The sequence below is a fragment of the Melanostigma gelatinosum genome (assembly GCF_949748355.1).
Source record: "Melanostigma gelatinosum genome assembly, chromosome: 19".
Classification (NCBI taxonomy): domain Eukaryota; kingdom Metazoa; phylum Chordata; class Actinopteri; order Perciformes; family Zoarcidae; genus Melanostigma; species Melanostigma gelatinosum.
Genome location: NC_136652.1, coordinates 4,359,394 through 4,431,482, shown reverse-complemented (window position 1 = coordinate 4,431,482; position 72,089 = coordinate 4,359,394). Strand labels below are relative to the sequence as shown.

At 42.9% G+C, this 72,089-nt stretch overlaps 6 protein-coding genes across 6 annotated transcripts; all 6 read right to left on the bottom strand.

The window, feature by feature from the left end:
- Positions 1-9,310: 9,310 nt before the first annotated feature.
- LOC306793682 (trace amine-associated receptor 1-like) lies at positions 9,311-10,312 on the bottom strand (the record flags this gene model as incomplete). Its single annotated transcript, XM_079291395.1, has 1 exon — positions 9,311-10,312. One exon carries the CDS (start codon positions 10,310-10,312, stop codon positions 9,311-9,313), a length of 1,002 nt encoding a protein of 333 aa, XP_079147521.1.
- Positions 10,313-27,050: 16,738 nt separating this feature from the next.
- On the bottom strand, positions 27,051-28,052 carry LOC306793129 (trace amine-associated receptor 1-like; the record flags this gene model as incomplete). Its single annotated transcript, XM_079290599.1, has 1 exon — positions 27,051-28,052. One exon carries the CDS (start codon positions 28,050-28,052, stop codon positions 27,051-27,053), a length of 1,002 nt encoding a protein of 333 aa, XP_079146725.1.
- A 9,167-nt stretch (positions 28,053-37,219) lies between these two features.
- On the bottom strand, positions 37,220-41,701 carry LOC306793480 (ADP-ribosylation factor-like protein 2-binding protein; the record flags this gene model as incomplete). The annotated part of the gene is made up of 7 exons (XM_079291126.1): positions 41,662-41,701; positions 39,220-39,286; positions 38,792-38,853; positions 38,184-38,290; positions 37,879-37,964; positions 37,549-37,645; positions 37,220-37,309 (listed from the first exon to the last, which is right to left on the bottom strand). Exons 1-7 carry the CDS (start codon positions 41,678-41,680, stop codon positions 37,220-37,222), a joined length of 528 nt encoding a protein of 175 aa, XP_079147252.1. The 5' UTR covers positions 41,681-41,701.
- Positions 41,702-43,836: 2,135 nt separating this feature from the next.
- Positions 43,837-47,806, bottom strand: LOC306793479 (RING finger and SPRY domain-containing protein 1-like; the record flags this gene model as incomplete). Its single annotated transcript, XM_079291125.1, has 9 exons — positions 43,837-44,577; positions 44,785-44,889; positions 45,794-45,946; positions 46,145-46,247; positions 46,553-46,664; positions 46,758-46,901; positions 47,019-47,134; positions 47,271-47,402; positions 47,749-47,806. 9 exons carry the CDS (start codon positions 47,804-47,806, stop codon positions 44,481-44,483), a joined length of 1,020 nt encoding a protein of 339 aa, XP_079147251.1. The 3' UTR covers positions 43,837-44,480.
- Positions 47,807-53,477: 5,671 nt separating this feature from the next.
- LOC306793478 (ADP-ribosylation factor-like protein 2-binding protein) lies at positions 53,478-55,507 on the bottom strand (the record flags this gene model as incomplete). Its single annotated transcript, XM_079291124.1, has 6 exons — positions 53,478-53,567; positions 53,807-53,903; positions 54,137-54,222; positions 54,442-54,548; positions 55,051-55,112; positions 55,479-55,507. The coding sequence occupies 6 exons, from the start codon at positions 55,505-55,507 to the stop codon at positions 53,478-53,480; spliced, it is 471 nt and encodes a 156-aa protein (XP_079147250.1).
- A 4,588-nt stretch (positions 55,508-60,095) lies between these two features.
- Positions 60,096-71,279, bottom strand: LOC306793477 (RING finger and SPRY domain-containing protein 1-like; the record flags this gene model as incomplete). Its single annotated transcript, XM_079291123.1, has 9 exons — positions 60,096-60,836; positions 68,236-68,340; positions 69,265-69,417; positions 69,614-69,716; positions 70,020-70,131; positions 70,225-70,368; positions 70,492-70,607; positions 70,744-70,875; positions 71,222-71,279. 9 exons carry the CDS (start codon positions 71,277-71,279, stop codon positions 60,740-60,742), a joined length of 1,020 nt encoding a protein of 339 aa, XP_079147249.1. The 3' UTR covers positions 60,096-60,739.
- Between the last annotated feature and the right edge of the window lie 810 nt (positions 71,280-72,089).

Here is a 72,089-nt window from a genome sequence, read left to right as displayed (position 1 = left end):
AACATAGACCATTTTGTTACAATTTTGTTGGGGCGGTGGGGCATGAACATTTTTCTTCCTCCAAAGTGGGGAGCGACAGAAAAAGTTTGAGAACCACTGCCCTGGAGGCAGCTCGCGCACCTCCACACTTTGGGAATCCCTAGTCTAGGGAATACATTCTGTTTACTCACTGAATACTGAATTTCCAGCCAGAAGTTCTCTTATGAAGTTTTCTTATATGTAAAATGTATGATTCAGAATACATACAATGCTTCTATTTGCATCATGGTGTTATGTGACTGCATACCCAGATAACAGAAAAATAACAGATATATTATTCGTTCCCGGATTGTTTATAATGGGGAACCTTTACTTTAGTAGAGGGTACTCTGGCATAAAAGTTAACCCCCAATTTTGGAGCCTATATAGTAGCTATAATACTTCCTTATAGATGGATAAATTATGCTGCACATTTGTTCAACAATATACAAGTCACTCCACAGTAAAAGTCAAAAGGGTCATTGACGATCTAGGAAACAAAATCAGGGATTTGGAGCACAGTCTATTCACTCACACCAGCACAGACACTCACAGGCTTCAACAGAAGAAACGACAACTAGGTTAATTTCGACGAGAACGAGCTAAAGGAGCTTTGGTTAGGTCAAGGTTCACCAATGTTAGGGACATGGATGCTCCTACCTCCTACTTCTTCAATCTGGAGAAGTCTGTCTCTCGGACCAAACAAATGGTGTGTCTCCGCCTCCCTGATGGTAAGATGATGACTGACCCGATTGAAAAAAAGACAACATGCCGTAAGCTTTTACAGCACCCTCTTCAGTAAGGAGGACAACCACAGAGAGAGTGTTGACGAGCTGCTTCAGGACCTTCCTCAGCTGGGCCCCGAGAGCTGACTGCTGCTGTGCGTCAGATGGCTGCTGGTAGAGCTCCTGGACTGGATGGACTGCCTGCGGACTTATATCAACACTTCTGGAAGTGTTTGGGAGCCGACCTGTGGGAGATGCTGCAGGAGTGTTCGCAGACAGGCCTGTTACCGACATCATATCGGCATGCAGTACTATCACTGTTACCAAAAAAACAAGATTTGTCCTCGCTGAAGAACTGGAGACCAGTGGCGTTGTTATGCACAGACTATAAACTTATTTCCAAGGTGCTTACCAACCGGCTTAAAAACTTTCTAGAGTCTATAATCCACAGAGACCAGTCTTACTGCGTACCGGACAGATCCATCATGAGAGACTTGTTGGATCTTTGTAAACTGTACAATATTGATGTTGGTGTTATAACATCAGATCAGGAGAAGGCTTTTGATAGGGTTTATCATGGTTTTCTTTTTTCCACTTTAAGAGCATTTGGTTTTGGTGAAGGGTTTGTGTCACTGTTGGGTATGATGTACAAGGAAGCTACTTGTCTGGTGAAGGTGGGCAGCATGCTGAGCTGTCCAGTTCAGCTCCAGAGAGGCATCAGACAGGGATGTCCTATCTTTGGACAGCTCTTTTCAGATCAGAAACCGTTTATTGCCATTGTATGTTGAACATACAAGGAATTTGACATGACGGGAGTTCCATTGCTGAGTTCCATTGCCATTGAGCCTCATCTGAACAGGTTAAGATCCCGTCTATCAGGACTCATGTTACCTGGGCTGCCTCAGCGCCACTCGCTGGTGGTGTCAGCATATGCTGATGACATTTATGTGTTCATCAAAGATCAGAGGGATATCAAGTTCCTAGGTAGCAGTTTATATTTGTTTGAGAGGGCATCTTCAGCAAAGGTAAACTGGGAGAAAAGTATGGAGCGAGTGTGTACCAGACTGTCTAAATGGAAATGGCTGCTACCTCAGCTCTCTTACAGGGGGATGGTCCTAATTGTCAATAACTTGGTTGCCTCGACTCTTTGGCACAGACTGGTAGTCCTACCTCCACCACAGGGCCTGATTGAAGAAATCTAGAGGGCAGTTGACTGTCTTACAGGCGTGGCAGGTTTTTACATTCTATCGAAGAGCTGTGACGACACCGGGGATGTGGCTCTTTGAGTGAGCCGCTGTTAGGAAGCAGCTATGGTGGGTATGGTAAGCAAACAATTGACAAGCATGGTCAATATTTGCATATTTATAGATGAATTTATCGATGAATACACTATGGGACAAATGGTGTGTTCTCACCCACTTTGTCACACCCCCCCCCCCTTATGATGTTACTCATCAGAGTCACGGGACAGGAAGTCAGCGATGACATTCGTGTGTCCTGGTCTATACTCGATCTGAAAATGATAAGGCTGGAGAGACAAGTACCATCTGGTAATTCTAGCATTAGTGTCTTTCATGTTGTGGATCCACCGCAATGCACGATGGTCAGACTCAAGCACAAACTCTTTGCCAATCAGGTAGTATTGTCCAATGTGAGTAAGTGTCCAATGCCCATTTAATAGCTAGAGCTTCCTTTTCCACTGTTGAGTACCTCATTTCCCTTGGGAAGAGTTTCCGGCTGATGTACTGCACAGGCAACTGGTTTCCATCCTGCCCTTGCAATAGCACTGCTCTGAGACCTACTCCAGAAGCATCTGTCTGGACAGTAAAGGGTAGAGTGAAATCTGGACACTGCAAAACCGGTTCTTGACACACAGTTTTTCAAGTCTTTGAAAGCATTCTCAGTTTCTTGAGTCCATTTAACCTTTATTGGGCTGGATTTGCGAGTCATATCAGTTAGTACAGCAGATCTCGATGAAAAGTTTGGGATAAGTCTGCGATACCAACCTACTAACCCCAAGAATGATCGTAGCCTCCTTTTGGTGTTAGGTGGTTGTGCAGCTGCAATCGCTTCAACCTTCCCTACCTGAGGACGGATGCCTCCACCTCCAATCACATAACCGAGGTACTGGACCTCTGGATTAGCAATGTGACACTTCTTGGCATTGATGACCAGACCAGCACTGTGGATGAGTTGAAAGACATCGGCAAGATGTTGAACATGCTCCTCCCATGTTCGGCTGAAGATAACGATGTCATCAATGTACGCTGCTGCATAGTCCTCTGCTCCTCTCAAAACTTCATCAACCAATCTTTGAAATGTTGCTGGTGCACCGTGTAAACCAAAGGGCATCATTCTGAATCTGAACAGCCATTTCCCAAGCGCTCAATCAGTTCATCAACCCTTGGCATTGGATAGGAATCAAAGGCAGACACAGCATTTAACTTTGAAAAGTTAATACAGAATCTCAGCTTAGGGTCATCCTTCTTTGGAACCAACACCACAGGGCTACACCACTCACTACGAGAAGGCTCGATGATTCCTGTAGCCAGCATCTCCTCCACGTCTTGCTTCAGTTCTGGAACAAGTCTGGCTGGAATGCGACAGGTGGTGTCCCTGATTGGCCGCTGTTCTGGTGAATGCAGACGAATTTGATGGTCAATGAGGTTTGTACAACCTGGCTTTAGACTGAAGAGCCCTTTTTGCATGTGGGCCTGTAGTTCCCAGCGTTTTTCTGCCGTAAGATGACTCAGATCTGGAAACACTGGAGTCTCAGTTGAAGTGGGAAAATACTGCTCCTGAAGTTCTTCCTCATCAACCACTGTGCGTGCCCACATGGTTAAAGACTGCTCTGGTTGGTCTACCCACTCTTTTACAAGGTTTACGTGAAAGACTTGATGCTTTTTCTGACGGTCTGGTAACAGGAGTTCATACCTAACAGGGCCAGCCTTTTTTGTAATCTTGTATGGCCCCTGCCACTTGGCAAGGAGACCACTGTCAGACGTTGGCAGCAATAAAATAACTTTCTGGCCCTCCTGGAAAACTCTCCTCTTAGAAGCTTGATCATAACTCTTCTTTTGTCGCTGCTGTGCTTGAACCAGATTGGCAAGCTCCTGAAATTGGTCCAGTTTGTCTCTCATCTTCAGGACATACGAGAGCTCACTGCACTGCTGTTGTGGCATCGGACCCTCCCAGGCATCCTTCAAGACATCCATTGGACCCCTCACTGAATGTCCATAGAGCAGCTGGAAAGGTGAAAACCCTGTAGATGCTTGTGGGACCTCTCTGTATGCAAACAGCAAGAATGGCAGCCATCGGTCCCAGTCTGACCCTGAGTCATTCACAAACTTCTTCAGCATAGACTTGAGGGTTTTGTTAAAACGCTCCACGAGGCCATCTGTTTGTGGATGGTAGGGACTGGTCTTTACACCCTGAATTCCCAGCATACTGTACACCTCTTTTAGTACGTGTGAGGTGAAGTTGGTGCCTTGGTCTGTGATGATCTCCTTTGGGATTCTGACTCTGGAAAACAGCTGAATGAGGCAGATGAATGAGGCAGAACAGCAACACCACTGCACTGGCAAAGAAGGCCCAGCAACGCCTGTACTTCATCAGGAAGCTCAAGCGAGCAGGAGCCCCCCCCCCCATCATGCTCTCATTCTACCGAGGCGCCACTGAGAGCATCCTCAGCAGCTGCATCACGCTGTGGTTCGGAAGCTGCACCGCCTCCAACCGCAAGAGCCTGCAGCGCATTGTGAACTCTGCCCAGAGGATCATCGGAGTCTCACTCCCTACACTACAGGACATTTACAACACCCGCCTCACCCGCAAAGCACTCGGCATTGCGGGTGACCCCACCCACCCCTCCAACAGCCTCTTCAGCCTCCTGCCTTCAGGGAGAAGGTTCCGCAGTCTCCGTTCGAGCTCTACCCGGCTGAGGAACAGCTTCTTCCACCAGGCGGTCAGGATGCTGAACTCTCTCCCTCCCTCTCTCCTCTCGCTCCCTCTCGCTCCCCCTCTCTCCCCCCCTGCCATCTCTCCCCTGACCTCTCTACCCTCCCCCTCACCCACCTTTCCCCACTGCCTCAAATGGAACATACCAGGACATCTACTCCCCCTCACACCCCTTCCCTCATCCAGCACCAGTCACTTTTTATCAGCACCAGTCACTTTTTATCAGCACCAGTCACTTTTTATTCTCTGCTGCTACTTGTAAATCCTTTATCTAGGCCCTTATGTTCTTAACTTTATTCTATTTTATTCTATTATATGTTATATGTTCATGTCTATATTACACTGTGGGACTGCGAGAAACGGCATTTCGAATTTTCTGTATGCATAACACATGTGGAAACTTTGACAATAAAGTGAACTTTGAACTTTGAACTTTGAACTTTGAAGATGACAATCTGGCGAGCCTTGATCTTCTTCAAGGGAAAGGCTTCAGGGTATCTTGTGGCGTAATCGCAGACTACCAATATCTACTTGTGGCCTGCGCTACTCCTTTCTAGTGGGCCTACAATGTCCATGGCAATGCGTGAAAAGGGTGCGTCAATGATGGGCATGCTAATGAGGGGAGCCCTATCTGCATTCTTGCCTGGAGCAGTTAACTGACACTGTGGACAAGACTGGCAACATTTTACTGTGTCAGCGTACTGGTGGGGCCAATAGAAACGGGTAACTATTCTCGCGAATGTTTTTGCCTGTCCCAAGTGTCCTGCCCATGGGATAGAGTGGCTCAGGTTAAGGATTGTGAGCCTTAAACTCTGGGGAATGACTAACTGATCACCAATCTGGCTACGGCGATACAACATGTCTCCCTTGACCACAAAGGCTTTCTTTCCCCGATCCATCACTTGGGTTGACTCGGGCACACATTTAGCAAACAACGTTGTAAGTGTAGGGTCCTCTCGCTGTAGCTTAGCAATGTCGCTAGGAATAACAAAATGATCAAAGTCTAAAGGCTTTGACACCTGTTGAGCAACTTTTGTTCCCCTTACTCTGTCCCGTCTCCTCTGTCTCTTGCTTTTCCTTTCCTTACACAATTTGGTGTGTTCCCCACTAGGCACTTCCTCGTTCGCAAACGGTAACTCGTCCCAGTCCGCTGTGGAACTAGCTTGTTCTTGCTTGGTTTTTGACCGAGTGATAGCTAGCAAACTTTCACTGGTGCAGCTAGCTCTAGCCTCACAAGACTGCTTGGCTATCAGTTCAGCAAGGATAGCGAGATCAGAGCCCAACACAACCTGATATGGCAGTTGTTTAAATACTCCTACTGGAAGCAAGTAGTGTTGACCTTCAACCTGGATAGCTACCTCAGCTATGGGGTAACCTACTTTGTCACCGTGAATACAGAAAACGTCAACTGTCCCTCCACAAAAAATGACATCCCTCGGGAGACTGTCCTGTCTGACTAGGGTGCGATTACTTCCTGAATCTAGGAGAGCTACACAGGGTCTGTCTTCAATTAACACAGCTATTGTAAGTTCTTCATGTTGACATTCCAAGCCACTATTCCTCTCCAACTCACTGACAAGTAACTGGGGAGCAAAACACATGTAATTGTTACTAACCCATACATTCGGACACTCTGCCTTAAAATGACCCTTCTGGCCACATGAATGACATGCTAAGAGGGCTTTGTTTCTCGGTTCATATGTAGCTGAGGCTGAGGGGAAGAAACTATGTCTTGTGTTAGCTCTAAATTCATTACCATAAGCCACACTAATGAACTTCCTTTCAGGACTGGCCAAACTAGCAATTTGGAAAATGAGGAAAAGCCATGTGAGGGGTGAAGGGTCAGAGGACGTGAGTTTGATGCTGACGGGGCTGCTGGCTGCTCGGCTCAGGCTGGAGTTTGGCTTCTACAGACTGGCAAAGAACACTGAACTCTTTGTGAACATTTGGGGTCTGAAAGACATTCTGTGTTCAGTCAGAGAGAGTGCTCTGGTTCTGAACTTATGAATGGTGTTTTTTCTTTCGTATTTATATATATTTTTTTTTGCATGAATTAGTTTTGTTGTAACTTTTGACAAACAGTAAAACTGTTCATGGAATTTAATTAGAAATAAAGATAGAATAAAATATTTTGTAAAGGAATCAATTAGGAACACAACAACGTGTGTGACACGTATCCAACTGTCTCACTGAGCTTTCTGTTGTTATTGCCTTGTTTTTGTCGCTTTGACTGTCAAAGCACTTTGTGAACTCTGTTTTTAAAGGTGCTATATGAATAAATTGTTATTATAGCAGTTGTCATTGACCTCCTTGTGTATGACTGAGGACCACTCACAAATCAATACCACTCATGTCTGTCAATTTAAATATGGAATTCACAGCCAGCAGCTTTTTAGCTTAGCTTGCATAATGACTGAAAACAGCTGCACACAGCTTTCTTGCCAAAAGTAACATAATCTACCTGTCAGCACCTCAGAAGTGAATCAATTATTGCTGTAATTCTTGTTTATTCGACCCATACAATATTGCAGGGGCTACTTGATCCCACTGATTGCCTGGAAATTTCATGGTGGCAATAACGCTCCATGACCTCAAAATGCCCATTCACAATATGGAGTAGATAATAAAATTGAAGTTATAAATACAGCAAAGTATGAAAATAGAATAGATGCACTCAATCCCGTACACCAGTGGTCCCCAACCACCGGGCCGTGGGTCATTTGGTACCGGGCCGCACAGAAAGAATAAATATTATTATTTCCGTTTTATTGATTATCAGAGTCTGAAAGAAGTTTTATTTTGAAAAATGATCGGATTCTCTCGCAATTTCATCCGCCTGTGCCTCTTGACACATGTCAAGACGCTTGTCTCGGTCACGTGACCTCAAAAAGCCGACAAACTAGTGAAAATGAGTAAATAACTTTTGGAGAGCTTCTTTGCAAAGGGGGAAAGGCCACTAAGAAGACAGAAGAAGAGCCTACAACTTCCAAGAAATGAAATCTTCATTTAACAGACAATATCAGGAGTCTAATTAAATATCAGGAGTAATTCTGACGCGCCAAACCTGCTCTGCAGAATATGTGGCAACAGAGGAAGATCAGCTGCTGGAGATTGCAAATGACGGTGGCCTTAAAAGTATGTTTGAGAAAACAACTCTGCTGGTGTTTGGATTAAAATCAAGGATGAATATCCTGAGATCGCCACTAAAGCACTGAAAACCCTGCTTCCATTTCACACATCCTCTTGGTTAAGCGTGATTTTCTGAAGTGACGGCAATCAAAACAAAATGACGGAGTAGACTGGACATAAGGGCTCAGGGCTCCCACTGATTCAGCGTTATTGTGAGTTGTATTTATTTATGCATTTTATATTTGTTTTCATGCCGATCGCATCATTTTATTTCTTCGTGTTTTTTCGCCACACCTTGAAGGCCGGTCCGTGAAAATATTGTCCTACATGAAACCGGTCCGTGGTGCAAAGAAGGTTGGGGATCTCTGCCGTACACCGCATGGCGGTTAAGCACAAAAGTGTCTCGTCATGGGCCTCCTTTTGTATTACTCTGAGGGCCACACCTCACCTTGGTTGATGGTTGCTCTGAGCCAAAGGGTACCCCCCTTTGACATACAGTCGTGATGCACTTTGTCGTGGCCACCGCGGCATGAAAAAATTCCTTCTCGTTGCAACAAAAGGCTTCACCTGAATCTTAAGTCCCATAAAACTTGAAGATTATCAGTTCTAACAGTAGGTCTGGTTCAGGGGGGGAAAAGATTCGCTAAGGGTGCGCTCACAACCAATGCATTTCTTCAAATTTGGCCCAAAAATTCACTTAGATCAAGAATGGACTGATTCGGTCAAAGGTAATTGTGACCTCACTCAAGAATACATGTTCATCATGTATGTTATGTGCGGGGCAGCCATCCGCGCTGCTCACACATGCAGTGTGGCCCGGGCGTACGGATCCCCACTTATGGGCTGAGTTGTAGGCAGCATGGAATGATTTCATAATGGTGCCAGCTACAACATCCCCATAGTCCAAAACAGAAATAAATATTTATTCTACAATATTTTAATTCTATGGCAAATATTCAAAGATTCAATTGTTATTATACTGCAACACATAATATCCATAATTAGGAGCTTCAAAACCGAAATTTCTCACAAGACCGATACAAAAATAAAGCTTCTCAATCATCACATGTGACCCACTAGAAGCGGTGCCTGAATCTAGAGCGACCCTGCCCTCTACCTGTATTTTCCTCTTTTTTTTCTTATTTTATCATGCTTGGGATGTTTGTGTGGAACCGAACAGAGCAGAGCCTTTGGGCCCCACTCGTTACACCAGTACCAGACTGTCATAGTCAAGTACTTCAACGTGTCTTTACTTTAAAAAAAGATTCTAAATTGTATTATTCCAAATTATTTTGGCAATTGCGTTAGTTACTTTTGTTTCTCATTAGTGGTTGGAAAATGTATTGAAACAACAAATTTCCGAAAGGATTTTTTGATCATGTTTGCAGAAATATGCAATTCTGAGAAAAATGAATAGTACAGTTGTGTGTAGATGATCATCTTTATTGTGCCAACCAAATCATTAACCATTTCAAGAATTCAAGTCAAGACAGTTTTGAGTCAGTAAAATCACCTTGAAATATTTTTCCAGAAATTATTATTTTAAAAGCAGATCTGAACCAGCTGTAGAAGAAAGCATAAATAAATGGATTGAGCATTGAATTTGACAGTGTAAGCCAATTGAGGGTTTCAATCACAGGAACAGGTACTGAATTATTACTGAAAGGCAAAAAGGTGACACAAAGAAAGAAAGGAGTCCAACACAATAGAAAAACTCCTAAAACAGTAGCCAGAGTTTTGGTGGCCTTTCTCTCCATCTTACTGACAGTGGCCCCACCCGTTGCTCTCTGACAGGTTGTGTTCCAGATGCTGCGTGCCTGTCTCTGTGCCACAAGGAAAATCTTTAGATAGATACAGAGCATTATGATCACTGGAAGATAAAATGACAATATAGGTCCAATAGTGTTTTCTATGAGAACATCGATTAAACAACTTTCCTCACATGTTTCATTATTGAATCCAGCAATTATGATGCTAACTCCAATTAGAACAGAGACCACCCAGCTCACCAGGATCATGATCACAATAACACGATAGCTTATTTTAGTTTCATAGATCAGAGGCTGACATACTGCATAATATCTGTCAATAGAAATACAGCATAGGTTCAGAATAGAAGCTGTGCTCAGTGATATATCAAAAGTGCTTCGTACTTTGCAAAATAAATCCTCGTGATAGACACACGAGCTAAGTGAGAATGCCATGCTGAAAGGAAAGACTATGATCCCAACAAGCAGGTCAGCCACAGCCAGAGAGAGAATAAGGTAGTTAGTAGGAGTGTGGAGCTGTTGGAAATAAAAGACAGATATTATAACAAGAAGGTTTCCACATATTGTCACAACAGACAATAATGTTAGGAAGATATATAACAATACACAAATAATAGAAGGGTTTTTTGTGAGTATGAAATAGAAATTATCTATTTCGTAGCAGGGATGTGTGGCAGTCACAATGTTGGTCCAGTTGAAAGTGACTTCTGGTTCCATGTTTGAGTGTTCCTACAATTAAAGACATATTAGCAGTAAGCATTGATTTGACATATGGTACCTATGGCAATAGGCAGATCAGGTTATCTGATATTTTAACAATGCAATACATTTACATCTAAGCATTTATTTGTTACATTTTGTTTCGCAAAGTTAAGAAGGTAATGTGTAAGTCAAGCCTGATATGTTACCTGACATAAAATAATGTATAAAAGAATATAAATACTGTATGTATACAGATATATATTTGACAGTCAACACAACAATTCTGTACATTTTTCCATCATACCTGTTAACCTCTCACGGTTGTCAATGCATTAGTGTTGATGTGCAGAACCTTTATACTTACCAACATCTATCTAATCACTATAATTGTTCTTGTCCAGTCAGGAATGGGACTGCAGTTTGTTTGCATGAGTCATCGAAGATACAATAAAAGGACATTGTTGACCAATGATGTGTGAGCGTCTACTCTTCTGTTTTTTTGGGATGCCTCAACACAATTCCATTTTTTTTTTTTTTTTTTTTTACATTGATTCTTAGCCAAACCTCAATAGCTCCACTTGAAAGATTTTGCTGAATTGCAGTTTTGCCAGGTTGGGTGGTAAACTGGCCGATTGGACTTGTTTTCATCAGCTTGAGCTGGAAAGAAGTGTAGTGGGGAAAGCTTTTACAGATTAGTATACAGAACAATCCTGCATTTTTATGGTCATTATACACAACACTGCAGATCCTTGAATCCCGTTAACATAATTCGTTACACTAGGTTGAAAAACCAAATCCCAGCAACCAGTGTATTGGCACTAGAGGGCCTGCTGTCTGCAGACATGCACCTGTGTGCTACAGTATGTGGTACCACTGGTGGCCAAATCCTGTGCAATGGCAAAATGAGTAAAATATGAGAAAAGCTATCAGAAGGAGTCGGGAAATGAGCCTGATCTAAGCCTCGAGTTGCACCTGTTCTGTGGTAAAAACTGTCATTTATAAAACAGATAGTTCCCTTCTATGATTATGATCAGCTGAGCTCTATTCAAACCCGTTGTAAAATACGCCATTATCAGCTGCGACTTAATTACAGTATCACCGTGCCAATTCGTCACCTATCATAACAACTGAAATTAATGAGAGAGAAACTGAAAAGCTGGAAAAGTTAAGAAAGAAGCAGGTGTTATGTCAAAGGCTGTTCCCCCGTCGAATAGTGTTTCCCTCCTGTGAAAATGACAGCGCCCCCTCTTGGTGCTTCAAGTATAAACAGTATTCGAAACAACATTCGAACCTGATCATCCGCCTGGACGATAATAATCAGGAGAATGCTTCGCTATCATTCAATGATGCACAAAAAAACCCCAAAGAGAGCCGACAGGGATTTACGTTTGAGCAGCCAGGGAACCCACACTGTGTCCTGTCACTACATTGCCATTTTACCTCAAGAAACTACACAAACAATCTTGCTTAAGATAACAATGTAGCGTTAGCTAGCTTGCATGTTTTTATTTGTAGCCCAAAATGCTCACGTTTCTTTAGGCATGTTGTCAATTGCTAGAGAAATAATTCTTAAAATGTAATTCATTAAATAACGTAAAAAGCCTGTTTTTAAATATACTACAATATGGTGTTAAAGTAAAATACATTGGTTGTATCATTATGCAGGTCAAGCTGTCGATAGGATAGAATGGCCATACGTAGTCCATGTCCTTGCTAATTTTGGACTTGCTGAGAACTTCCTGAAACAGACAAAGGTGCTTTATGCTGCTCCAAAAGCCTCTGTAATTACAAACAGCAAATGGTCTCCCATCTTTCCACTTGAACGAAGCCCTGCACAGGGCTGCCGCTACCTTTACTCATAGCATTAGCAATAGAGCCTCTTGCAGAGGCCATCCGTACTGATCCTGATATTAGGGCTATTCAAACAGGGGCCAAGCGGCACGAAATATCATTGTATGCTGATGACATATTACTCTATGTAAGTATCTTAACTGAGTTACTAGATACAAGATTAACTACGCAAAATCTAAAGCAATATTTCTCTCCAAGCAGGATCCTTGTGCACCCACAGATGCTTCTACATTCCGATGGTCTCCATCAGGATCTACTTATTTATCCACATCACCATCTCTCTACCTGATTTGTATATGGTGACTTTCACATAATCATATATTCCGCTTGAAATGGAATGGGAGAATGATTTTGGTGTAGAAATTAAAGATAGGATGGTATGATATGTGGCTGAACCAGTCTGGCTGTTTAACCACTAATAGAACGAAGGAACTTTAAGATAAATCATTGGCTACATATTGCCCTGCGATAGTCTGGCGACCTGTCCACAGTGAACCCTGCCTTCGTCCCAATGTCACCCTCCCCCAGTTTTGGTTAACGGATGGAGGGATAGACTACATATTACCCCAGGGAGATGCAATGAAATTAACCCAGATCTATTCAAGTTTTGTATTAACTGCAAGATAACAGAAGGCTCATATGCTAACCATTTTATGAGAATGTATATATACTAGTGCTGGGCAAGTTAACGCAGTTTAAAAAAAATTATTAAGCAGACCTTTTTAACACAAGAACCGGGCAGCGAGCGGTGAACAGCTGTGTTTGTGTGGCGTCTCTTCATTCTGCTGCCGCTCTCCTCCCCCCACCGGGTGACACGCCAGATCCGGAACCGTCGGTCCCTCCTGTCTCACACACGCCTGATCGTCTCGTCACATGATCAAACGTGACGATATCGAAATACATGTTGTCGTGTTTTTAAATGAACATATAAGCACGTGAGAACAAACTGCTGGAACTCTTTATGAGCATAACTTCCTCATGCACGTTACTGCCACGGTACAGACGACAGGTTCCATGCGTCACCTATATTCCCCTGGGTCCTAAGTCCCTCCATGTACAGCTTCTTATCAGCCTCTATGGACTGTTGGGGTCTGACCATATGGCTTCAACATGTGCTGTGAACAAAGAGAATCAGGCCTTCACTTTTTCAAGCAAAGGTTTCATCCTGATTTGTAGTTCGATGAGAGCAAACCTCCTCTGAAGAATTTCACACTAGGGTGTGAATTCCCCCCCCCCCCCAAAAACTATGGTTCCTGAAGTCACCTGAATGCACCGCTGCAATCTCATTGGCCGAGGGCCAAGAGACCCCAGGACCCCTGTGGTTCAACCACTGTTCTACAAAACCGCCTGCAGTACACACCTCATTGCTTTTTCCCTTCGACCTCCGTCGGACAGGGAACACACAACGCTCTCTTCGCCCGGACCTTCGTCCTGGACACATGAAGACACATCGGCCTCTCCTCCCCCCTCCAGCACGACGGAGGCCACGAGGAAGCTGCGGCCTTCACCCCTCATCAAACCCTGACAGGTCACGAGCCATTTCGCTGGTCGAAACAGCCGTGTTTTCTTTTTCTGAGTAAAGGCCCACTCAGCCCGCGTAACGAATCCGCATCCGCGATCCGTTCTCCGCACAGAGGAGCCCGACGAAGCCTCGCTCCTCTCGTGACCGATGATTCCCGGTAAGACGCGCAGACACGCCGTCTCATCCGAAGTTAACTGTCCTCCCTGCAGCGAGTACAGATCGGACCTGCGTTTGCTCCAGAGCCACGCCAACGGACCAAAACAGCGCCGGCAAAGCCGCGTTGCAAGCAAGCTCCCCCTGCCCCTTCCTGACGAGGAAAACGGACAACTTCCCCACGAACACTTTTCCGTTGCAACGAAGCATCGACAAGTAAGGTTCATGGTATCTGGGCATAGCTTAGCTTAAATTAACTTAAGTTTAATTCAGGCCATTCATTTATATGTTGATATTCCCGTGTTTAAGTTACTGTCGCGTGATATCGAGATATTGCGCAACTCCTTACGGACCAGAGAAGCTCCGTTGCATTGTGTATTAACTGCTATGACTGTTTGCTTGGGATTTATTTTGAGTTATTTCATTTTGTTCTGTTTATTTCTCTCTTCATTAACTCGACTCTGTGAGTGAGCTGAGGTGCGTGGCTTATCACGGCATAAGTTACCGGCAGTTCAAAGACGACAGCGGTATACTTATGCGTGATAGAACCAGCAACCTCAGGCTCCCTACAACATCGCACGCCGAAGTATGATGCACGTCGAGTTCTCGCTCCTTTTCCTTTTCTTCCTCCTCTCACGTAATACGCACACACAGCTCCTATCTCTGCCCCTGGGGGAAGCCCCGTTCAAACGATTGCCTCACAACACATGTGTGCATCGGCACATGTGATTACATACAGCAGTCTCACCGCCATTTTGTCCGAGTCACTCGACTCCGCCATCTGGTGGTAGTTTAGTTGTAGTATCGTAAGGCCCCTCCCCTTTTGGCCCGCGTCACTCGACGCCGCCATCTTTGTAGTCTTTAGCTGTAGCTTAAAGACTCTCCTTTACACACACACACACACACACACACACAGACATACACCCTCATCCATTTCATTCATTCTTTAGTTTAGGCATATAAAATTGTATGATAACGTTTGTTGGTTGCAATATTAATTGATTTGATCATTTAAGGAGCAGTCGTCTGTGATTACTTGTGCATATGTATTTGATAAGACTGTATGTAGTAGTCTGCTCGAATTCAACCCTTCACTGTCACTGAATGTGTAGTCGCACCCGACTATTGACATTATGAGTGACTACTAATTATGAGACTTAGTTTTATCGTTTGGTTATTGGTCCCTGTTCGCAGGGTGGTGCCCCGTTGTTATTAATAATCATTAATAATTGTTACATACATTAATAATTCTATTGATGTCAAGAATTCAGTTTCTTAAATGCTGATAACCCAAACACGCTCCTTTACGTTCCCAACAGTACCAACGTACATAACAAATACCACAGATATTGCGGTAATCAGCGTTGCATATGTGTCTGATCAAAAAAAGCAAAAAAGAAACGATTCATTTGTATAATTTGCTTAGTGTTTTTAAAGTTTTGTTTGTGATCTGTATAATAAGCATGTCATTTAGTTATCGCTACTGAGAATTTAACAAACATAAACATGACGTAGATAGGTTTGCCGTTTTCAAGAAGTATATTTCAAATTGCATCTATTACACACATGAAGATAAAGTTGTGAACACCGGCTGAATATCTATCATCAGAATCACAACTGTATTTGAACTGCTACTGTGTAAAGGGAATACTGCTGTTAACAAGAACCTTATTTGTTTAAAGTGTTTGCAAACCAAATGTTATTGCACTTTTGTTCATATAGGCAGTACTTTTAAAATAAAAGTGCGCAATACACTACTTTTGAATTCATTATTTAACTGTGCGCATAACAATGCGATTAATTGCGATTACAAATTGTAATCGTTGCCCAGCACTAATATATACAAATTACTTTGGACCTGATTGTTTCCGGACAATAACAACAAGGCTCTGTGGTCTGGTGTGGGGAATGTTTTATTTTCAATGTACTGTGTTTGTACACTGCTGTTCTGTAATGTCACTGTCTTTTTCATTTGGTAAATGACATGAACCGTAAACCTGACGATGTTTAATAAAAACTTATTTTTATTGTATTATTGTTTATTTCATTTGTATTAACCTTGAAAAGTTGAATGTATGTTGATCCAAATGCTCACTTGTTTGTTATGATAATAGTGCCTCCAGTTAGATGATGTGATGTAACAGCCTTCAATTAGAGGTGTGAATGTACGTCATGGTTGCTGGTCCCTGGGCCACACACACACACACACACACCTACACACACACACACACACACACACACACACACATTCTCTCTTCTTGGCAGCATCATCTCACCTCTTCAACCTGGGGCCTTATTGTTTTCCAGCAATAACAAAACGAATTGAGCAAAACAATTTTGTGGCCTCCTAATGATCTGAATAATGACATAATAAACTCAGTCCAATTAAATGAGGACCAAGAAACATACAAGAAATCTGAGTTTGCCCTCCCTATAGTCTAGGGCAGCGGTTCCCAAACTTTTTAGGTCACGCACCCCCTTCTACATCCCAACCGGGTTCACGCACCCCCAATCCCCCACACCTCAAAAAAGAAAAAAAGCAACAGAGCCTATTGATAGCCGCATAAAAATCGGACCAATGAGAGAACAGTTTGCTGTCGCGTGGTGTTTGTTTACAAGATAAAAAACACAAAATAGACAAAAAATCTTCCTGCACCGTGCCTTCGAAAAGGTAACAGACGTACACCAGAAGATTGGCCAGATTGACCACATCTGTAGACTCGTCTACTTGCAGAGAGTAAACCTCACTCTTCTTCACGCGACCGACTAATGTAGCCAGGATGTCTTCGGACAAAGCATCGATGCCGCGCGACAGTGTTGTTGGACACCGGGATCACGTCCAACTTGTTTGCTTCTCTCTCACCAATCATACATTCCATCATCTCTTTGGCAGCTGGCAAGCACACGTCTTCGGCGATTGTGTGAGGTAGCCCCTTTCTTGCTGTTCTGTGACCAGATATGAAGCACGTAGTGTGTTTTTTGTAGACCCAACACATGAATGAGACTGCAGTTGTGTTTGGCTGTTTTGTAACTCCTCCAATTTCGATATCAAAAATGTAAGGGGCTTTTGACTTGCACTGGCATGCTTGGTGTTCAGGTGGTGATGTAAATAAGAGGGTTTCAGACAGCTGTTAGCCAGAACCTCACTGCACACCACGCACTGTGGCTTTGGGCAATCTGCATTGCCAATCCAAGTGAAGCCCAAACACAGATCATTTTCATCATATTTCCTCTTTTTTCACCTTGACTCCGCGATGGGCCGATGTGCTCCCCATTTGTCTGTGCTATCCCTTCCTCCTTTTCGGTCTCCTCCGTCTCATCTTTCTCTGACTCCTGCTCGATTTCTTCTCCCGGTCTCTCCCCAACGCACCTCTCCGTTCCTCTCGCCTCCGATTCCTCTCTCTCTCTGTCTGTCCCTCTCCTCTTTTATGACTGATAGCTTCAGATGTCCCACCTGACAGATTCCCCGATTTCAGCCAGTTTAGCATATGCATGAATGTTGCTGAATGGATGAAGTTAGCTGTTAGCTGACGTTAGCTGCACAAGCTAGGCTGGCTAGTGTGTACGTAAAAGACTGGCGGCAGGAGCTGAAGTGCATTTATTTATTAAATTGCAAGTTTTTAATTTTAAATTTAAAACTTACAAAGGGAATTTTTAGAATTCATGTTTTTATTTTGCGAAAAATCCCACTTACATTTTTAACAGGTTACACTTGCGCATGCGCGACGGCCATGATCCTTGGCGACTCACATGTGTGGCTTAGTGTTCAAAATGAAGCGACATTTGGCAGGCGGGAACAGAAAAGCAACCGCAAGCGATGCATCCGAGACGAACAGCAAGCAGCCAAGAACATATGATGACGCCTATCTTGCTCTGGGTGGATGCTCTGGGTGGCACATTTTATTTGTTTTTGTCTGATGGTGTAATCTGGTTGACTTAAAAGTGATTGCAATTTTCTTTATTCTATTATTTGAAAAAGCACAGATGGAGGAGTCACAAAATGTTATTTCAATAAAAATTCAACATAGACCATTTTGTTACAATTTTGTTGGGGCGGTGGGGCATGAACATTTTTCTTCCTCCAAAGTGGGGAGCGACAGAAAAAGTTTGAGAACCACTGCCCTGGAGGCAGCTCGCGCACCTCCACACTTTGGGAATCCCTAGTCTAGGGAATACATTCTGTTTACTCACTGAATACTGAATTTCCAGCCAGAAGTTCTCTTATGAAGTTTTCTTATATGTAAAATGTATGATTCAGAATACATACAATGCTTCTATTTGCATCATGGTGTTATGTGACTGCATACCCAGATAACAGAAAAATAACAGATATATTATTCGTTCCCGGATTGTTTATAATGGGGAACCTTTACTTTGGTAGAGGGTACTCTGGCATAAAAGTTAACCCCCAACTTTGGAGCCTATATAGTAGCTATAATACTTCCTTATAGATGGATAAATTATGCTGCACATTTGTTCAACAATATACAAGTCACTCCACAGTAAAAGTCAAAAGGGTCATTGACGATCTAGGAAACAAAATCAGGGATTTGGAGCACAGTCTATTCACTCACACCAGCACAGACACTCACAGGCTTCAACAGAAGAAACGACAACTAGGTTAATTTCGACGAGAACGAGCTAAAGGAGCTTTGGTTAGGTCAAGGTTCACCAATGTTAGGGACATGGATGCTCCTACCTCCTACTTCTTCAATCTGGAGAAGTCTGTCTCTCGGACCAAACAAATGGTGTGTCTCCGCCTCCCTGATGGTAAGATGATGACTGACCCGATTGAAAAAAAGACAACATGCCGTAAGCTTTTACAGCACCCTCTTCAGTAAGGAGGACAACCACAGAGAGAGTGTTGACGAGCTGCTTCAGGACCTTCCTCAGCTGGGCCCCGAGAGCTGACTGCTGCTGTGCGTCAGATGGCTGCTGGTAGAGCTCCTGGACTGGATGGACTGCCTGCGGACTTATATCAACACTTCTGGAAGTGTTTGGGAGCCGACCTGTGGGAGATGCTGCAGGAGTGTTCGCAGACAGGCCTGTTACCGACATCATATCGGCATGCAGTACTATCACTGTTACCAAAAAAACAAGATTTGTCCTCGCTGAAGAACTGGAGACCAGTGGCGTTGTTATGCACAGACTATAAACTTATTTCCAAGGTGCTTACCAACCGGCTTAAAAACTTTCTAGAGTCTATAATCCACAGAGACCAGTCTTACTGCGTACCGGACAGATCCATCATGAGAGACTTGTTGGATCTTTGTAAACTGTACAATATTGATGTTGGTGTTATAACATCAGATCAGGAGAAGGCTTTTGATAGGGTTTATCATGGTTTTCTTTTTTCCACTTTAAGAGCATTTGGTTTTGGTGAAGGGTTTGTGTCACTGTTGGGTATGATGTACAAGGAAGCTACTTGTCTGGTGAAGGTGGGCAGCATGCTGAGCTGTCCAGTTCAGCTCCAGAGAGGCATCAGACAGGGATGTCCTATCTTTGGACAGCTCTTTTCAGATCAGAAATCGTTTATTGCCATTGTATGTTGAACATACAAGGAATTTGACATGACGGGAGTTCCATTGCTGAGTTCCATTGCCATTGAGCCTCATCTGGGGGGCATGGAGGGACTTGTAGGTGAGGAGGAGGATCTTGTATGAGATGCGTGACTTGACCGGGAGCCAGTGGAGGTTGATGAGGGTGGGGGTGATGTGCTGCCAGGGCTTTGTGTGCGTGAGAACCCTGGCGGCAGAGTTTTGTACATACTGGAGCCTGTCCAGGGTTTTGTTGGGTACCCCGAACAGGACACCATTGCAGTAGTCCAAGCGGGAGGTGACAAATGCATGGACCAGGGTTTCAGCAACAGACTCCGAGAGTGACGGTCGGAGTCTGGCAATGTTCCGGAGATGGAAAAAGGCAGTTTTGGTGACGGACTTGATGTGGGACTTGAAGGAAAGGGTGGAGTCCAGGATGACACCCAGGTTGCGGACTTCAGGAGATGGGGAGATGGAGCAGCCGTCAACCTCGAGGATGAAGTCACCAACCTTCCGGAGCAGTGCCTTGGGTGCCACAACCATGAGCTCTGTCTTCTTGGTGTTGAGTTTGAGAAGATTTGATGACATCCAGGTTTTTATTTCATGCAGGCAGTTGACAAGGGACTGAGGGGGGAACTGGGAGGATGGAGTAGTACTGAGATAGATTTGAGTGTCATCAGCATAGCAGTGGAAGGAATTTGACATGACGGGAGTTCCATTGCTGAGTTCCATTGCCATTGAGCCTCATCTGAACAGGTTAAGATCCCGTCTATCAGGACTCATGTTACCTGGGCTGCCTCAGCGCCGCTCGCTGGTGGTGTCAGCATATGCTGATGATATTTATGTGTTCATCAAAGATCAGAGGGATATCAAGTTCCTAGGTAGCAGTTTATATTTGTTTGAGAGGGCATCTTCAGCAAAGGTAAACTGGGAGAAAAGTATGGAGCGAGTGTGTACCAGACTGTCTAAATGGAAATGGCTGCTACCTCAGCTCTCTTACAGGGGGATGGTCCTAATTGTCAATAACTTGGTTGCCTCGACTCTTTGGCACAGACTGGTAGTCCTACCTCCACCACAGGGCCTGATTGAAGAAATCTAGAGGGCAGTTGACTGTCTTACAGGCGTGGCAGGTTTTTACATTCTATCGAAGAGCTGTGACGACACCGGGGATGTGGCTCTTTGAGTGAGCCGCTGTTAGGAAGCAGCTATGGTGGGTATGGTAAGCAAACAATTGACAAGCATGGTCAATATTTGCATATTTATAGATGAATTTATCGATGAATACACTATGGGACAAATGGTGTGTTCTCACCCACTTTGTCACACCCCCCCCCCCTTATGATGTTACTCATCAGAGTCACGGGACAGGAAGTCAGCGATGACATTCGTGTGTCCTGGTCTATACTCGATCTGAAAATGATAAGGCTGGAGAGACAAGTACCATCTGGTAATTCTAGCATTAGTGTCTTTCATGTTGTGGATCCACCGCAATGCACGATGGTCAGACTCAAGCACAAACTCTTTTCCAATCAGGTAGTATTGTCCAATGTGAGTAAGTGTCTAATGCCCATTTAATAGCTAGAGCTTCCTTTTCCACTGTTGAGTACCTCATTTCCCTTGGGAAGAGTTTCCGGCTGATGTACTGCACAGGCAACTGGTTTCCATCCTGCCCTTGCAATAGCACTGCTCCGAGACCTACTCCAGAAGCATCTGTCTGGACAGTAAAGGGTAGAGTGAAATCTGGACACTGCAAAACCGGTTCTTGACACACAGTTTTTCAAGTCTTTGAAAGCATTCTCAGTTTCTTGAGTCCATTTAACCTTTATTGGGCTAGATTTGCGAGTCATATCAGTTAGTACAGCAGATCTCGATGAAAAGTTTGGGATAAGTCTGCGATACCAACCTACTAACCCCAAGAATGATCGTAGCCTCCTTTTGGTGTTAGGTGGTTGTGCAGCTGCAATCGCTTCAACCTTCCCTACCTGAGGACGGATGCCTCCACCTCCAATCACATAACCGAGGTACTGGACCTCTGGATTAGCAATGTGACACTTCTTGGCATTGATGACCAGACCAGCACTGTGGATGAGTTGAAAGACATCGGCAAGATGTTGAACATGCTCCTCCCATGTTCGGCTGAAGATAACGATGTCATCAATGTACGCTGCTGCATAGTCCTCTGCTCCTCTCAAAACTTCATCAACCAATCTTTGAAATGTTGCTGGTGCACCGTGTAAACCAAAGGGCATCATTCTGAATCTGAACAGGCCGCTGGGAACCCTGAATGTTGTTAAGTCCTTCGAAGATTCAGTTAAGGGCACTTGCCAGTACCCTTTACACAGGTCAAGGGTTGTTAGGAAGTTGCCATTTCCCAAGCGCTCAATCAGTTCATCAACCCTTGGCATTGGATAGGAATCAAAGGCAGACACAGCATTTAACTTTGAAAAGTTAATACAGAATCTCAGCTTAGGGTCATCCTTCTTGGGAACCAACACCACATGGCTACACCACTCACTATGAGAAGGCTCGATGATTCCTGTAGCCAGCATCTCCTCCACGTCTTGCTTCAGTCCTGGAACAAGTCTGGCTGGAATGCGACAGGTGGTGTCCCTGATTGGCCGCTGTTCTGGTGAATGCAGACGAATTTGATGGTCAATGAGGTTTGTACAACCTGGCTTTAGACTGAAGAGCCCTTTTTGCATGTGGGCCTGTAGTTCCCAGCGTTTTTCTGCCGTAAGATGACTCAGATCTGGAAACACTGGAGTCTCAGTTGAAGTGGGAAAATACTGCTCCTGAAGTTCTTCCTCATCAACCACTGTGCGTGCCCACATGGTTAAAGACTGCTCTGGTTGGTCTACCCACTCTTTTACAAGGTTTACGTGAAAGACTTGATGCTTTTTCCGACGGTCTGGTAACAGGAGTTCATACCTAACAGGGCCAGCCTTTTTTGTAATCTTGTATGGCCCCTGCCACTTGGCAAGGAGACCACTGTCAGACGTTGGCAGCAATAAAATAACTTTCTGGCCCTCCTGGAAAACTCTCCTCTTAGAAGCTTGATCATAACTCTTCTTTTGTCGCTGCTGTGCTTGAACCAGATTACCATTGGCAAGCTCCTGAAATTGGTCCAGTTTGTCTCTCATCTTTAGGACATACGAGAGCTCACTGCACTGCTGTTGTGGTATCGGACCCTCCCAGGCATCCTTCAAGACATCCATTGGACCCCTCACTGAATGTCCATAGAGCAGCTGGAAAGGTGAAAACCCTGTAGATGCTTGTGGGACCTCTCTGTATGCAAACAGCAAGAATGGCAGCCATCGGTCCCAGTCTGACCCTGAGTCATTCACAAACTTCTTCAGCATAGACTTGAGGGTTTTGTTAAAACGCTCCACGAGGCCATCTGTTTGTGGATGGTAGGGACTGGTCTTTACACCCTGAATTCCCAGCATACTGTACACCTCTTTTAGTATGTGTGAGGTGAAGTTGGTGCCTTGGTCTGTGATGATCTCCTTTGGGATTCTGACTCTGGAAAACAGCTGAATGAGGCAGTTGACAATCTGGCAAGCCTTGATCTTCTTCAAGGGAAAGGCTTCAGGGTATCTTGTGGCGTAATCGCAGACTACCAATATGTACTTGTGGCCTGCGCTACTCCTTTCTAGTGGGCCTACAATGTCCATGGCAATGCGTGAAAAGGGTGCGTCAATGATGGGCATGCTAATGAGGGGAGCCCTATCTGCATTCTTGCCTGGAGCAGTTAACTGACACTGTGGACAAGACTGGCAACATTTTACTGTGTCAGCGTACTGGTGGGGCCAATAGAAACGGGTAACTATTCTCGCGAATGTTTTTGCCTGTCCCAAGTGTCCTGCCCATGGGATAGAGTGGCTCAGGTTAAGGATTGTGAGCCTTAAACTCTGGGGAATGACTAACTGATCACCAATCTGGCTACGGCGATACAACATGTCTCCCTTGACCACAAAGGCTTCCTTTCCCCGATCCATCACTTGGGTTGACTCGGGCACACATTTAGCAAACAACGTTGTAAGTGTAGGGTCCTCTCGCTGTAGCTTAGCAATGTCGCTAGGAATAACAAAATGATCAAAGTCTAAAGGCTTTGACACCTGTTGAGCAACTTTTGTTCCCCTTACTCTGTCCCGTCTCCTCTGTCTCTTGCTTTTCCTTTCCTTACACAATTTGGTGTGTTCCCCACTAGGCACTTCCTCGTTCGCAAACGGTAACTCGTCCCAGTCCGCTGTGGAACTAGCTTGTTCTTGCTTGGTTTTTGACCGAGTGATAGCTAGCAAACTTTCACTGGTGCAGCTAGCTCTAGCCTCACAAGACTGCTTGGCTATCAGTTCAGCAAGGATAGCGAGATCAGAGCACAACACAACCTGATATGGCAGTTGTTTAAATACTCCTACTGGAAGCAAGTAGTGTTGACCTTCAACCTGGATAGCTACCTCAGCTATGGGGTAACCTACTTTGTCACCGTGAATACAGAAAACGTCAACTGTCCCTCCACAAAAAATGACATCCCTCGGGAGACTGTCCTGTCTGACTAGGGTGCGATTACTTCCTGAATCTAGGAGAGCTACACAGGGTCTGTCTTCAATTAACACAGCTATTGTAAGTTCTTCATGTTGACATTCCAAGCCACTATTCCTCTCCAACTCACTGACAAGTAACTGGGGAGCAAAACACATGTAATTGTTACTAACCCGTACATTCGGACACTCTGCCTTAAAATGACCCTTCTGGCCACATGAATGACATGCTAAGAGGGCTTTGTTTCTCGGTTCATATGTAGCTGAGGCTGAGGGGAAGAAACTATATCTTGTGTTAGCTCTAAATTCATTACCATAAGCCACACTAATGAACTTCCTTTCAGGACTGGCCAAACTAGCAATTTGGAAAATGAGGAAAAGCCATGTGAGGGGTGAAGGGTCAGAGGACGTGAGTTTGATGCTGACGGGGCTGCTGGCTGCTCGGCTCAGGCTGGAGTTTGGCTTCTACAGACTGGCAAAGAACACTGAACTCTTTGTGAACATTTGGGGTCTGAAAGACATTCTGTGTTCAGTCAGAGAGAGTGCTCTGGTTCTGAACTTATGAATGGTGTTTTTTCTTTCGTATTTATATTTTGGTTTTTTTGCATGAATTAGTTTTGTTGTAACTTTTGACAAACAGTAAAACTGTTCATGGAATTTAATTAGAAATAAAGATAGAATAAAATATTTTGTAAAGGAATCAATTAGGAACACAACAACGTGTGTGACACGTATCCAACTGTCTCACTGAGCTTTCTGTTGTTATTGCCTTGTTTTTGTCGCTTTGACTGTCAAAGCACTTTGTGAACTGTTTTTAAAGGTGCTATATGAATAAATTGTTATTATAGCAGTTGTCATTGACCTCCTTGTGTATGACTGAGGACCACTCACAAATCAATACCACTCATGTCTGTCAATTTAAATATGGAATTCACAGCCAGCAGCTTTTTAGCTTAGCTTGCATAATGACTGAAAACAGCTGCACACAGCTTTCTTGCCAAAAGTAACATAATCTACCTGTCAGCACCTCAGAAGTGAATCAATTATTGCTGTAATTCTTGTTTATTCGACCCATACAATATTGCAGTGGCTACTTGATCCCACTGATTGCCTGGAAATTTCATGGTGGCAATAACGCTCCATGACCTCAAAATGCCCATTCACAATATGGAGTAGATAATAAAATTGAAGTTATAAATACAGCAAAGTATGAAAATAGAATAGATGCACTCAATCCCGTACACCAGTGGTCCCCAACCACCGGGCCGTGGGTCATTTGGTACCGGGCCGCACAGAAAGAATAAATATTATTATTTCCGTTTTATTGATTATCAGAGTCTGAAAGAAGTTTTATTTTGAAAAATGATCGGATTCTCTCGCAATTTCATCCGCCTGTGCCTCTTGACACATGTCAAGACGCTTGTCTCGGTCACGTGACCTCAAAAAGCCGACAAACTAGTGAAAATGAGTAAATAACTTTTGGAGAGCTTCTTTGCAAAGGGGGAAAGGCCACTAAGAAGACAGAAGAAGAGCCTACAACTTCCAAGAAATGAAATCTTCATTTAACAGACAATATCAGGAGTCTAATTAAATATCAGGAGTAATTCTGACGTGCCAAACCTGCTCTGCAGAATATGTGGCAACAGAGGAAGATCAGCTGCTGGAGATTGCAAATGACGGTGGCCTTAAAAGTATGTTTGAGACAACAACTCTGCTGGTGTTTGGATTAAAATCAAGGCTGAATATCCTGAGATCGCCACTAAAGCACTGAAAACCCTGCTTCCATTTCACACATCCTCTTGGTTAAGCGTGATTTTCTGAAGTGACGGCAATCAAAACAAAATGACGGAGTAGACTGGACATAAGGGCTCAGGGCTCCCACTGATTCAGCGTTATTGTGAGTTGTATTTATTTATGCATTTTATATTTGTTTTCATGCCGATCGCATCATTTTATTTCTTAGTGTTTTTCCGCCACACCTTGAAGGCCGGTCCGTGAAAATATTGTCCTACATGAAACCGGTCCGTGGTGCAAAGAAGGTTGGGGATCTCTGCCGCACAAAAGTGTCTCGTCATGGGCCTCCTTTTGTATTACTCTGAGGGCCACACCTCACCTTGGTTGATGGTTGCTCTGAGCCAAAGGGTACCCCCCTTTGACATACAGTCGTGATGCACTTTGTCGTGGCCACCGCGGCATGAAAAAATTCCTTCTCGTTGCAACAAAAGGCTTCACCTGAATCTTAAGTCCCATAAAACTTGAAGATTATCAGTTCTAACAGTAGGTCTGGTTCAGGGGGGTAAAAGATTCGCTAAGGGTGCGCTCACAACCAATGCATTTCTTCAAATTTGGCCCAAAAATTCACTTAGATCAAGAATGGACTGATTCGGTCAAAGGTAATTGTGACCTCACTCAAGAATACATGTTCATCATGTATGTTATGTGCGGGGCAGCCATCCGCGCTGCTCACACATGCAGTGTGGCCCGGGCGTACGGATCCCCACTTATGGGCTGAGTTGTAGGCAGCATGGAATGATTTCATAATGGTGCCAGCTACAACATCCCCATAGTCCAAAACAGAAATAAATATTTATTCTACAATATTTTAATTCTATGGCAAATATTCAAAGATTCAATTGTTATTATACTGCAACACATAATATCCATAATTAGGAGCTTCAAAACCGAAATTTCTCACAAGACCGATACAAAAATAAAGCTTCTCAATCATCACATGTGACCCACTAGAAGCGGTGCCTGAATCTAGAGCGACCCTGCCCTCTACCTGTATTTTCCTCTTTTTTTTCTTATTTTATCATGCTTGGGATGTTTGTGTGGAACCGAACAGAGCAGAGCCTTTGGGCCCCACTCGTTACACCAGTACCAGACTGTCATAGTCAAGTACTTCAACGTGTCTTTACTTTAAAAAAAGATTCTAAATTGTATTATTCCAAATTATTTTGGCAATTGCGTTAGTTACTTTTGTTTCTCATTAGTGGTTGGAAAATGTATTGATACAACAAATTTCCGAAAGGATTTTTTGATCATGTTTGCAGAAATATGCAATTCTGAGAAAAATGTATAGTACAGTTGTGTGAAGATGATCATCTTTATTGTGCCAACCAAATCATTAACCATTTCAAGAATTCAAGTCAAGACAGTTTTGAGTCAGTAAAATCACCTTGAAATATTTTTCCAGAAATTATCATTTTAAAAGCAGATCTGAACCAGCTGTAGAAGAAAGCATAAATAAATGGATTGAGCATTGAATTTGACAGTGCAAGCCAATTGAGGGTTTCAATCACAGGAACAGGTACTGAATTATTACTGAAAGGCAAAAATGTGACACAAAGAAAGAAAGGAGTCCAACACAATAGAAAAACTCCTAAAACAGTAGCCAGAGTTTTGGTGGCCTTTCTCTCCATCTTACTGACAGTGGCCCCACCCGTTGCTCTCTGACAGGTTGTGTTCCAGATGCTGCGTGCCTGTCTCTGTGCCACAAGGAAAATCTTTAGATAGATACAGAGCATTATGATCACTGGAAGATAAAATGACAATATAGGTCCAATAGTGTTTTCTATGAGAACATTGATTAAACAACTTTCCTCACATGTTTCATTATTGAATCCAGCAATTATGATGCTAACTCCAATTAGAACAGAGACCACCCAGCTCACCAGGATCATGATCACAATAACACGACAGCTTATTTTAGTTTCATAGATCAGAGGCTGACATACTGCATAATATCTGTCAATAGAAATACAGCATAGGTTCAGAATAGAAGCTGTGCTCAGTGATATATCAAAAGTGCTTCGTACTTTGCAAAATAAATCCTCGTGATAGACACACGAGCTAAGTGAGAATGCCATGCTGAAAGGAAAGACTATGATCCCAACAAGCAGGTCAGCCACAGCCAGAGAGAGAATAAGGTAGTTAGTAGGAGTGTGGAGCTGTTGGAAATAAAAGACAGATATTATAACAAGAAGGTTTCCACATATTGTCACAACAGACAATAATGTTAGGAAGATATATAACAATACACAAATAATAGAAGGGTTTTTTGTGAGTATGAAATAGAAATTATCTATTTCGTAGCAGGGATGTGTGGCAGTCACAATGTTGGTCCAGTTGAAAGTGACTTCTGGTTCCATGTTTGAGTGTTCCTACAATTAAAGACATATTAGCAGTAAGCATTGATTTGACATATGGTACCTATGGCAATAGGCAGATCAGGTTATCTGATATTTTAACAATGCAATACATTTACATCCAAGCATTTATTTGTTACATTTTGTTTCGCAAAGTTAAGAAGGTAATGTGTAAGTCAAGCCTGATATGTTACCTGACATAAAATAATGTATAAAAGAATATAAATACTGTATGTATACAGATATATATTTGACAGTCAACACAACAATTCTGTACATTTTTCCATCATACCTGTTAAACTCTCACGGTTGTCAATGCATTAGTGTTGATGTGCAGAACATCTATCTAATCACTATAATTGTTCTTGTCCAGTCAGGAATGGGACTGCAGTTTGTTTGCATGAGTCATCGAAGATACAATAAAAGGACATTGTTGACCAATGATGTGTGAGCGTCTACTCTTCTGTTTTTTTGGGATGCCTCAACACAATTCCATTTTTTTTTTTTTTTTTTTTTACATTGATTCTTAGCCAAACCTCAATAGCTCCACTTGAAAGATTTTGCTGAATTGCAGTTTTGCCAGGTTGGGTGGTAAACTGGCCGATTGGACTTGTTTTCATCAGCTTGAGCTGGAAAGAAGTGTAGTGGGGAAAGCTTTTACAGATTAGTATACAGAACAATCCTGCATTTTTATGGTCATTATACACAACACTGCAGATCCTTGAATCCCGTTAACATAATTCGTTACACTAGGTTGAAAAACCAAATCCCAGCAACCAGTGTATTGGCACTAGAGGGCCTGCTGTCTGCAGACATGCACCTGTGTGCTACAGTATGTGGTACCACTGGTGGCCAAATCCTGTGCAATGGCAAAATGAGTAAAATATGAGAAAAGCTATCAGAAGGAGTCGGGAAATGAGCCTGATCTAAGCCTCGAGTTGCACCTGTTCTGTGGTAAAAACTGTCATTTATAAAACAGATAGTTCCCTTCTATGATTATGATCAGCTGAGCTCTATTCAAACCCGTTGTAAAATACGCCATTATCAGCTGCGACTTAATTACAGTATCACCGTGCCAATTCGTCACCTATCATAACAACTGAAATTAATGAGAGAGAAACTGAAAAGCTGGAAAAGTTAAGAAAGAAGCAGGTGTTATGTCAAAGGCTGTTCCCCCGTCGAATAGTGTTTCCCTCCTGTGAAAATGACAGCGCCCCCTCTTGGTGCTTCAAGTATAAACAGTATTCGAAACAACATTCGAACCTGATCATCCGCCTGGACGATAATAATCAGGAGAATGCTTCGCTATCATTCAATGATGCACAAAAAAACCCCAAAGAGAGCCGACAGGGATTTACGTTTGAGCAGCCAGGGAACCCACACTGTGTCCTGTCACTACATTGCCATTTTACCTCAAGAAACTACACAAACAATCTTGCTTAAGATAACAATGTAGCGTTAGCTAGCTTGCATGTTTTTATTTGTAGCCCAAAATGCTCACGTTTCTTTAGGCATGTTGTCAATTGCTAGAGAAATAATTCTTAAAATGTAATTCATTAAATAACGTAAAAAGCCTGTTTTTAAATATACTACAATATGGTGTTAAAGTAAAAGACATTGGTTGTATCATTATGCAGGTCAAGCTGTCGATAGGATAGAATGGCCATACGTAGTCCATGTCCTTGCTAATTTTGGACTTGCTGAGAACTTCCTGAAACAGACAAAGGTGCTTTATGCTGCTCCAAAAGCCTCTGTAATTACAAACAGCAAATGGTCTCCCATCTTTCCACTTGAACGAAGCCCTGCACAGGGCTGCCGCTACCTTTACTCATAGCATTAGCAATAGAGCCTCTTGCAGAGGCCATCCGTACTGATCCTGATGTTAGGGCTATTCAAACAGGGGCCAAGCGGCACGAAATATCATTGTACGCTGATGACATATTACTCGATGTAAGTATCTTAACTGAGTTACGAGATACAAGTATAGCTACGCAAAATCTAAAGCAATATTTCTCTCCAAGCAGGATCCTTGTGCACCCACAGATGCTTCTACATTCCGATGGTCTCCATCAGGATCTACTTATTTATCCACATCACCATCTCTCTACCTGATTTGTATATGGTGACTTTCACATAATCATATATTCCGCTTGAAATGGAATGGGAGACTGATTTTGGTGTAGAAAGTAAAGATAGGATGGTATGATATGTGGCTGAACCAGTCTGGCTGTTTAACCGCTAATAGAACGAAGGAACTTTAAGATAAATCATTGGCTACATATTGCCCTGCGATAGTCTGGCGACCTGTCCACAGTGAACCCTGCCTTCGTCCCAATGTCACCCTCCCCCAGTTTTGGTTAACGGATGGAGGGATAGACTACATATTACCCCAGGGAGATGCAATGAAATTAACCCAGATCTATTCAAGTTTTGTATTAACTGCAAAATAACAGAAGGCTCATATGCTAACCATTTTATGAGAATGTATATATACTAGTGCTGGGCAAGTTAACGCGTTAACGCAGTTTTGTAAAAATTATTAAGCAGACATTTTTAACACAAGAACCGGGCAGCGAGCGGTGAACAGCTGTGTTTGTGTGGCGTCTCTTCCATCTGCTGCCGCTCTCCCCCCTCAAACGTGACGATATCAAAATACATATTGTCGTGTTTTTAAATGAACATATAAGCACGTGAGAACAAACTGCTGGAACTCTTTATTTGCATAACTTCCTCATGCACGTTACTGCCATGGTACAGACTACAGGTTCCATGCGTCACCTACATTCCCCTGGGTCCTAAGTCCCTCCATGTACAGCTTCTTAGCACCCTCTATGTACCAACGTACATCACAAATACCACACATATTAAGGTAATCAGCATTGCATGTGTCTGACCAAAATACCAAAAAAAGCAAAAAAGAAATGATTCATTTATATAATTTTTTCGTGTTTTTAAAGTTTTGTTTGTAATATGTATAATAAGCATGTCATTTAGTTATCGCTACTGAGAATTTAACAAACATAAAAAACATGACGTAGATAGGTTTGCAGTTTTCAAGAAGTATATTTCAAATTGCATCTATTACACACATGAAGAATAAGTTGTGAACACCGGCTGAATATCTATTATCAGAATCATTATAACTGTGTTATAACTGCTACTGTGTAAAGGGAATACTGCTGATAACAAGAACCTTATTTGTTTAAAGTGTTTGCAAACCAAATGTTGTTGCACTTTTGTTCATATAGGCAGTACTTTTAAAATAAAAGTGCGCCTTTTGAATTCATTATTTAACTGTGCGCATAACAATGCGATTAATTGCGATTACAAATTGTAATCGTTGCCCAGCACTAATATATACAAATTACTTTGGACCTGATTGTTTCCGGACAATAACAACAAGGCTCTGTGGTCTGGTGTGGGGAATGTTTTATTTTCAATGTACTGTGTTTGTACACTGCTGTTCTGTAATGTCACTGTCTTTTTCATTTGGTAAATGACATGAACCGTAAACCTGACGATGTTTAATAAAAACTTATTTTTATTGTATTGTTGTTTATTTCATTTGTATTAACCTGTAAAAAGTTGAATGTATGTTGATCCAAATGCTCACTTGTTTGTTATGATAATAGTGCCTCCAGTTAGATGATGTGATGTAACAGCCTTCAATTAGAGGTGTGAATGTATGTCGTGGTTGCTGGTCCCTGGGCCACACACACACACACACACACGCACACACACGCACACACACGCACACACACTCACACACACACACACACACACACACATTCTCTCTTCTTGACAGCATCATCTCACCTCTTCAACCTGGGGCCTTATTGTTTTCTAGCAATGACTAAAGTAATTGAGCAAAACAAATTTGTGGCCTCCTAATGATCTGAATTATGACATAATACACCCACAGAGTCCAATTTGTGGAACAAGAGACAAGAAATCTGAGTTAGCCCTCTAGGGAATACATTCTGTTTACTCACTGAATCCTGAATTTCCAGCCAGAAGTTCTCTTATGAAGTTTTCTTATATGTAAAATGTATGTTTCAGAATACATACAATGCTTCTATTTGCATCATGGTGTTATGTGGCTGCATACTCAGATAACATAAAAATAACAGATATATTGATAGTTCCCGGATTGTTTATAATGGGGAACCTTTACTGAGGTAGAGGGTACTCTGGAAAAAAAGTTACTTAGATGTACAGACTTAAAAAAAAACACCTGAATATCTTCACCTGTAATGTCTCTGTTTGTGTTACCTGCCTCGGGACTGCAGTTCTAAATGAGCATTTTGTATTGATGTTCATTAACATGCTCTGTCCTATCAAATAAATACATTTCTCTTCAATTGATATACCACCTTTTCCTATTCAGCCAAGCATACTGTTTCGTAATATTTAAACTTTTCTTTTAATTGTTGGAGTCCCTATAAGAACAAATATACTCAGGAGTCTTCTAGTTAAGGTAATGTAAATCTTCAGTTGTCTTCAATGGACCATCACACGCTCCCCGCTATATATAATACTCCTTTTACACATGCATATCCCATTGTCAGCACAATGGCTGAAAGTGGTTCAGTCGTTCCGAAAGCCTGCACACCTCAATATAACTTTTTTCAGACTTTACGACTTGAACATGAACATATGTCCTTTTGACTGCCATACAATGCTGTATTGTTTCTGGAGAGGATATTGTTTGCAAGACCACAAGAGGGTGCTGCCGATAGCTCCTTGGAAAAAATGACTTATGCTGTCGATTTCTTACGAATACACTTTCCTGTAGGCATAGAGAGACTAACTAATGTCTTATTAAACGTAAAGTGTGAGGTTATAAGAATAATCACATCAGCATATATGATACATATAACACTGTGGCGGGCCGTGCATTCTATACCTGGGCCTTCTGTGCTGTCCGACTACAGTTGAACCATCTCCTAATAACCTCATTATGATGCCACAGCTACGGTTATTATTTGTTTCTTGGGGTGTAATAATACACGTATTTGTATTAAACCGTTCAGTACGAGGCTTACGAACCGAACAATACGTTTGAATAATACTAGTGCATTTGGAAAATGCAGAAGCTTAAATTAAAACAAGCTGTGCTGGAAGCAGCGCTGCAGGCTGGAGGCAGAGCAACAGAGGAAGACGGGAGCTGTGCAATGAGAAAATTAGCTGATGGGGAAAAAATTATAATACATGTCGTGTATTTGTGAAAAGTAATTCAATTATGAAATAGCTATAACTTTGTGATTCTGTTTAAGCCAGCAGAGACGGCCCACCACTGAGTAATACGGATTATTTACAGGCCACTAGAGGAAGACTGGTGCTCAATGTTCAAGGAGTAAAAGGAAATAAACTCCTCTTTAAAGCTGTTGCATGAATAGGCATCTCTTTGTGGCGTAGAAATACGTAAAATGGGTGCTTTTGCTTCATGACTCAGCCGGGTACAAATATTTAGGCCCTCTCCACTACTTATTTATTCACTGAGAAACTAATGTGTGTGGTCGACCTCTCTGTAGAATTAACGTATACACTTCAATCTAGGGTTGTTAACGTTGCTCTAGATTTGGATAAATATCCAACTGAAAAAAAAACATCCCAGTGTTGCCATCTTTTTCCCAATGACGGTAACCATCAGCACGAGCTCCAACAGTCCCTAAATCTTGGGAGAAAGTTGGCAAGTCTGCAACAGTGACATGTGTAGGGAGGCAGGGAGGCCATTCGATCATTTCATTTGGGCAGAATGATTATTAGAGTAATTTCCTCCCCCCTTTAATTAAGCGGCCATCTAAAACGCTTTCAAAACTGCCATTCCTCAAATGGTAGTTGTTCCTTTCGCGAATGCTTTTGGACAAACCGTAAAGAGACAGGAACATGATGAGCAAAAATAAGAAAAAAGCAGACATGAAAAGAAAATTCGAGTAATCCGATCTGACACACTGAAATGCATCTGACACAGCTGACAACAACCTCTGTGTAAAACAATTTGGACCCTCACACTGTTCTAAAATGTTCACATTCATATAAAGCTAAAAGCCACTTTGTCCAAGGGTCAAATTTGTTAACAGGAGTATACTGGTGGAGTTTATGATCATAAAGTGCCGTCCTTTCTACCTGCCGAGGGAATTTAATGCAGTCTTGCTAGTTGCAGTATATATCCCTCCAACCTCCAACAACAGTGACAGGAGTGCGGCACTCTGTGAACTGCATCATGCCATCAGTGAACAACAGACGGCTCACCCGGATGGTTTCATTGTCGTCGCAGGAGATTTTAATCATGCAAACCTTAAGACTGTTCTTCCAAATCTCTACCAGCATGTAAAATTCCCAACAAGGGAGAAAAACATCCTGGACTTAGTCTACACTTCACTTAAAGGAGCATACAAGGCCACCCCTCTCCCCCACATTGGACTCTCTGACCACCTCACTGTTATGCTAACGCCAGCATACAGGCCCAGAGTGAGAGTGAAAAAAACGGTTCGAAAAGAGATCACAGTGTGGCCGGAAGGATCAAGATCTGCTCTCAAGGACTGTCTCGCTACAACAGACTGGGACATGTTCAAACATGCAGCTACGTACAATAACAACATAGACAATGAGGAGCTCACAGACACTGTTCTTTCCTACATCCGGAAATGCACAGATGATGTAACTGCTAAAAAGACCATCACCACTAGGGCTAACAAGAAGCCTTGGCTGACAGGGGCCGTCCATCAGCTGCTGCGGGCCAGAGACAAAGCCTTCAATGCCGGAGATAGAAATGGCCTGAAAACAGCGAGAGCCAACCTGTCCCGGGGCATTAGAAAAGCAAAACAGGACTACTCTGAAAAAAGCATCAACCACTTCAAGGACAGCAGAGACACACGCAGCCTGTGGCAGGGCATCCAGACCATAACGGACTACAAGCCTGCTTCACAGACCTGTGATGACAACATCTCTCTGCTGAACGACCTCAACAGCTTCTTCGCACGGTTTGAATCAACAAACACCACTAGCCCACAGAAAACCTCACCCTCCCCCCGCGACCAGGCCCTGTGCCTGTCTGCTGCAAGTGTGAAAAGAGCACTCTCCACCATCAATCCCCGAAAAGCAACAGGCCCAGACAACATCCCAGGCCGCACACTAAGGGACTGCGCAGAGGAGCTAACAGATATCTTCACTGTTATCTTCAACACTTCTCTGAGTCAAGCTGCTGTCCCATCACACCTCAAAACCTCCATCATCATACCTGTACCCAAGAAACCGGCTCCATCCTGCTTCAATGACTATCGCCCCGTGGCACTGACCCCCATCATTATGAAGTGTTTTGAACGGCTAGTCATGGCCCACATCAAGTCCATCCTCCCCCCCACCATGGATCCCTCTCAGTTTGCATACAGAGCAAAACGTTCCACAGAGGACGCAATCTGCTCTGCTCTCCACCCAGCCCTCACCCACCTAGAAAAAGCAGACTCATATGTAAGAATACTTTTCATAGACTTCAGCTCAGCATTTAATACCATAATCCCACAACAACTCATCTGCAAACTGGACCAGCTGGGGTTCAACACCCCACTGTGCAATTGGGTCCTGGACTTCCTCAGTGAGAGGCCACAAGCAGTACGTGTCGGCAACAACACCTCACGCAGCATCACCCTAAGCACTGGGGCCCCACAAGGCTGTGTGCTCAGCCCCCTGCTCTTCACCCTGCTGACTCACGACTGCGAACCTACATACAGCACCAATCACATGGTGAAGTTTGCAGACGACACCACTCTGGTTGGTCTCATCACCAAGAACAATGAGACCAACTATAGGAAGGAGGTCAACCTTCTGACCACGTGGTGCAGCGACAACAATCTCCTGCTGAATGTCACCAAAACTAAGGAGATTGTTGTTGACTTCAGGAGAGGCCACACTGTACACCCGCCACTGACCATCGATGGTGCTGCTGTGGAGCAAGTAGAAAGCACCAAATTCCTGGGGGTGCACATCAGTGACGACCTCTCCTGGGCCACCAACTGCGCATCACTGGCAAAGACAGCCCAGCGGCGCCTCTACTTCCTTCGCAAGCTGAAGAGAGTAAAAGCCCCCACATCAGTGCTGAAATCATTTTACAGGGGCACCATTGAAAGCATCCTATCCAGCTGCATCACTGTGTGGGGTGGTAGCTGCACCCAACACAGCAGAAAAGCACTCCAACGCATTGTAAAGACAGCCGGACAGATCATCGGTGCCCCACTCTCCTCGTTACAGGAAATATACACCACCCGCCTCACCCGGAAAGCCATTCAAATTGCAAGCGACACCAGTCACCCTGCACATAGTCTGTTCAGCCTCCTACCCTCTGGAAGAAGGTACAGGAGCCTCCGCTGCCGCACCACCAGACTAAAGAACAGCTTTACCCACCAAGCTGTCAGGACACTGAACTCTCTCCCCTCACTCCCCCCAATCATATCCTCCAGCCTGACGGGAAGCTGAAGCTGACCCCCCCCCCCCCCCCCCCAGTACAGAAGTACTGTAAATATGTATTCATATTTATATTTATATTATATTTATTGCCCACTTTCACACACACACATACACACACAGTATTATATTAATTGCCCATTTTCCCATTATTATATCAATTGCCCACTTGCCCCTACATTATTAATTATTTATTATATTAATTGCCCACTTTTCCCGTTTTTATGTGTATTGAACGTTGCTATGTGTATTGAATGTTTTATTGTAGTATAGTATATGTTTTAACTAGGATATCTGTCTTCACCTAGCCTAGGAAGTGTTTTATGTGTTGTGCTTGCACTTTATGTTCCACCGTGGGAGAGTGGGAAACGTAATTTCGATTCCTTATATGTCCTGACATGCAAGAAATTGACAATAAAAGCTACTTTGAACTTTGAACTTTGAACTGTTTATTTAAAATATATCTTTTTAACAAATGAAACATCAGCAGGGACATAAGTGTATGTTTACAATTGCAGCTGTCGTGTTCAAACGAGTAGAAAATACTTTGACATTGTACTGAAAACTATACTGTAGATGTTATTTTCAATTGCAGACACTTGCACACAATCACTTAATACATTACAAATCACTTTCACAGGCACCAAACTCAAAGAGTTTTCAAACTGAACAAATAATTTAAAACTTCATAAAACAATAATTCAGCACTATTCTTTTCTGGTGTGTTTGGAGCCAGCAGGGATCAGAGAGGTGATCACCAATTCTTGACTCGGGTCCAGACCTCGGCCCTCCTTCTCCTAGAAACATACAGATTCGTACGGCTGGTATTAAAGCAAAGCATTACAAACATCAGTCATCGCCACTTGAATGCAGCATGAGCCTTACAGTGTGAAGTAGAGACTATGGCACAGACTGTCAATGCACCTACTAGAAGATAGAAATGTGGTGAATTAAAATATTCACCACATTCCTGTTGTTGAGATTGTCAGTGAAAAAAGGGGGATTGAAGATGTTCTACAGTTTGCAGACAACTCACAGCTCTGTATTCCAGAAACATCTCCTTAAAAGCCATGAAGTCAGTGAACGTCAGCATCAGGTCAAAGACGTCACCCGACACCTCCTCTTTGTGTTGCCTGCAGGTGGAAGAGAATAACTGGGTTGGGGAATCCAATCACATCAATGCAATGTACGTTTGTGCCACCTAGTGGCTGGCTGCAAAATAATATTTCTTCGGCGCAACAGGTGCATCGAACAAACTACTGTTTGAGCGGACCGGTTGCTTTCAATGAAGTGGTTTGGTTGTTGTAGGAGGGAAAACAGCCAGAATAAGATGGTCTCAAAGGAGAGTTATGATGTCACATCTTACATGAGCCACTTTATGAAAGTGTTCATGTTGAAGGCGGGGATCCTCTCCATCAGCTGCTGCTCCAGATGTTTCTCCAGCAGGTCAACCTACACAACAGCCACGAATGTTATTATGAATAAGGTCTTAGTTTACTTGACTACTTTACGTTCAGTAAATCCTAATCTGTGATAGCGCTGTAGGTTGGAATTATAGACAAGTTGATACAATGCTCACACGATTAAGACGATGATAGATAATCGTCATCGCCATATTCCTTGAAGAAAGGTGTGGGAGTTACATTAGGACATAGCGAGATGTGAACTCACATATTTATTGAAGATGGGTGTGTAACTGAGCTTGTTCTCGTCGGAGTCCTCAAACTCCAGGTAGTGTTGCTCCATGAAGGTCTCCTGAAGCTGCTGGAACTCTTCCTCTAAAAGCATTGAAAAGCATCCGACATGTAGAACAACACAGATCTTCACCATTAACGGGCGAAACACTTCAGATTTACTCTGTACACTTTTCTGTCATGTACTTCCCACCATGCGAACAGAACAAACAAATACCAGACTGACGGAATTGGTTGAAGAACTTTAACAATCTAAATCCTGATTTCTTGATAAGATAACATTAGTTAAGATAAGATAATCTGTTATTAGTCCCACAGTGAGGAAACTTAAATAATATGCCTCATAAAGTCACAGAGGCCTTCATTTTTTTAAGGAAAATGGCCACTTTTCTCTCATTCAGTAGATCCATCCATTTGTTTTCTAAGCACAAAGACTGCTGAGATGTGTTTTTACAACACAAGACTATTATTATTACAATCACTTCTTAATGTCAGGTTACTCAAAAAATGTGTCTTTCACAAATGGTGGGATTGAAATATTGATTTGGAAAGGACTGACCAGAACGGTCTCATCACTTATCCTACCCATGATGATGTCCCCGATGCAGCCCATAACGGCATCAAAAGATGCGTCTGCGTCTAAGGAGCTGGAGGGAGATAAAGATAAAGAGATAAAGATCATACGGCTGAAAGGTAGACTTTATTTGCAGTTTATCACAATATCAAAGTTGCTGTATGTATTCAGTGTGCTGTCTGGCTGTAGACTTGAGGGACGATGCCCTCACACTTCCTTTGAACCTTGGAAGTAAATTCAGTTTTGACCTGTCCCAATAACAATGAATAAAAACTGGCGTTCCATGGCACACACAGCTTGAACATTGAATTATTTCGCCTTTGCATTTCACTTAGAGCACTTTGTCTCACAAAGTAACGTCAGAAAGCAATAGTTACACCGTGTCAGTTACACAGCTCTACGTGGAAAATGTTCAAAAGCTGCGACTCTGGAAACACACCTGGAAATAGCAAAGATTTCTTCATCCATGTCGAGCATTTCTACGATGTTGTCACAGCCTCGGTCTCCTGGAAAGTGAAGGCAGGCTACATGTGAACACGCATGTTATGGTGATTTAACGTTGGGTTAAAGCAAAACTGTTAGCTACAAAACACCTAACTTTAGCTAACGATAGCAAATGCAACAATACAACAAACGCGATATTTCGATCAATCACAAAGCTGCCTGTCAGGCCTAACATTAACTAGTTTTGGTCCTTACTGAACGACAACATTAACGTAGCTAGTTAACGCTAGCTGGCTAGGTAAGCTAAAGGCTAGTCAACGTTAGCTAAACACATAACTAGCATTAAACGTTATAACATTAAAACGTTATTAGTAGTCAGGCACGTGCACAGATAGACCCCTAGTGGTGCTCAAGCACCTGCCCTTTTGCCCTGGATGAGAAAAGTGCCCTTTCTGCTGGTGCCCAATTTTTTATAAATATAATAAAATAAAATTTACTTTTTCTGTCATCAATTCCCCCCAAATGTGTTTCGATATCTGACGGGGCATTTATTTGAGTTCTTGTGAGAATTTCGCCCCGACATGCACCGCGGCGCCCACAAGCCTCCCACGCGCCCCTCCCTCCTCCTCCTTCACTTCGCCTACTGCGCGTGCAGTGCTGAGCGTCAGGCTAAACGGCTGAAGCCAACTTCTTCTCTGACCCGGAGCATCAGACAGACAGGTAATGACAGTGCAATACCCCGACGTTGTTTGGTGATAAATTAACAACAACAATTAGCGCCGCTGAAAACATTACGTCGCAACTGGTCCGACGTTTGCTAAAAAACAAACAAAAAAAACCCTCACGAAATCCATGATTTAAAAGCCTTGCCCAGTTGTTTACTGACGTTTGTCATGTTTAATGAAGAGAGAGGGGAGAGAGGCAGGCAGACATTAATTATTTTAATTATTAAAAAGAAAGGTAGGTCTTAAGTTGAGCTACATGACAGTCTGGTGAGGTATTGTGGTAGGCTATAGGCTATTATTAGTGTAATGCTGCTTATGCTTCAACTGTCAGAAAACAGTAAAAACATGGGTGTGTACTGTGTTGTCAGCTTTAGAGAGATATGTAATGTCTTGATTATTATGCACAACATTGATTTATGTCATTTAAAAAAAATTGCAGCATAATGTCAAGAAAAGAGAGACTACAAAAACAGAAGGACAGGGAAAAGCAGCAAGCAGAGAAATCTGGAAGCTATAATGATGCTCCTCAATGAGATCTGCGAAAGACATCCACCTGACCTGGCCCTAGGGGATGCAAAAATGTACAAAAATGCGATTAACTTCGCATTCATTCTCTGCATGGAAATCACCACCCCAGCATTTGAAGTCACTGCTCTTGCATCAAATGCCATCAGCCCGTCTTTGTTTTTGTCTGGCCTTGTTTTTGCCTATTATTCATTTATTTATTCAATTTGATAATTTGAGTTAGTATTGGTTGCGTTAACAAAAATAAATATATACGTTGAAAATATCCGACTGTGTTATTTATTTATTTATCATTATTTTAATTTCATGTATAATTTTGGCGATGGGTGCCCTTTTTTTTGCTTGAGCACCTGCCCCCCAAAATGTCTGTGCACGTGCCTGAGACACTGTATTTATTCTCTTTTAACCAGCCACCAGAAAACAAGCGCTGGATGAAGCCCTCGTCTCCATGATCGTGAAGGACACACAGCCCTTCAGTATTGTGGATGTTGGATTCAGGGCATTTGTGTTTGCGTTTTTGTGCACGCCAGCATCTTCTGTACCCTGTGAAAGGGTGTTTTCAAAGGCCAGAGAGGTTGTGTCAAAAAAAAGGAATCGTTTAAAACCAAAAACTGTTGAGAAACTGTTATTTCTGAATAAAAATGAATAAAATGTCCCGTGTCCTGTACATCACTGTCCAAGTTCCACAAGCATATTCAGTCCCCTCTTCCTAGTTCCACAAGCACTTTCACTGTCCTCTGCCTGCTTAAGCCCATGCCATTTTCCTAAAGTGACATAATAACATCATTACACAACCTGCCATATCATATGATACTCCCATTTTGGGAAAATTCACACACAGAATACATTCAAAAAATATATAAAAATATTTTATTATGCACATATGTGATCATTTATGTACAGAAATTATTTGGTCATACATTTTTGTAATTCAGTCATTCCCAACAGCCATAACAGACACAACAATTCAATGCATCACATGATGTGGTTCAGATACAGCTGCCTGTGATTATACACTTGGCCAGTAGGTGGTATCGTGTGCACATGAAGCATCGAGTAATGAACCCTTTCTCGAACCAATTGGCTGAAGTGTTGCGAGGCCTCATGAGGCTTCATCTCGCCATCACTAAGTATTACTTTACAGCCCCTTAAGATACATTAACGATAGTTAACGGATTTGAATGTACTCAGTTTCTGGATGTCCATGTTGATAAATATATCGTCAACGTGTGGTAAATAACGACGGTAACGTTGTTACCCAGGAAACAGCGAACATATGTGCGCAACTGAGTCCCGTCGGGTACAACAATATCTGCGCACATTGGTTCCTACCTCAGGACATTTCCACGGTAGTATAGAAATGAGACTTTGTGGACCAATTTTATTTATTAATTTATATTCTACAGAGATTTCGGAGACATAGCTGGCTTCCAAGAGCTCACAAAACACCCTCGCTCCCTTTGCTGGAATTTCACTCAAATTAAGTGGATAGTTAGTAGTAAATAATCTTATTACAATCTTTTGTCAACAGTTTATGTATTTGCACCTTTGTTAGTTGTAATCGACTGTTCTTTGAAGAATCAATGTCTGTAAAAATGAAAGTATAATAGTGTTTAAGCCTTTTGTTTAGTCACGTGTTAATGCAAATTGTTTCTGTAAAAAAAACTTAAATTGGTGATAATCAGATTATTACCCGTTCTTGAGACAAAATATATTTGAGATGTAAATGAACACCACTCAGTCAGAAAAAACAAATATCACATGGACATACATTTATTACAAATACCACAATCCAGGAAAGAATAATTCTTCAATCACATCTTAGGGAACTCTGGGGCAGAATTCCTTTATAGGCGTTTTAAATACGATCCACAACTTAATCTTTACAATCCTGAACTTCATCTCTAGCTGTAGAGACAAACGCATCATTTCTCTCACCTGCATGTACAGTATCAGGTGCTCCAGGAAATATAAGAGCGCAAAACAGTGACTGGACCAGTCTTCAGTCTCCTACTGAGAGAAGTTACCTTTGAGAAATCATTCCAGTATAGTCTGAATGATTTTACAGATCCTGTTCATGCAATTTGGTAGAGTAGTAACTATTCATAAACAAATTCAAAATTCATCAGTGATAATTTGAAATGTCACCCGATTATATTTCTATAATTGTACAAATAGAATGTTTCTTCGGTCACAATCTCGCATCACCTGTTTCCAAAGTACAAACGTCATTCAGTCAACCCAGAGATGCTTCAAGTAAAGGATGGAGAGAAAACAAGAGGTTCTTATCAAGACAGAGGGAGAAAGATGGATAAATGGCTAAATGAGAGCGAGATGTACGGTCATGTCATATAAAGCACAAATAGGGTCACCACAATTTAAATCAGTCTGAAAGATACATTGGAAGATACCCTTCCAATCTAAAATAACTTGTTTCGACAACATTTATTCTGTATGCTGTGATTGGAAGCAAGTGAAACATATAGTGCTCTGTTCTGAAGCTCACACTCTTCGGGTCCTGGTACTGTGTTGTGGGTAGTTTGTTTGCTAATTGACGTCAAGTATTTTTCTGCCAAATCAGACCCGAAACGACATCTTAAAAATCACTCTGGGATATTTAGTTAACCGATATTGAAAAAAAACAAAAAAAACGATCCACTTAAACATTTCACATTTGTTTTAAGCAAGTTACTGATCTGCTAATACAACACTGTCCATCAACAAAACCTGCTGTGCTCCTCAACCAAGTTACTACATCAGCGTTCACCATCGTTAATAAAACAAAATCAAATCACATCTTGAGGATTGTAAATAGTACATAGTAAAGACATATTTACTCAAAGTCTGACTCGTGGTGGCACGGCGTCAAAGGTTGTCATCACCAATCAATCAATCCCAGATAAATTGTGACAGTGGTGGAAATTCAGTTGTACACTTCTCCCTCACTGGCTCTTCATACATAAGCACTTAGAATTGTTATAATTGTAACTTTCTGTCAATTCTGATCTCTGTGTATATGTATCTGCTGTGTTTGTTGCATACATAACTGAGGACATATAACATCTGAGAAGCATCAGGGTCAGCTGTGTAAAAAATTACATACAATACAGATTTATTTTTTTCCACTGGTTGCCAAGATTTTTTTCGTAAACGTTCTCGGTGGCGTCACAGCTGATTTAATTTCTAACATTTGTAAACCGAATCAGAGAACTCTAATATTGGAATCGTTTCTGCAACTTTAAAGAATTTCTGAGTAAAATCGGACATTTCTTTTGTCCAAAAGGCAAACCCTCCCTGTGGGAAATCAATCAGTACTGACTGTGAGGCTGACAAAGGGAGACATGTCGGTATAAGCTGGAGAAAAGAGAACGAAAATGTTACCTCGAGAACACCACAGTTCGCTTATCTACACCCCAAAAACATAAAAGTGAGATTCATCGCAAATGTATCTGTGCCTTGAGGTTAACACTGTACGACAGGCTGTGATCTTTTCTGTTACCCTTTCTGATCTGCAGACGTGTGCGTGACGATGATGGGATTAAATAGTAGCAGCCTGTGGGCTGAAAGCGCGGCGGGATCCTCATATCATAGAAAGGATGTCTGATAACTACACAGGGGCTTGCAGATGAGAGACTGGTTCCGTCTGTAATCGTGTTAAATTGTTTCTGCTCCTCATTTCTGAAATGAACGCTGTTTATATAGAAAGTTGACGATTCTTGGCCCGGCTTCTGCAGCGAGCTGTCAGAAGGGTACAAAAGAGGAGATGTAGGCCAATGGGAGAATGCTCCCGGGGATCCAGCTGTGGTTTGAATCACCCTCCTCTCATCTCCTCTTTTTCTTCGCTCCATCGCCACTTCCTCGTACCAGAAGTCCCAGTTCTGGTATCGTCACAACGCCGTGGCACGGCGCTTGTAGCCCTGCCGGGTGAGAGGGGATTAGAGGAGGAGGAGGGCGATGCTGTGGGGCTTGTGTGTCTCTCCTTGATGGAGAAGGGGCAGGAGGTTCGTCAGGAGACATGTGCAATGAGTCTGACGCGGGTCTGGATGTCCTGGCGGCACAGGGGGCACGTCTCTAACTGTAAGGCACACTCCATACACATACCACTGGAGGATAGAAGTGAGGGGGGGGGGGACATGAAGGAAGATTTTACTATCTACTCAAAGAAAAATTTGAGTCGGAAGAAAATTGACTTGAGTAATAGTCTAACCAACACATTATTTACAAAGACAAGCTGCTCTCAATGATATTCTATAAAACAATTTGTACCCAAGATATTTGAATTTCAACAGAATAGTTTGTGACACACATACCCGTGTCCACAGGGCCGCAGCTCCGTGTCCGCCATGACGTCACAACACAGCGTGCAGCAGTTGTCTCGGATGCTAACCTGCTTTAGTAAGGCCAGACGCCGGTGTCTGTGAAACACACACACACACACACACACACACACACACACACACACACACACACACACACATTACATGTAATTAAAGCTGTTTTATTTTGTTACTTGTTCCAGCTCTTCACCTAGTTTGCTCTCATTGTAATACTCAAGATAGAGCATACAATGTGAATACATTTTTTGCTTTTTTCATTTTTTGCTTATGTCAATAATAAGTAGACCTCTTTGTTTAAATGAAAACAAGTGTAATAAATCGTTCTACGTCTAGATTTGAATGTTTAGTTTTTGCTGACGTTGTGTCAGAGACTTCCTGACTCAGCTACGGTAATGTTCCAGGTAGCGTTGTTGGGATTGCGATAGAATTGTTTCTGACAGAGTCAACTGAATTGTGATAATTTTAAGCTGCACTAAAGATCTTATGTAATACAGGCTGGTAGACCCTTTACATGGCAGACATTTAGTCTCGTCACATGCAGGCGTAATAAGTAACATTAATAGCGCATTTCATTTCAGTGTTCCACCGCCAGAGATTTGTGGATGCTGGGTGCCTGCCAGGATTTACTGGAACCCCTGAACTGAAGAGTCACCACCAAGTGCCTGCCAAAAGACGGCTCTGTTGCTTTGTACACGTTAGCCAGTAAAGATGATGAGTGACCATCTCTTGTACAAATATTGTTGTATTCCTTCAAGTCGTCCTTTAACTAGTCATTACAGTCACAAAAGAGTCTACAGAGCTAAAGGCCAATGAACTAAAGATAGCTCAAAATGCTCCATGTAGGCTGGAGCGACCCCCAGAAGTGTTGGACGATGTGTGCAGGCTAATGATTCACAGACAACAGATTGCAAACTGCCTTCCCAAATTCCAAGTCTATTTTAGAGACTAAGAATCCCTGTGAGGACCAGCTTCAGTTGTTTACCTGGGTAGGATGATCTTTTCACCAGGCAGCAGTGACGCAAAGTCGTTGAAGGTGCTGAACTTCACAGAAGGTGGGTGACGGAAAGGCCTGGCCCCAAAGTTAAACTCGCACTGCTGGTAAGACATGAAGCTGGCTGCTGCAAAGAAACCGGACCTGATGGACACGGAGGTGAAGGAAAGATGGGGGTTCATTCGAGAAAGGGACAGAAGAAAGAAAAAGGAAACACACACGGGGAAAAGAGGAGGAATGACAGAAAGAGAAAGGAAAGATGTGTATGAGAGAGGACAACAGTTGAAACCTGGCACAGGACTGTGTGTGTGTGTGTGTGTGTGTGTGTGTGTCTGTGCTTACGTGGCTGAGGAGAAGACCTGTTTCTCCGGCGGCAGCTGATGTCCGTTCAGATAGAAAATCATCTGCTTCTTGCTGAGGTCCAACAGGAAGCCGATGGCGTCTCCTAAACAGGCCACACACACGCAGAAGAATAAAGTCTTGGCGCGCTGTTATTACTATTATCCAAAACTCCGTGTGGGAGCTTAATCAGAACCTGGCGCTGACGGCAGTGTGTGGGTGCTAAAAATCAGAAAAACACCCCAGCTCAATACGATAAAGCAGTTTCTATACAAATAAGTCTGATATTTAAAGCGTGGCGTCGCCTCTTTTCTAATGTTCAGTCAGACAAACTTTCTTTGAAGTATATGGTTGAGAAACGGTAGTCAGCGCACGTGTGTGTGTGTGTGTGTGTGTGTGTGTACTGCATACCCTCCTTCCAGCAGGGGTGAGAGTGAGGTTTACTGCGAGCGTTGTACCAGATGAGCTGCCTGCAGCCATCATACGCACACGAGTATTCATCGTCACCTATCCCATAGCCCTCCTGTAAAACACACACACAAAACGCCAAATTATGCAACTGCACACCAGACCTGATGTGGAAGAGCGGAACAGCACAGACACTGAAGAGGCGCACATGGTTGAGGAACTTGCTGTCCTTGGTGGCCCATCCGATTTGCATCACGCCCGACGTAACGACCGTCACCTCGTAGTACCAAACGCCTGAATCCACGCAGAAGGTGCAACGCACGCTCTCAAAGGACGAGGCATCGCATCGCGCCTGAGGAGGGCAGCAAAGAGAGAGGGAGAGAGAGAACACTCATAAATCATACAGATATTAAATATACAGGTGACAAAACATTTAGATAGACACACACACACACACACACACACACACCTCTAGTCCAGTCGGGGAGATCTTGAGGTACTCGCTGACATCATTGCTGTTGAGCATGGCGTTGATGTTGGTGAGGTTGACCTTCTCGTAGGTGAACTGACGACCCTCCTTTAGGACTGGACGGAGGATGAAAACATTCTCAAATTTCTTTCTCGAGTGACTCAAACGCTCACACGTCAACTCAAAGAGCCTGTGGCATGCGATCCGACACAAACGTACAACGTCGGAAGCAGCGTGGCTACTTGTACTCACACAGGTTGTCGAGGCTCCATTGCGAGCAGAAGCCGACCTGCCTCTTCAGGTAGTCGGGATGCTCCGCCCACGACTCCAGGACAGCGAGTCGATTGCTGATGCACGACTTGGACACCGTCAGTTTGTTCTCACCTGAGGGTAAGAAGATGCACCAGGCATGTGTGGTTTAAAACAGTCAAACACAGTGTCAGAGATGAGAGGGACATCAGTGTAATAAGTCTTTAAAGGCCGATGAAGGAGAGGCAATGTTCGAATTAACAAGCGGTTGTAAAACTTTGTAGAAATGTAATATAATCCGATTGAGGCAATTGGCTGGTGGGGACTACAAAGAGGTGGAGAGGTGCATCACAGTTTTGCATTTGTACCAATCAGCAATTTACATATTGGTTTCAAAATAAACAGGAAAAAGCTGTTGATGAACAGAACAGCTGTGTCTCTACCTCACAGCATCATTTTTCAGATGCAAAAGTAAACAAACCACCAACAGGGAGGTCGGAGAAAGCAGAAGTTGAGACTTTGGCCGTGCTCATTGTCATGGCATACTTTGATACGGGCACTTTCTGTTTGATCTTTGTGTTCTTTCGTAAAGTAAGTCACAAGATTTCAACCGACGCATCATGAATCTTCATTATGAGCTTGGCCTTTGTCTGGTCTGGGAGAACTTCTCCAAAGCGATGAGAGCAAACAGCATGACCGTAGGGTGGGCTTCAGAGCTCTGGAGGAAGACGTACAGAAATCATCATCAGTTTGAAACATGTTCTTCCATGACACTTCGATAACAACACACGTCTTATATAACTAGGCCTTCTCTTATTAAATCACGGTGAGCGTGCTTCCTTCTACAGATGCTGGACGAAACCAAGGTGGCTGAGCGTTTTGTAACAGACATGTCACACTTCACTTTATCGACTGTGTAACCATCACTCTACGAAGAGCAATGGCCTGCATACCCCGTCAGCGCACTGACAGTCATGTAACTAAAATGTATCAACAAAACATATTATTTTCCTTACACATGTTGCAACTGCTTCATATTAAAAAGGACATTGTCAAAGGCAGAACTGAAAGGCTTTCTCTGAGAAGCAGCTGCAGGGTTTTTTCCACTAAAGTTGTCTACATGTGGATGTGTTTTATTGCTTTTTTGTTGGATCAGTATGAAACTAAATTGCAGAATTGACTACCTTATAGCTTTGACAAACTCAAACTCATTTGTAGAAACTACCACCCTGACTGTCTGACATGACAGGACTTCCCATCATACGTTCATTTGAAGGATACTGACATCTTAACGCTACATTTACACAGAGTCAGCATGTCATTTCATCTATGAAAAGCATGTAGCAGGATACAAAGCATTGTTGTTGATTAGGCATTTTGTAAACAAAAATGTAGCTTGGTTGCTGAGGATCACCGGGACAGTGATGACCGTCCAAACGCAACAGCGCACGCGCACGTGTGTGTGTGTGTGTTCTCTCACCAGGCTCTCTAGAAGGTACTCAAGGGTTCCAGGGCTCAACAATCCAATACTAGCCGGACCTAAAGAAGAAATGTAAAGAAACAAGGATAAAGGATTTAAACCTGTGTTAAGAAAGTGACTGTGTGACGTTTAGAGGAGCTGCTTCATGATTCTGAGATGATATATTTAGACTGAGCAAAGCTGGTCTAATCTGACTTCAATACACCACCGAAAGATATGAAAGAGCATCCATGACTCTGTATTTATATTATACATAATAAATGACACGATTAGTAGTAGCAAAAATAGTAGAATTAAACCTAAAACAATCTGCTGTTTGCAATGAGCTTGAACGTCGACAAGTCCATAGCGAGCAAGTAACCTTCCACCGGTGCCTCTGAGGCACACCGGTCGAGACAAATTAGCATTTAGCAGGTATAATGGCCAATTAGGACATTGTTAAAGTGATTGAATCACAAGTACCCGGGATCTTTATAGATGTGAATATATAAAGGTGTAAATCTTTGATTTATTTCAACTGTTGGACTTTTGCCCTGCTTCCTGAAGTCATGTAAAAAGGTATAATTGTATCTCTTCTCCCCATTTCACTTCCTCTGAATGTCTCCCTCCCTCTTTCTCTGGCTCTTTGTCCGTCTGTTCAGTTCTTTGGTGCTGTGGTGACCTTGGCGTACGGTGCCAGTGCTTTCTTCTCCTATCTGAGCTGGAAGGGAGATGGAGGGAACGCTGCCACCAACACAGTGCCGACCTAGGACTCAAACATGGGATGCTGATCTCCTCGTGTTTTCTGTCCCTCAAGATGCTCTAGTTATTCGGATAGTCTACTTGATACGTATGACTGCTGACTGGTAACCCAAATCCTGACCTCTTCTCAACCCCAGTATTAACAATAAGGCTAAGGCCTCAAATTAAGGCGTTCCTGAAATCTTACATTTGATGATACTATTGTAAATATGCAAATTAGCAGACAGTGCCTTGAATTCTTGGTAATCGCACAGCCTATTGGCATCATATAGTTGCTATCACCTCCGGGTTGCATTTAGAATGCACAAATGTCAAACTCTTACCTTCTTAGACAGATTTGTATCACTCTCAGGTCTGTACGATGAAGCTTCAGCACCGGCAGCAGCCGCTTAGCTTAGCCTAGCATGAAGACTGAACACAAGGGGAAACAGCTAGCTTTTTTCTGTCTCCTCAACAGCTCCTCCAAAGCTCACTGATTCATTTTTGTTATATTTGAACACAGCCAGGCTAGCTGTTGTTTGTGCTAAGCTATGCTAACTGGCTGGCGGCTGTTGCTTCATACTTAACGTGTTGTATCAATCTTCTTCTCTAGCTTTTTGCATCTTCCCAAAACGTTAAACGACCCCTTTAAGGTATAGGTCACCCAACTATGGAGGACTTTACAATGCAATGTTTTGTTTACAGAGAGCAGTATGTGTTGCATTGGTTAGGCTGGTTGAGCACCACTGTAGGACTATGTCATGACAGGCTCCACTCCATGCTTTTGCTTTCTGTGACGCTCATATTAGGAAGTTGCTCTAATACCATAACATGGCTGTGCAGAAGGTGTGAAGAATGACTGTTTGCTAAGTATCTCTGTCCTGCAGAAATCCAATTACATTGTCCCTCCTGGATATACAGGCTCACGTTGACACTTAAGCTCTCCATAGACCAAGCCAAAGCCCTGATAACGAATTGAAAAATGTACATGGGGAAATGTACTCTCTTGAGTCATGCATGTTATAAAGATGCAGGACACTAATGACTCTTTGCTGTGGAAAAAGGTGTGTAACATACATCCTTTTGATTTTCCAGATACAGTGCTCAACTCCTTTTGTATGTGCCTTTATGACATGTGTGTCTTTTTGTACCAAGAATTTGAAGACTTGTGAAATCCAGTGGCGAGTGCTGCACCTCAAGCCTGTACTTGTTCCAATAAAGCACTAAGTGATGTCAATGTAAGGTGTAATGGGAAAATATGTCAGTCTCATGTGAAGGTGTAAAGAATGTAAGTCCTAAATGTGCAGACACCAAACAGTAGTTTCAGTAGAAGATTTGAATTAGTTTTGTATCCAGGTGTCTTGTTATCTGTTATCTTGTACACTGTTTCTTTCTTGGTAAGACAGAGACACAGAGAGGCCTTGACTAACAGACATCCTTTGTCTGAAATACTTTTACTTCCTTTGTGACGCATTATTTGGGGGAGTTTTTCCTGTTCTGATGTGAGGGTCCCGAGACAAGAGGATGTCAAATGTGTACATATTGTAAAGCCCTCTGAGGCAAATTTGTAATTTGTGATTTTGGGCAATACAAAAATGTATTGAATTATCTGAAGTTGTAAAGACGTGAACCTTTGCATGCATATGTGAGGTTGAATATTGCATTTCGTCGAAGGTTTCACGCAGTCTACTGAGTACGTGGTTGCTGTGCATTCTTCCCTCTTGCGCAAGAGAATAAACGGAAAAAGACAACTTTGAATTTTCTGATGACTTCATTATTAATTTGAGAACACAAACTCTCTCCTCCCGATTAACCTAGAAATTTTCCACCACAAAGACCTGTTCAACAAACACCACTAGCCCACAGAAAACCTCACCCTCCCCCCGCGACCAGGCCCTGTGCCTGTCTGCTGCAAGTGTGAAAAGAGCACTCTCCACCATCAATCCCCGAAAAGCAACAGGCCCAGACAACATCCCAGGCCGCACACTAAGGGACTGCGCAGAGGAGCTAACAGATATCTTCACTGTTATCTTCAACACTTCTCTGAGTCAAGCTGCTGTCCCATCACACCTCAAAACCTCCATCATCATACCTGTACCCAAGAAACCGGCTCCATCCTGCTTCAATGACTATCGCCCCGTGGCACTGACCCCCATCATTATGAAGTGTTTTGAACGGCTAGTCATGGCCCACATCAAGTCCATCCTCCCCCCCACCATGGATCCCTCTCAGTTTGCATACAGAGCAAAACGTTCCACAGAGGACGCAATCTGCTCTGCTCTCCACCCAGCCCTCACCCACCTAGAAAAAGCAGACTCATATGTAAGAATACTTTTCATAGACTTCAGCTCAGCATTTAATACCATAATCCCACAACAACTCATCTGCAAACTGGACCAGCTGGGGTTCAACACCCCACTGTGCAATTGGGTCCTGGACTTCCTCAGTGAGAGGCCACAAGCAGTACGTGTCGGCAACAACACCTCACGCAGCATCACCCTAAGCACTGGGGCCCCACAAGGCTGTGTGCTCAGCCCCCTGCTCTTCACCCTGCTGACTCACGACTGCGAACCTACATACAGCACCAATCACATGGTGAAGTTTGCAGACGACACCACTCTGGTTGGTCTCATCACCAAGAACAATGAGACCAACTATAGGAAGGAGGTCAACCTTCTGACCACGTGGTGCAGCGACAACAATCTCCTGCTGAATGTCACCAAAACTAAGGAGATTGTTGTTGACTTCAGGAGAGGCCACACTGTACACCCGCCACTGACCATCGATGGTGCTGCTGTGGAGCAAGTAGAAAGCACCAAATTCCTGGGGGTGCACATCAGTGACGACCTCTCCTGGGCCACCAACTGCGCATCACTGGCAAAGAGAGCCCAGCGGCGCCTCTACTTCCTTCGCAAGCTGAAGAGAGTAAAAGCCCCCACATCAGTGCTGAAATCATTTTACAGGGGCACCATTGAAAGCATCCTATCCAGCTGCATCACTGTGTGGGGTGGTAGCTGCACCCAACACAGCAGAAAAGCACTCCAACGCATTGTAAAGACAGCCGGACAGATCATCGGTGCCCCACTCTCCTCGTTACAGGAAATATACACCACCCGCCTCACCCGGAAAGCCATTCAAATTGCAAGCGACACCAGTCACCCTGCACATAGTCTGTTCAGCCTCCTACCCTCTGGAAGAAGGTACAGGAGCCTCCGCTGCCGCACCACCAGACTAAAGAACAGCTTTACCCACCAAGCTGTCAGGACACTGAACTCTCTCCCCTCACTCCCCCCAATCATATCCTCCAGCCTGACGGGAAGCTGAAGCTGACCCCCCCCCCCCCCCCCAGTACAGAAGTACTGTAAATATGTATTCATATTTATATTTATATTATATTTATTGCCCACTTTCACACACACACATACACACACAGTATTATATTAATTGCCCATTTTCCCAGTATTATATCAATTGCCCACTTGCCCCTACATTATTAATTATTTATTATATTAATTGCCCACTTTTCCCGTTTTTATGTGTATTGAACGTTGCTATGTGTATTGAATGTTTTATTGTAGTATAGTATATGTTTTAACTAGGATATCTGTCTTCACCTAGCCTAGGAAGTGTTTTATGTGTTGTGCTTGCACTTTATGTTCCACCGTGGGAGAGTGGGAAACGTAATTTCGATTCCTTATATGTCCTGACATGCAAGAAATTGACAATAAAAGCTACTTTGAACTTTGAACTGTTTATTTAAAATATATCTTTTTAACAAATGAAACATCAGCAGGGACATAAGTGTATGTTTACAATTGCAGCTGTCGTGTTCAAACGAGTAGAAAATACTTTGACATTGTACTGAAAACTATACTGTAGATGTTATTTTCAATTGCAGACACTTGCACACAATCACTTAATACATTACAAATCACTTTCACAGGCACCAAACTCAAAGAGTTTTCAAACTGAACAAATAATTTAAAACTTCATAAAACAATAATTCAGCACTATTCTTTTCTGGTGTGTTTGGAGCCAGCAGGGATCAGAGAGGTGATCACCAATTCTTGACTCGGGTCCAGACCTCGGCCCTCCTTCTCCTAGAAACATACAGATTCGTACGGCTGGTATTAAAGCAAAGCATTACAAACATCAGTCATCGCCACTTGAATGCAGCATGAGCCTTACAGTGTGAAGTAGAGACTATGGCACAGACTGTCAATGCACCTACTAGAAGATAGAAATGTGGTGAATTAAAATATTCACCACATTCCTGTTGTTGAGATTGTCAGTGAAAAAAGGGGGATTGAAGATGTTCTACAGTTTGCAGACAACTCACAGCTCTGTATTCCAGAAACATCTCCTTAAAAGCCATGAAGTCAGTGAACGTCAGCATCAGGTCAAAGACGTCACCCGACACCTCCTCTTTGTGTTGCCTGCAGGTGGAAGAGAATAACTGGGTTGGGGAATCCAATCACATCAATGCAATGTACGTTTGTGCCACCTAGTGGCTGGCTGCAAAATAATATTTCTTCGGCGCAACAGGTGCATCGAACAAACTACTGTTTGAGCGGACCGGTTGCTTTCAATGAAGTGGTTTGGTTGTTGTAGGAGGGAAAACAGCCAGAATAAGATGGTCTCAAAGGAGAGTTATGATGTCACATCTTACATGAGCCACTTTATGAAAGTGTTCATGTTGAAGGCGGGGATCCTCTCCATCAGCTGCTGCTCCAGATGTTTCTCCAGCAGGTCAACCTACACAACAGCCACGAATGTTATTATGAATAAGGTCTTAGTTTACTTGACTACTTTACGTTCAGTAAATCCTAATCTGTGATAGCGCTGTAGGTTGGAATTATAGACAAGTTGATACAATGCTCACACGATTAAGACGATGATAGATAATCGTCATCGCCATATTCCTTGAAGAAAGGTGTGGGAGTTACATTAGGACATAGCGAGATGTGAACTCACATATTTATTGAAGATGGGTGTGTAACTGAGCTTGTTCTCGTCGGAGTCCTCAAACTCCAGGTAGTGTTGCTCCATGAAGGTCTCCTGAAGCTGCTGGAACTCTTCCTCTAAAAGCATTGAAAAGCATCCGACATGTAGAACAACACAGATCTTCACCATTAACGGGCGAAACACTTCAGATTTACTCTGTACACTTTTCTGTCATGTACTTCCCACCATGCGAACAGAACAAACAAATACCAGACTGACGGAATTGGTTGAAGAACTTTAACAATCTAAATCCTGATTTCTTGATAAGATAACATTAGTTAAGATAAGATAATCTGTTATTAGTCCCACAGTGAGGAAACTTAAATAATATGCCTCATAAAGTCACAGAGGCCTTCATTTTTTTTAAGGAAAATGGCCACTTTTCTCTCATTCAGTAGATCCATCCATTTGTTTTCTAAGCACAAAGACTGCTGAGATGTGTTTTTACAACACAAGACTATTATTATTACAATCACTTCTTAATGTCAGGTTACTCAAAAAATGTGTCTTTCACAAATGGTGGGATTGAAATATTGATTTGGAAAGGACTGACCAGAACGGTCTCATCACTTATCCTACCCATGATGATGTCCCCGATGCAGCCCATAACGGCATCAAAAGATGCGTCTGCGTCTAAGGAGCTGGAGGGAGATAAAGATAAAGAGATAAAGATCATACGGCTGAAAGGTAGACTTTATTTGCAGTTTATCACAATATCAAAGTTGCTGTATGTATTCAGTGTGCTGTCTGGCTGTAGACTTGAGGGACGATGCCCTCACACTTCCTTTGAACCTTGGAAGTAAATTCAGTTTTGACCTGTCCCAATAACAATGAATAAAAACTGGCGTTCCATGGCACACACAGCTTGAACATTGAATTATTTCGCCTTTGCATTTCACTTAGAGCACTTTGTCTCACAAAGTAACGTCAGAAAGCAATAGTTACACCGTGTCAGTTACACAGCTCTACGTGGAAAATGTTCAAAAGCTGCGACTCTGGAAACACACCTGGAAATAGCAAAGATTTCTTCATCCATGTCGAGAGTTTCTACGATGTTGTCACAGCCTCGGTCTCCTGGAAAGTGAAGGCAGGCTACATGTGAACACGCATGTTATGGTGATTTAACGTTGGGTTAAAGCAAAACTGTTAGCTACAAAACACCTAACTTTAGCTAACGATAGCAAATGCAACAATACAACAAACGCGATATTTCGATCAATCACAAAGCTGCCTGTCAGGCCTAACGTTAACTAGTTTTGGTCCTTACTGAACGACAACATTAACGTAGCTAGTTAACGCTAGCTGGCTAGGTAAGCTAAAGGCTAGTCAACGTTAGCTAAACACATAACTAGCATTAAACGTTATAACATTAAAACGTTATTAGTAGTCAGGCACGTGCACAGATAGACCCCTAGTGGTGCTCAAGCACCTGCCCTTTTGCCCTGGATGAGAAAAGTGCCCTTTCTGCTGGTGCCCAATTTTTTATAAATATAATAAAATAAAATTTACTTTCTCTGTCATCAATTCCCCCCAAATGTGTTTCGATATCTGACGGGGCATTTATTTGAGTTCTTGTGAGAATTTCGCCCCGACATGCACCGCGGCGCCCACAAGCCTCCCACGAGCCCCTCCCTCCTCCTCCTTCACTTCGCCTACTGCGCGTGCAGTGCTGAGCGTCAGGATAAACAGCTGAAGCCAACTTCTTCTCTGACCCGGAGCATCAGACAGACAGGTAATGACAGTGCAATACCCCGACGTTGTTTGGTGATAAATTAACAACAACAATTAGCGCCGCTGAAAACATTACGTCGCAACTGGTCCGACGTTTGCTAAAAAACAAACAAAAAAACCCCTCACGAAATCCATGATTTAAAAGCCTTGCCCAGTTGTTTACTGACGTTTGTCATGTTTAATGAAGAGAGAGGGGAGAGAGGCAGGCAGACATTAATTATTTTAATTATTAAAAAGAAAGGTAGGTCTTAAGTTGAGCTACATGACAGTCTGGTGAGGTATTGTGGTAGGCTATAGGCTATTATTAGTGTAATGCTGCTTATGCTTCAACTGTCAGAAAACAGTAAAAACATGGGTGTGTACTGTGTTGTCAGCTTTAGAGAGATATGTAATGTCTTGATTATTATGCACAACATTGATTTATGTCATTTAAAAAAAATTGCAGCATAATGTCAAGAAAAGAGAGACTACAAAAACAGAAGGACAGGGAAAAGCAGCAAGCAGAGAAATCTGGAAGCTATAATGATGCTCCTCAATGAGATCTGCGAAAGACATCCACCTGACCTGGCCCTAGGGGATGCAAAAATGTACAAAAATGTGATTAACTTCGCATTCATTCTCTGCATGGAAATCACCACCCCAGCATTTGAAGTCACTGCTCTTGCATCAAATGCCATCAGCCCGTCTTTGTTTTTGTCTGGCCTTGTTTTTGCCTATTATTCATTTATTTATTCAATTTGATAATTTGAGTTAGTATTGGTTGCGTTACCAAAAATAAATATATACGTTGAAAATATCCGACTGTGTTATTTATTTATTTATCATTATTTTAATTTCATGTATAATTTTGGCGATGGGTGCCCTTTTTTTTGCTTGAGCACCTGCCCCCCAAAATGTCTGTGCACGTGCCTGAGACACTGTATTTATTCTCTTTTAACCAGCCACCAGAAAACAAGCGCTGGATGAAGCCCTCGTCTCCATGATCGTGAAGGACACACAGCCCTTCAGTATTGTGGATGTTGGATTCAGGGCATTTGTGTTTGCGTTTTTGTGCACGCCAGCATCTTCTGTAGCCTGTGAAAGGGTGTTTTCAAAGGCCAGAGAGGTTGTGTCAAAAAAAAGGAATCGTTTAAAACCAAAAACTGTTGAGAAACTGTTATTTCTGAATACAAATGAATAAAATGTCCCGTGTCCTGTACATCACTGTCCAAGTTCCACAAGCATATTCAGTCCCCTCTTCCTAGTTCCACAAGCACTTTCACTGTCCTCTGCCTGCTTAAGCCCATGCCATTTTCCTAAAGTGACATAATAACATCATTACACAACCTGCCATATCATATGATACTCCCATTTTGGGAAAATTCACACACAGAATACATTCAAAAAATATATAAAAATATTTTATTATGCACATATGTGATCATTTATGTACAGAAATTATTTGGTCATACATTTTTGTAATTCAGTCATTCCCAACAGCCATAACAGACACAACAATTCAATGCATCACATGATGTGGTTCAGATACAGCTGCCTGTGATTATACACTTGGCCAGTAGGTGGTATCGTGTGCACATGAAGCATCGAGTAATGAACCCTTTCTCGAACCAATTGGCTGAAGTGTTGCGAGGCCTCATGAGGCTTCATCTCGCCATCACTAAGTATTACTTTACAGCCCCTTAAGATACATTAACGATAGTTAACGGATTTGAATGTACTCAGTTTCTGGATGTCCATGTTGATAAATATATCGTCAACGTGTGGTAAATAACGACGGTAACGTTGTTACCCAGGAAACAGCGAACATATGTGCGCAACTGAGTCCCGTCGGGTACAACAATATCTGCGCACATTGGTTCCTACCTCAGGACATTTCCACGGTAGTATAGAAATGAGACTTTGTGGACCAATTTTATTTATTAATTTATATTCTACAGAGATTTCGGAGACATAGCTGGCTTCCAAGAGCTCACAAAACACCCTCGCTCCCTTTGCTGGAATTTCACTCAAATTAAGTGGATAGTTAGTAGTAAATAATCTTATTACAATCTTTTGTCAACAGTTTATGTATTTGCACCTTTGTTAGTTGTAATCGACTGTTCTTTGACGAATCAATGTCTGTAAAAATGAAAGTATAATAGTGTTTAAGCCTTTTGTTTAGTCACGTGTTAATGCAAATTGTTTCTGTAAAAAAAACTTAAATTGGTGATAATCAGATTATTACCCGTTCTTGAGACAAAATATATTTGAGATGTAAATGAACACTACTCAGTCAGAAAAAACAAATATCACATGGACATACATTTATTACAAATACCACAATCCAGGAAAGAATAATTCTTCAATCACATCTTAGGGAACTCTGGGGCAGAATTCCTTTATAGGCGTTTTAAATACGATCCACAACTTAATCTTTACAATCCTGAACTTCATCTCTAGCTGTAGAGACAAACGCATAATTTCTCTCACCTGCATGTACAGTATCAGGTGCTCCAGGAAATATAAGAGCGCAAAACAGTGACTGGACCAGTCTTCAGTCTCCTACTGAGAGAAGTTACCTTTGAGAAATCATTCCAGTATAGTCTGAATGATTTTACAGATCCTGTTCATGCAATTTGGTAGAGTAGTAACTATTCATAAACAAATTCAAAATTCATCAGTGATAATTTGAAATGTCACCCGATTATATTTCTATAATTGTACAAATAGAATGTTTCTTCGGTCACAATCTCGCATCACCTGTTTCCAAAGTACAAACGTCATTCAGTCAACCCAGAGATGCTTCAAGTAAAGGATGGAGAGAAAACAAGAGGTTCTTATCAAGACAGAGGGAGAAAGATGGATAAATGGCTAAATGAGAGCGAGATGTACGGTCATGTCATATAAAGCACAAATAGGGTCACCACAATTTAAATCAGTCTGAAAGATACATTGGAAGATACCCTTCCAATCTAAAATAACTTGTTTCGACAACATTTATTCTGTATGCTGTGATTGGAAGCAAGTGAAACATATAGTGCTCTGTTCTGAAGCTCACACTCTTCGGGTCCTGGTACTGTGTTGTGGGTAGTTTGTTTGCTAATTGACGTCAAGTATTTTTCTGCCAAATCAGACCCGAAACGACATCTTAAAAATCACTCTGGGATATTTAGTTAACCGATATTGAAAAAAAACAAAAAAAACGATCCACTTAAACATTTCACATTTGTTTTAAGCAAGTTACTGATCTGCTAATACAACACTGTCCATCAACAAAACCTGCTGTGCTCCTCAACCAAGTTACTACATCAGCGTTCACCATCGTTAATAAAACAAAATCAAATCACATCTTGAGGATTGTAAATAGTACATAGTAAAGACATATTTACTCAAAGTCTGACTCGTGGTGGCACGGCGTCAAAGGTTGTCATCACCAATCAATCAATCCCAGATAAATTGTGACAGTGGTGGAAATTCAGTTGTACACTTCTCCCTCACTGGCTCTTCATACATAAGCACTTAGAATTGTTATAATTGTAACTTTCTGTCAATTCTGATCTCTGTGTATATTTATCTGCTGTGTTTGTTGCATACATAACTGAGGACATATAACATCTGAGAAGCATCAGGGTCAGCTGTGTAAAAAATTACATACAATACAGATTTATTTTTTTCCACTGGTTGCCAAGATTTTTTTCGTAAACGTTCTCGGTGGCGTCACAGCTGATTTAATTTCTAACATTTGTAAACCGAATCAGAGAACTCTAATATTGGAATCGTTTCTGCAACTTTAAAGAATTTCTGAGTAAAATCGGACATTTCTTTTGTCCAAAAGGCAAACCCTCCCTGTGGGAAATCAATCAGTACTGACTGTGAGGCTGACAAAGGGAGACATGTCGGTATAAGCTGGAGAAAAGAGAACGAAAATGTTACCTCGAGAACACCACAGTTCGCTTATCTACACCCCAAAAACATAAAAGTGAGATTCATCGCAAATGTATCTGTGCCTTGAGGTTAACACTGTACGACAGGCTGTGATCTTTTCTGTTACCCTTTCTGATCTGCAGACGTGTGCGTGACGATGATGGGATTAAATAGTAGCAGCCTGTGGGCTGAAAGCGCGGCGGGATCCTCATATCATAGAAAGGATGTCTGATAACTACACAGGGGCTTGCAGATGAGAGACTGGTTCCGTCTGTAATCGTGTTAAATTGTTTCTGCTCCTCATTTCTGAAATGAACGCTGTTTATATAGAAAGTTGACGATTCTTGGCCCGGCTTCTGCAGCGAGCTGTCAGAAGGGTACAAAAGAGGAGATGTAGGCCAATGGGAGAATGCTCCCGGGGATCCAGCTGTGGTTTGAATCACCCTCCTCTCATCTCCTCTTTTTCTTCGCTCCATCGCCACTTCCTCGTACCAGAAGTCCCAGTTCTGGTATCGTCACAACGCCGTGGCACGGCGCTTGTAGCCCTGCCGGGTGAGAGGGGATTAGAGGAGGAGGAGGGCGATGCTGTGGGGCTTGTGTGTCTCTCCTTGATGGAGAAGGGGCAGGAGGTTCGTCAGGAGACATGTGCAATGAGTCTGACGCGGGTCTGGATGTCCTGGCGGCACAGGGGGCACGTCTCTAACTGTAAGGCACACTCCATACACATACCACTGGAGGATAGAAGTGAGGGGGGGGGGACATGAAGGAAGATGTAAGAAATTTGAGTAAAAAACTGTAGTTAGTAGATATAATAAAAGTGTTTAATAATTCATAATTAATAATTCATAGTTAGTCATAATCATAAGGGTTTTGAGAATGCATAATTAAGATAAACATAAACATAAACATGCAGAAGCATGAAACTTCTGCCAAGTTGCAGAAGTATAACTTTTATTTTGAAGGATTATTATAGAAGGGTTTAAAACGTAACTGACAGTCATTGAATGTGATATTAAGCTCAGAGCCAGACAAGTGAATACGCTCCTGGAAGTTAGCCAATAGGAATCGAGATAAATGGAAGAGGGGGTGTGCCGAACCGTAGTGGGAGGTTTAATTTAAAAGACTTTTTCCCTCGCTCTCTCTCTGTGCCATGGCTCTCGGACGACAGACGTGTTTTCACCGGAGGAGCCGAGCGAGGTTTTTGCAAATGGGGTTTTATTGATTTAATATGTCATGGGAGTATATACTCCAATGTATTACTGTAAATGTACTTACATCAGTGGAATTAAATTCCTTATAATTGTAAACCAGTTTTGGTAGCGTTATTATTGCAGTGTGTCGACGGCACAAGGAAGCCGGCCACATGGCTCCGGCCTCCTCTTTGTTATGAGGTAAAAACTTCTATCTTAACAAATTTGGCGACCACGAAGGGACATTCTTACCGGCCTCGCTGTGTGTGCTGAAGGCGGCATTGGTCAAGCAAACATCCCGGGCCCACAATATCGGTAGGCAGAGCCGTTTCATGAAATCTGTGAGGTAGTTTCTAGGAATCTTAGGGGAATCTCTGCTTGGCTAAGCGCTGCTAACGGCTAACGCTCCGTTGCCGGTGGGTACGTTCCAGGAGGAGGCCACGTTCCACTGAGGTAAGTACGATTTGCTGGCTGAAGTATGATGAACTTAAGGGATTAGTCAAGAGTATAAGGATCCTAAGAATTAATTAAAGGCAGACAGCGCTGTGTAATTAAATCACCACATTGGAACCAAACAAGCTGTGGAACGGGCGAACTGCTTTGCTCATGCTGGGAGCCTCCTTCGGCCCAACATAAGTATTGTTAGGCCTGCAGATAGCTAGTTTAAAGCAGGTATGTGACTTGGCGGACTGAGATTTCGTGGCATTCCGGCTTAGAGGTGCAAGTCTTTGTGGGTTCAGCCCACGAGTCTCAGGTCTTGAAGTGTACGTTGCTTAGAGAGCTAGGCTAGCGGGAGTTAGCTTCTGAGGCCGCAGGCTCCAGGAAAGACACTCTTGCTCGCTTTGGCCGTGGATAATTAGTGGGTCGTGTGGGTGATTCAGAAGACGGAGAATAATGGGCTTTTGGTGAAACTAGACAGACTGAGCAGAGTGGTTGTGGCGCTGGAAGTGAATAACTCGCGTTTCATATACGTAACGATGAACTCGGGTCTGGATGAGCTAAAGCCTGTTAACCGGAGGTTTAAGGTATAATAAAACCGGACCATAAGTCCAATAATACGTGTGACTAGTCTGTGTTTTAGCAGCGTGGAAATACGTTTAAAATGATGACTAAATAAGTCCAATAATACGTGTGACTAGTCTGTGTTTTAGCAGCGTGGAAATACGTTTAAAATGATTAATATTGCATGATCGCGCTGTGGGGAGCTAACGCTAGCTACGTGTAGCTCCGGTGTTGCGGTACTCTGTATGAAAAATAAAAGTGCTTGTAAAGAAAATAACTGCTGGATTGAGAGAGGAGACAGAAGGCGTATGAGTGGAATTAAAGTGTGGGATTTTGGTGATACTTGTGTGTGCGTATGCTTTATTAGAAGCTCCGTTTTTGTCGTTAGCATTGCGGTTAGCATATCTGTTACAAAAAAGCCGGTTTCAGGACAACTTCCGGTTCGGCGCAGGACAACTTCCGGTTTGGCGCAGACGGCAAGGCAAGTTTATTTGTATAAGCACATTTCAAAGTGCTTCACATAAAACCATTAAAAGCATCAAAACATAAGGCAAAAGAAAAGGAGATTTAAAAACAATTAAACAGAAGAAGGAGTAACTGCAGGTAACCGTAAAGAAGTGTTTAGAATCTGAATTTTTCAGAGATTCATTGTCTAAGAGCTGTGAGCTTATATCCTGACCTTGGTTTTAATTAAGCATTATAACTTTAGTCGACGACTTTGGTTTTAATTCAGCATTTTAACAAAGATTAATGGTTTCAGTTGTTCTTCAATTCTTGAACTTAATTGTGATTCATTCTTGTGCAGACCAGAGTGTAAGTGCAGTTCAACAGTTTGACTTGCATTGGTATTTCTGATTGAATATCTTTGAACACAGTTATTGATTTTAAAGTTGAATTTAATATTTAATTGATTAATTATTCATTGTTTTTTAACTTCATTTTACTTCCAATTTTAAACCCTTCGAATTCTGATTTGGAACTGGATTGTGATTGTGATTCTGATTTAGATGTTGAGTTTAATTTCGGAATTCCAGCTTCAATTTTGGATTCGAGATTCCTTCACATATCCAGTATTGACTAATTTTGGTACACTTACTATTTTACATAGTTCCTAAGAATCAATTTTGACACGGACGGCGCAACATATTTGAGAGATCGTTGACCTCTCTTACACTACAGACGTATGCTAACATTTACTGCTGAACTTTTGGCAGTTTTGTGATTGTTTTAGTCAAGGTGCGTGGTTGAGTGGGTCCAGATCTGGGAAGTGAAGCAGTGGATCCCAGTTTTGGAGTCAACGGCCACACGCCATACAGCACAGAGGGTGAGTTGATTTTGATTCATGTGATGACAAGCATGCACATGTAATACACACATTTGAATACTCCTAGGCTGCATAATGTTTACATTAAAGAAGCAGAGTAAGGAAGTAGGAGAGCTGGTAAAATCCAACGGACAAGCTGAGTTTGTGCCATGGGGACATCGAGACATGGACGCACTGGAAAAGGCGTTGCCACCGCTGGCAGGTGGAGCCGATCCGTGTCTTTGAAAAACTCACAGCAGCTGATAAATTGGCATTGGGAGACATCCGTGCCGTGATGATCCACACCGAAGGAACAGCCAAATTGAACATTTTGGAGGTAAGTACAGGAACGACCAACAGGGGGGATGAAACCCCATTTGACAACTTTCGAGGAGTTTTCTGGTCAGCAATGCGGAGAATCTGGGCCAAGAAACCGATGATAGCAGCAGAAGCCCAGCAGCCACCAACTCCAGCAGAGCCAGCCCCCATGGTGGAGTACTACCAGCCTCCGCCCTATAGAGGCAGAGGACGTGCACGTGCATCCAACAGAGGCAGAGAATATGGAAGAGGCAGAGCTTACCAAGCAGGCGGATATGGCCAACCAGGAAACAGAGAAAACCCTGACAGGTTTGGTGAGTGCTACGTATGTGGGAGATGGGGCCATTGGGCCCGAGACTGCCCAAGGCAAATGGGAAGAGGAAGACAGCCCAATGCACCACCACAACATGCTCCGTTCCCACCACAACATCAGCAGTACCTACGACCAGGTCCAGCTGGACCTCCTCCCATGAGACATCAACAGATGCCCATGCTGTCACCAGGACCATGAGGAGGTTCAGTGTATAGCAAGATACATAGATGGTGGCCATGTGATCCCTTACAGCAGAGATATCGAGGTGAAGGGGGGATATGGTAAGGTGTCAAACATTTATGGTAAGGTGTCAAACATTTTTTGTAGATCCACATTTAGAATAGTTTTCAGTAAAGGTGCTACTCACAAATTTTGAGATTTAATAACGTCATGACAAACCACAACTAGACTTGCTAACTCTAGAAATTGAGAAATATACGGGAGCTCTAACTAACATGAGCCGAGTGTTGTTTTCTCAGGTGACAAACGCAGAAGCAGCAGCTGACGAAAGGAAGCAGGCTGACGTGTCACCAGGCAGTCTGGTGTGGATAAGAGTCCATGAGCGCAGGTGGAGTGAACCAAGGTGGACCGGTCCATGGGAGGTAGTATTGGCAACCTCACATGCAGTAAAGGTGAAAGGTAAAACTGGAGCTACTTGGCACCACCTCACTCACTGTGCAGCAGCAAAGGTAACGAGTGAGACACTCGCAGAGACAGGAGTGAACATCAGACAGGAAAATTTGAAGCCAAAGACACCTCAAAAGAGGGTTAGACAGTACTGAAGATGACGTTTCCCCCACAGTTTAAGCGAGGGCGTCCAGTAGGAGACTCTAGGTTCAGTGGGTTATGGAAGTCTGTAATTATTTTATTCCTGAGTTCAGTAGCTTCCCTCTTAGTATGTGGAATTAACCACAGACAGGAACCAGATCACATGCATGACTACATCAGGATTCGACATTTAGCCTCAGTAGCTAATCAAACCGATCTTAGACCACGTAGAGAGGCTTCTCTGACGACACTCACCTATGAAAATGTAACTCTCACTCTTATGTTCAAAGAAGGTACGACATCAACGGTCCAGTTCGACTTCTGTGAAGTAGTTTCCTGTCCCAGGTATGAACACGCCTGCGGGTGGATGACCAAAACCGTGTGCATCATAACTGACCAGTGTGGGCCTGCCACACATAAGTATGGGAAGCTGTTATCATATTATGCCTGTGATGTGCAGACAGGGGGTGGGTAGATATAATCCTTTAAGACTTACCTAAATTGACTGACTGAGGACTTTACGTAGTATAGGGAAAGGCTACTGATAGTCCTGCCCCACAAGGGCTCATTAGGATTATTGTTAAGCCTGTCAAAAAGACCAGGTTCGACATACGACTGACGCAGAGAATGAGGTAAGGGGTGGAAACTGGAATGGCAGATGGGAATGTATGGTGGGTACAATATACGGCTTCAAGTCAGTAGTACAGATTGTATTGTGTGTTCAGGACCTAGCAACACCAGTTCCTTTAAGATTCAGACTCATAAGTCCTGAATTTAGTTGTATTTTAACTCTGTTTACTGATGACACTTTGCCCCTCCATCACACTTGTCAGAGGCTACACTGAGATTACCCACCTGTATAATATAATACCCCACCTCTGTTCAAGGTTACAGAGGGTCCATTTGATTGTATAGTCTCAGATACAGCTAAGGGGCCCAATGTAGGTAGTATTATTGCAAATTATTGCAAATTGTAGCAACAGTCACAACGCTAGCGACTATCTATATAACAGTGTGTTAAGACAGACAGCACCTAGAGCTGATTTATGATGGTGGTGTGGAGGAAGAACCATATATCCAATCCAGCCTAAAGATTGGACCGGTAGATGTGCGTTGATGCAACTTATATTGTCATTCTATATCTTGCCTGTCACTGATGCAACTTATGGAGAACTCATCTCTCCACGCCCACATGCTAACAGAAGATCCAAAAGAGATGCCGGTGGCCCGAAGGGAGCCTTTGATGACCAAGTGTACATAAGATGTCATAAGACTGCCAAGGGGGGTGTCTAATGACTTTCAAGCCAGAAATCAAATAGCAGCAGATTTAGAATCTGTTTTCTCTCAGAGGGTGACGATTAATAAAAATGTCGATTGGATCAACTACATTTACTATAACCAACAGCGTTTAGTAAACTTCACCAGTGACGCCATATCAGGACTGCATGCACAGCTGGCGAAGACTAGTTTAATGACCTTGCAGAACAGAATGGCATTAGATATGATTTAGCAGAGAAAAGTGGCGTGTGCCAGATGTTTGGGTCTGCGTGCTGTACTTTCATTCCAAATAACACAGCTCCTGATGGATCGGTGACCAGGGCGCTGGAGGGACTGACAGCACTCAGCCTAGAGCTAGCAGACAACTCTGGTGCCACTGATCCATTCACCGACTGGTTGGGAAGTATGCTTGGCCAGTGAAAACATACATTTTTGGCAATCGTAATTATTCTGTGTGCTGTCATCATAGACCGCCTAGTTGTCTGTGGATGGGGGTTCCCTTGCATCCGTGGACCTCTACAGGGGTTTATTGCTTCACCGATGAGCCAGACACCAGTCCAGGCAACCAGTTATGTGACGAGGATGAGGACGAATTGGAGCTTCTGATGGCCACAGTCTAGATGAGGCCACCAGCGGTGCCATAGCGGAACTTCACAAGCGGTTCCTGACCATCCTCTCGGAGATCCTGAAGGACCTGATAAAGGCCCAGATGGACTTCTAAAACATCCAGTGAGATGTTGGAAGTTTGGGAAATAGACGGATTGTTTTGGATGAGTATTTGGAGATTAAATTTTTTGTTTAATTGGGTTATAAAGGGATTTTAGGGTGTAAAGATTAAGAAATGTAATTTTGTCACGTGTAAAAGAACAGTCAAGGCTTCTCAGTATGTGTTCTCTAGCCTACAGGCTGTATCCTGATCCTGCCAGCCCCAAGACATGGAAGGCAGTGACTTTCAACGCACTCTATCTTGAAACGAACTGAACAGAAATACTTGAAATGATATCTGTGTGCATGAATTGTTTGCCTCTGTTTAGATAGATAGGGAGCCTCTCCCTGGATTGAGAAGGGGGGAGGTCTCCAGGGACATTTGAATAACTAACTACATTTGAGTAGCTAACTCACAGTGAACTGTGAGTTAGGGGGGAATTGTAAGAAATTTGAGTAAAAAACTGTAGTTAGTAGATATAATAAAAGTGTTTAATAATTCATAATTAATAATTCATAGTTAGTCATAATCATAAGGGTTTTGAGAATGCATAATTAAGATAAACATAAACATAAACATGCAGAAGCATGAAACTTCTGCCAAGTTGCAGAAGTATAACTTTTATTTTGAAGGATTATTATAGAAGGGTTTAAAACGTAACTGACAGTCATTGAATGTGATATTAAGCTCAGAGCCAGACAAGTGAATACGCTCCTGGAAGTTAGCCAATAGGAATCGAGATAAATGGAAGAGGGGGTGTGCCGAACCGTAGTGGGAGGTTTAATTTAAAAGACTTTTTCCCTCGCTCTCTCTCTGTGCCATGGCTCTCGGACGACAGACGTGTTTTCACCGGAGGAGCCGAGCGAGGTTTTTGCAAATGGGGTTTTATTGATTTAATATGTCATGGGAGTATATACTCCAATGTATTACTGTAAATGTACTTACATCAGTGGAATTAAATTCCTTATAATTGTAAACCAGTTTTGGTAGCGTTATTATTGCAGTGTGTCGACGGCACAAGGAAGCCGGCCACATGGCTCCGGCCTCCTCTTTGTTATGAGGTAAAAACTTCTATCTTAACAAAGATTTTACTATCTACTCAAAGAAAAATTTGAGTCGGAAGAAAATTGACTTGAGTAATAGTCTAACCAACACATTATTTACAAAGACAAGCTGCTCTCAATGATATTCTATAAAACTATTTGTACCCAAGATATTTGAATTTCAACAGAATAGTTTGTGACACACATACCCGTGTCCACAGGGCCGCAGCTCCGTGTCCGCCATGACGTCACAACACAGCGTGCAGCAGTTGTCTCGGATGCTAACCTGCTTTAGTAAGGCCAGACGCCGGTGTCTGTGAAACAAACACACACACACACACACACACACACACACACACACACACACACACACACACACACACACACACACACACATTACATGTAATTAAAGCTGTTTTATTTTGTTACTTGTTCCAGCTCTTCACCTAGTTTGCTCTCATTGTAATACTCAAGATAGAGCATACAATGTGAATACATTTTTTGCTTTTTTCATTTTTTGCTTATGTCAATAATAAGTAGACCTCTTTGTTTAAATGAAAACAAGTGTAATAAATCGTTCTACGTCTAGATTTGAATGTTTAGTTTTTGCTGACGTTGTGTCAGAGACTTCCTGACTCAGCTACGGTAATGTTCCAGGTAGCGTTGTTGGGATTGCGATAGAATTGTTTCTGACAGAGTCAACTGAATTGTGATAATTTTAAGCTGCACTAAAGATCTTATGTAATACAGGCTGGTAGACCCTTTACATGGCAGACATTTAGTCTCGTCACATGCAGGCGTAATAAGTAACATTAATAGCGCATTTCATTTCAGTGTTCCACCGCCAGAGATTTGTGGATGCTGGGTGCCTGCCAGGATTTACTGGAACCCCTGAACTGAAGAGTCACCACCAAGTGCCTGCCAAAAGACGGCTCTGTTGCTTTGTACACGTTAGCCAGTAAAGATGATGAGTGACCATCTCTTGTACAAATATTGTTGTATTCCTTCAAGTCGTCCTTTAACTAGTCATTACAGTCACAAAAGAGTCTACAGAGCTAAAGGCCAATGAACTAAAGAGAGCTCAAAATGCTCCATGTAGGCTGGAGCGACCCCCAGAAGTGTTGGACGCTGTGTGCAGGCTAATGATTCACAGACAACAGATTGCAAACTGCCTTCCCAAATTCCAAGTCTATTTTAGAGACTAAGAATCCCTGTGAGGACCAGCTTCAGTTGTTTACCTGGGTAGGATGATCTTTTCACCAGGCAGCAGTGACGCAAAGTCGTTGAAGGTGCTGAACTTCACAGAAGGTGGGTGACGGAAAGGCCTGGCCCCAAAGTTAAACTCGCACTGCTGGTAAGACATGAAGCTGGCTGCTGCAAAGAAACCGGACCTGATGGACACGGAGGTGAAGGAAAGATGGGGGTTCATTCGAGAAAGGTACAGAAGAAAGAAAAAGGAAACACACACGGGGAAAAGAGGAGGAATGACAGAAAGAGAAAGGAAAGATGTGTATGAGAGAGGACAACAGTTGAAACCTGGCACAGGACTGTGTGTGTGTGTGTGTGTGTGTGTGTGTCTGTGCTTACGTGGCTGAGGAGAAGACCTGTTTCTCCGGCGGCAGCTGATGTCCGTTCAGATAGAAAATCATCTGCTTCTTGCTGAGGTCCAACAGGAAGCCGATGGCGTCTCCTAAACAGGCCACACACACGCAGAAGAATAAAGTCTTGGCGCGCTGTTATTACTATTATCCAAAACTCCGTGTGGGAGCTTAATCAGAACCTGGCGCTGACGGCAGTGTGTGGGTGCTAAAAATCAGAAAAACACCCCAGCTCAATACGATAAAGCAGTTTCTATACAAATAAGTCTGATATTTAAAGCGTGGCGTCGCCTCTTTTCTAATGTTCAGTCAGACAAACTTTCTTTGAAGTATATGGTTGAGAAACGGTAGTCAGCGCACGTGTGTGTGTGTGTGTGTGTGTGTGTACTGCATACCCTCCTTCCAGCAGGGGTGAGAGTGAGGTTTACTGCGAGCGTTGTACCAGATGAGCTGCCTGCAGCCATCATACGCACACGAGTATTCATCGTCACCTATCCCATAGCCCTCCTGTAAAACACACACACAAAACGCCAAATTATGCAACTGCACACCAGACCGGATGTGGAAGAGCGGAACAGCACAGACACTGAAGAGGCGCACATGGTTGAGGAACTTGCTGTCCTTGGTGGCCCATCCGATTTGCATCACGCCCGACGTAACGACCGTCACCTCGTAGTACCAAACGCCTGAATCCACGCAGAAGGTGCAACGCACGCTCTCAAAGGACGAGGCATCGCATCGCGCCTGAGGAGGGCAGCAAAGAGAGAGGGAGAGAGAGAACACTCATAAATCATACAGATATTAAATATACAGGTGACAAAACATTTAGATAGACACACACACACACACACACACACACACACACACCTCTAGTCCAGTCGGGGAGATCTTGAGGTACTCGCTGACATCATTGCTGTTGAGCATGGCGTTGATGTTGGTGAGGTTGACCTTCTCGTAGGTGAACTGACGACCCTCCTTTAGGACTGGACGGAGGATGAAAACATTCTCAAATTTCTTTCTCGAGTGACTCAAACGCTCACACGTCAACTCAAAGAGCCTGTGGCATGCGATCCGACACAAACGTACAACGTTGGAAGCAGCGTGGCTACTTGTACTCACACAGGTTGTCGAGGCTCCATTGCGAGCAGAAGCCGACCTGCCTCTTCAGGTAGTCGGGATGCTCCGCCCACGACTCCAGGACAGCGAGTCGATTGCTGATGCACGACTTGGACACCGTCAGTTTGTTCTCACCTGAGGGTAAGAAGATGCACCAGGCATGTGTGGTTTAAAACAGTCAAACACAGTGTCAGAGATGAGAGGGACATCAGTGTAATAAGTCTTTAAAGGCCGATGAAGGAGAGGCAATGTTCGAATTAACAAGCGGTTGTAAAACTTTGTAGAAATGTAATATAATCCGATTGAGGCAATTGGCTGGTGGGGACTACAAAGAGGTGGAGAGGTGCATCACAGTTTTGCATTTGTACCAATCAGCAATTTACATATTGGTTTCAAAATAAACAGGAAAAAGCTGTTGATGAACAGAACAGCTGTGTCTCTACCTCACAGCATCATTTTTCAGATGCAAAAGTAAACAAACCACCAACAGGGAGGTCGGAGAAAGCAGAAGTTGAGACTTTGGCCGTGCTCATTGTCATGGCATACTTTGATACGGGCACTTTCTGTTTGATCTTTGTGTTCTTTCGTAAAGTAAGTCACAAGATTTCAACCGACGCATCATGAATCTTCATTATGAGCTTGGCCTTTGTCTGGTCTGGGAGAACTTCTCCAAAGCGATGAGAGCAAACAGCATGACCGTAGGGTGGGCTTCAGAGCTCTGGAGGAAGACGTACAGAAATCATCATCAGTTTGAAACATGTTCTTCCATGACACTTCGATAACAACACACGTCTTATATAACTAGGCCTTCTCTTATTAAATCACGGTGAGCGTGCTTCCTTCTACAGATGCTGGACGAAACCAAGGTGGCTGAGCGTTTTGTAACAGACATGTCACACTTCACTTTATCGACTGTGTAACCATCACTCTACGAAGAGCAATGGCCTGCATACCCCGTCAGCGCACTGACAGTCATGTAACTAAAATGTATCAACAAAACATATTATTTTCCTTACACATGTTGCAACTGCTTCATATTAAAAAGGACATTGTCAAAGGCAGAACTGAAAGGCTTTCTCTGAGAAGCAGCTGCAGGGTTTTTTCCACTAAAGTTGTCTACATGTGGATGTGTTTTATTGCTTTTTTGTTGGATCAGTATGAAACTAAATTGCAGAATTGACTACCTTATAGCTTTGACAAACTCAAACTCATTTGTAGAAACTACCACCCTGACTGTCTGACATGACAGGACTTCCCATCATACGTTCATTTGAAGGATACTGACATCTTAACGCTACATTTACACAGAGTCAGCATGTCATTTCATCTATGAAAAGCATGTAGCAGGA